Source organism: Euleptes europaea, chromosome 15 (assembly GCF_029931775.1).
Source record: "Euleptes europaea isolate rEulEur1 chromosome 15, rEulEur1.hap1, whole genome shotgun sequence".
Lineage (NCBI taxonomy): Eukaryota > Metazoa > Chordata > Lepidosauria > Squamata > Sphaerodactylidae > Euleptes > Euleptes europaea.
Window position 1 is genome coordinate 20909232 of NC_079326.1, and position 72089 is coordinate 20981320.

Genomic DNA, 72089 nt, shown 5'->3' on the forward strand with positions numbered 1-72089 from the left:
TGCCCCTTGAAACGCTGCTTTATAATTGGCTGTACCACTTACTGTAAGAAAAGTGTCTCCTCCAAAACTCTCATGTCGCACATTTTGGCTTAAGCATAGTGATTTCACCCAGGCTGAACTCAGGGGAGATCTTGGGTTACTACAGGAATGGGATAACCTGGGATTTGCGAGGGCTGGCCATGAGGTCATCGCTAATAGACGGAAAACTCATGCATAATTCCAAGGAACAACCAAGACAGACCGAGGTGAAAGTAAGTGAAAGTACCCATGCATAAATGGCCTCTGAGACCAGTCTGTATTTGACACAGGCTGGTGTATGGTCTTACTCGGTATCCTATTAAACTGGCATAACTGGAGCACATGACTCTATTCTATGTTAACTCTCTGCTTTGGGGGGGGGGGAAATGACTTAAAATACTATGGCTAAACAATCTCCATGGATTTTAGACCAGATTCTCTTGTGGGAGGTTCCAGCACACAGCTAGTACGCTTTCCCCCCCTAGCCGCCTTCCAGTGGTCCCTCTTCCCAGCCCTTCACGCAAACCATATGCTTGATTTGAATTGCTTTCCAATTGAATGTTTTTGTGCCTCCAGATTGAAGGGATCTACATCACACGGCCTGAAACTAATTGAAAATGAAAGGCTTCCCGTTAAAGGCAAATTGTTTAATGAAACAAATTGTTTTTAAAAGCATGGCTTCTGGGCAGAGACCCTGGATAACAAGTTTTGGCCTAGAGTGAAATTTTATGCCTGAGTTATAAACCTGTGATAGTGAAGAATTTAATAGAAATTCACACAGACTATTAATTGTAACAGTGCTAATATATTAGGAAGAACAAGAAAATGAAAAAATGAAGCAAGTTCCATTCTTAGCTATTTTTTAGATGCTGAAACCTCCTTTGTTGTTTCAGTGTATGCATGAATGAGATAGAACATAGTAATACAAGTGTAATCATTATTCCTTTCTTGCCATGTGTGTGTTTGTGTATATACACACACACACACACACACACCACAAAAAGAAAAGTGTGCGTGGGGGTCCAGTTTGTGTCTATTTTTCTTTCTCAAGTCGATTTCAGCTCCATGGACAAGAGAGATATCTAAGACCTGGATCCTTTTAGCACATCTGATGCCCATAATTAGGCGAGGAATAGAGAATAAAACTGCTGATATCATACTGCCCTTGTACAAATCTATGGGGAGACCACACTTGGAATACTGTGAACAGTTCTGGTCACCACACCAAAAAAAAAAGGATATCACAGAGCTTGAGAAGGTGCAGAAAAGAGCAACCAAAATGATTAGGGGACTAGAGCAACTACCCTTTGAGGAGCAGTTAAAACACTTAGGGCTGTTTAGCTTGGAAAGAAGGTGGCTAAGGGGAAACATGATAGTGGTCTATAAAATTATGCATGGTTTGGAGAGAGTGTGTGGTCATCCTACTCTCACTCCCACATTCTCTAGTTAGGGTTGCCAGGTCCCTCTTCACCATTAGCGGGAGGATTTTAGGGTGGAACTTGAAGAGGGCAGGGTTTGGGGAGGGGACTTCAATGCCATAGAGTCCAATTACCAAAGCAGCCATTTTCTCCAGGGGAACTGATCTCTATCGGCTGGAGATCAGTTGTAATAGCAGGAGATTCCCAGCTAGTACCTGGAGGTTGGCAACCCTATCTCTAGTGCTCCTACCAATATTATCCTAAGTGTTTACACTATCGTCCCTTTAGTCTGTTTTGTCCCGAGCCAGAGGCTCCCCAACTCTTGTTGGGTTTCACCCTGGGATTAGTTTAAAAGCTACTCTAACTCCCCCTTTTTTATATATTAAGTGCCTATAGTGTGGTTCCTTTTTGGTTCAAGTGAAGCCAGTCTATTGTACAGGTTTGGCTTGTCCTGGAAAGTTCTCCAGTGACTAACAGATCTACACCACCACCACCCTGCTCACTGCACCACTGTCTCATTCACATGTTGAGACCACCTAATCTATGCCCGTCTAGCTGGCCCTGCGCATGGGACTGGTAGCAATTCTGAGAACACTACCTTTGAGGTTCTGACCTGTAACGTTGTGCCCAGTAACCTATATTGTCCCTCCAGGACAATGTAGGTTACTGAGCAGAACGTTACAGGTCAGAACAATGTCCAGGGGTGAACAGCGAAGTAGCCAAGTTTGCAGATGACACCCAATTGTTTAGGGTGGTTAAAACAAAATCAGACTGTGAAGAGCTCCAAAAGGATCTCTACAAACTGGAAGAATGGGCATTAAAATGGCAAATGGGATGCAGTCACTTCAGTGTGCCGCAGCAGTGTGCCGCAGCAGTGAAAAAGGCAAATTCTATGTTGGGGATTATTTAGGAAAGGGATTGAAAATAAAACAGCCAATATTGTTTCCATGGTTTTCGTAGCGTCAGATCTTTCTCTTGGATATTCTCTGTATTGATATTTAACGATACGTTGTTTTATCAGAAAAAATGCACTTAAAAATTAGGGAGGAAGAAGAAGAAGAAGAAGAAGAAGAAGAACAACAACAACAACAACAATAACAACAACAACAAGAGTTGGTTTTTATATTCCGATTTTCTCTACCACTTAAGGAAGAATCAAACCGGCTTACAATCACCTTCCCTTCCCCTCCCCACAACAGACACCCTGTGAGGTAGGTGGGGCTGAGAGAGCTCCAAGAGAGCTGTGACTAGCCCAAGGTCACCCAGCCGGCTTCATGTGGAGGAGTGGGGAAATCAACCTGGTTCACCAGATTAGTGTCTGCAGCTCATGTGAAGGAGTAGGGAATCAAACCCGGTTCTCCATATTAGAGTCCACCGCTTTTAATTACTCCACCACTCCACTCCAAACCACCACTCTTAACCACTACAACACACTGGCTCTCAGCACGCTCTGGTGTTCTGAGCTTGGCTTGGGTGTGATTTGCATGCCTAGAGAACAAAATGGCTACTCTGCCTTTAGTAAATATTTAGTACTCTGTTCACTTCGCTGAAGGTGGAGGGGAGAAGGGCGCAGTGCCCGGTTAAGTCTAAAAAGTGCATGCATGACTAACATCGAAGGGGGGGGAAGAGGGGAGTGAGAGCAATGTCAGGACTACCCCCCCCCCATATGGATGCTGCAGAGTTTGGTTGATCAAGCAGAAGTGGGGTCCATTCAGCTTCAGAATGTAACCATTGAAATTGTCCCCCATGAATAGCATTTCAAAAAATCGGGGGAAAAATGTGCTTTGAGCAAGCGGCAAAACCAATACTAATTTCACCTGCATAAATGGCCTGTCCCTAGCTACTATTGGTTTGGCTGCCCTTATGTCACAGAAGGGCTGAACAGCCTTGAGTCAGGCAGCTGCCTAAATTAAGTTCTGAGTCACAAAAGGCTAAGAAATCAAGTGATGTACATGAATTAGGGTTGCCAGGTCCCTCTTCGCCACCGGCGGGAAGTTTTTGGGGTGGAGCCTGAAAAGGGCGGGGTTTGGGGAGGGGAGGGACTTCAATGCCATAGAGTCCAATTGCCCAAGCGACCATTTTCTCCAGGTGAACTGATCTCTATCGGCTGGAGATCAGTTGTATTAGCAGGAGATCTCTAGCTACTACCTGGAGGTTACTATAAATAACAAATACCTGTGCTATTACAGTATAATGATTCACCGGGAGGATGCTACCCGCAACTGATCAGAGAAATTAACACAGCAGAATGTGCGCATATACAGAGTAGCAGCAGTGATTACATAAAGCGGTTAAGTGAAATCAACTCAGAGGGGGAAAGGGCAGTCTCATTCCTATGGAAGCATTAACTCTAATATGCAAGCTGAAGAAATATTGAAACGTGCCCACTTGGATCGACCACACGTCCTTGCCATCTCCAGCCCGGGAGATTCCCCTGGGCAACTGCTGATTCATACTGAGTAGTCTTCTCCAGTCCGGGAGATTGCTTTCTTGAAATAGGACTATGTCCTCAATTTAATTGCGTGCAGGACTTCCAATTTTGCTTAACCTTGTATCATTTATTTTGTATCACTGTTGAGCGGTATCAACTTTTGATGTTATTATACATAAAGGGTTTAGTTAGACAGTTAGGTGTCTGAATTACAAATGTTGTTTCTTTGATGCATATAAATCATATATAATTTTGGAAAACACTCAAAGTTCTCTGTAATGATTTAAAGAGCCCACGTGCTGTGTGTTTTTGATAAAATACCTGGAGGTTGGCGACCCTAACATGAATATTCAAGCCAGCTCTCAGTTGTTTCTGTCAGATGTACACTATACACATGGTGTCACTCCAACACTGTTGCTCTGCATGATGGTGAGCGCTGGCCCTCCGTTCGGGGATTGTCGCTATAACTGTACTAACAATGCAAAAACCAGCCCAAAGAATAACAAGCTTGGCAGAATAACAGCTGCCAGTATGGGCTGATTTGCTTCTCATTCTTTACAAAATGTTCTGTTACTATAATTTTACAAAATTGCTGTTAAAATGCTTCCTAGTGTGTTAGCAGTCGATGAGCATAATATAAATATATTTCTGATCTTATAACTACAGCAAAATTCCTGGCTCAGGCAATGTAATCACAGATGCTGAAATAAGTGTTATTTTCCCCAGAAATGTGAGAATGTAGTACTTACCTGCTAGCAAATGCAGAATTAAAATCCTGATGGGCTTTTACATATTACAAGCTAGTTTCACCTTCATATAAGGGAATCTGAAAGTTCATTTTTCACAGGAGAATTTGTGCCGTAGAACAAAAATGTAAAATTTATTATCATCCCATGTGTTAAGTAAAGGTAAAGGTCCCCTGTGCAAGCACCAGGTCATTCCTGACCCATGGGGTGATGTCACATCCCAATGTTTACTAGGCAGACTTTGTTTACGGGGTGGTTTGCCAGTGCCTTCCCCAGTCATCTTCCCTTTACCCCCAGCAAGCTGGGTACTCATTTGACCGACCTCGGAAGGATGGAAGGCTGAGTCAACCTTGAGCCGGCTACCTGAAACCAACTTCCGTCGGGATCGTACCCCAATTAATACATATTTATTCACTTAGCACAAATTGGCAGAGGAAAGATGTCAGATGTACAACACATTCCTGAAGTGGGAATGGCACGGCTGAGCAATGGTGCAGCTGAGCTACCCAAATAGATTTGGCCCTGGGGAGTGTGGGGGGACGTGCTCACCCGCATGATGCTTTGCATAGTCCCGCCCCTCCCCTCTCTTCTGCAGCCTCCCTGCAGCCCCCTGTGTGGCCACATGCCTCCATGGCAGCCCAGTCCTTGGCTCCACCTCCTCCACCCCCGTGCACCCATGCCAAGCCCCAGGAGAGAGGCAGGTGGCTGGGGACAGGCAGCCCACAGGCAGGGGCAACTATTCCCCCAGGGTTACACTTGGCACCCCTATTTCATTCTAGGTGGCCACCCACTTTGACTGGTGGATGCACAGGATGGGGAAAGTTCCTTGTTTTCCCTGTGTTTTATAAAGCAGTACACTAAGGACCTAATTTCAATTAGGAACTTTTTCGGGAAACAATAACTGAGAGGCAAAATGAATTTTAAAAATATCCAAAATAAGTATTATAATATCTTTCATAAATGAATCCAATTATTTCTTGTAACTCATGAGATTTGGGGGGGCATTATAGCATTATAGTTCTAGGGAGAGTGTGCTTAAAAAAATTCACTTCAGGTATTTAACAGATGGACAATGAAATTGGATTTATAAAACCTGTAGAGTTTTTGTAGCGGATATCTGCACTGGTAATTCTAAATTCAAAGCTATATGCAGAGAGCTCCTTCAGAGCTCAATAAAAGACAGTAACAAAATTTTCAGTTAACATTTTTACGTCCCAGGTATTTCAGAGACATTTTCCTTCTTTGTTCCCAGTTCATATGATGGAAATGAATTTGCTCAGCTACGTATTGCATGAAATATGTTGTTACTCTCCCACCCTGCCTGAGCTTAGAATATTTATAATTAAAATTATTATTATTATTATGTCAAAAACACAGGAAACAGTGTGAGTAGAAGTCGAAATAGCCAGATTTGGAAGGACATTTTTAAAAAGAAGCACCTACAGAATATAGAGTATTCTGTATTAGAGTATTACAGAGAATGCCAAATCGAATGTGAAACCTCACCAGTACATAAATGCCTACTGGGTATCAGCAAGTTGCCAAGAAGTCTTTGCACACAGCACTTATCCTGTACACCTCCTCTCATTCCAGCTGGGATTACACAACATACTCCTTTGAAAATTTTCAAATTTTGAATTATTTTGGAGGGTTACTTCTTCCAAAGCTCAAACATACTTATTTATTTATCTACCTTATTTATACCCTGCCTTCCCCCCAATGGGGTCCCAAAGCAGCTCTCATTGTTCTCCTCTCCATTTTATGATCACAACAACACTGTGAGTAGGGTTGCCAGGTCCCTCTCCACCACTGGCGGGAGGTTTTTGGGGCGGAACCTGAGGAGGACGGGGTTTGGGGAGGGGAAGGACTCCATTGCCATACAGTCCAATTGCCAAAGTGGCCTTTTTTTCCAGGTAGGGTTACCAGGTCCCTCTTCGCCACTAACAGGAGGTTTTTGGGTGGAGCCTGGCATGTTATGGAACTATGCATTTCTTCACAGAATTTTGCACGGAACAATCAAAAGGCTTGAGAAAGTCTATACGAAATGGAACTTTACCGGATTTCCATTGCTACTCTACTCTTGGTTCCCGGTGCTATATGATGTGACTGTTATGAACCCTACAGACTACGAACTGAATTTAGCTGAGCGTTGCCGGCATATGCTTACAATTTGTATTTGCTTTGGAACTTTGTCCTTATGTTATAATTGTTGCGTTAGAAGTGGCTTTGTTTCTAATATTTCAATACATTATTCTAACTGCAAGTCCTGCATTGTGATTGTCCTGACTTGGATATCTTTATCAAGTGCCATATTTTGAATTCCACAGTACCTGGAGGTTGGCAGCCCTAACTGTGAGGTAGATTAGGCTGAGAGTGTGTGACTGGCCCAACGTCACCCAGCAAGCTTCCATGACAAAGTGAGAATCTGAATCTGGGTCTTCCAGATCCTAGGCTGAAATTCTAACAACTACACCGCACTGGTGTCTTTTATTGAGTTGTGGAAGAACTTCATCTGTTCCTTGACATACAGAATTCCATGAGGCAGAGTAAGAAAACCAGAGTTTCTGCGCAAGTTCTCATTAAGGAATGTTATACGATAGAACCCTTGCAGTATTGGCACCTGACCCTGCATTGTGGGTGTGACTTCTTGCATTTCAAGTTTGGGATTTAATCTCTGAACCCACAATGCAGACAAAGATCAGAAATTAAAAGAATGCTATGATGTTGGGGAGTGAGAGACTGCAGATGGACCTTTTTGAAGATCTATGACAGGCCTCCCAGAACAGCATAAATCAACATATGCAAACATTTAAAAGGAGAGAGCCAGTGTGAGTGAGAAGATAAATACAAAGGGAAATGGATTCCATTAACAAATATCTATAAGTTTTGGCCAGTAGTTAAGAACTAAGATCTCCCTTCAAATGCTGCTAGCAACAAGAGATAGGGAGAAATCATATGCAGCTGCACAACACGGTTCAAAATAGCCTAGTTCTAAAATGCAGTTCTTTCTTATTGGATGCATGTCAATATAGTCTTGAAAGAACTGCTTAAAATTGGCAATAGAATCTTCTTTTCAGGATGTGAGACACTTTTTTTAAATCAAAGGCGGCTGAGATTCTGCTGCACCTTCCAAACGCCAATTTAAAAAAGATGAAAAGTGTTAGCGAAAATGAACTCCACACAACCTGAAAAGCCTGGTTGAGCACTACTCTCTAAAAGACATTTGCATTACAAATCCCACTAGTTTCAGCAGAACTGATTTAATATAACCATGCTTTAAGAGTCCATCCTCAATAAGTCTTATGGTACTTTAACAACTAAAAGGTGTAACGGGACATAGGGCCTGCTTCATCAAATACATGAATTGCGTTATAAGCTCAGCAGGTCTGTCTTCTTGGATTCTATGACTTCTTTGCAAGCACAGCAGCACTACTCTCCTTTGCAGAAGTGGTGTTCAGTTGGAGAGCAGGTTCCTCCGGTTCTAAGTGCTGGCTGTGTGAACAGAAAGGGCCTAGTACCAGGGGGAACATGCTTTATAACGGAGCATCACCTCAACAAAGGAGGATGGTGCTGCGCATGCAGAGGGAAGCCATTCTGTGCAAACCTCAAATATATACAAGCTAGGCACAATGATCGTCACTGACAATGGTAAAAGATGACAACACAATCTTCCTAGCCTTCTTAAGCCAATACTGATGCAATACAATTGCAATAGGAATCCATTGTCCATGTTTCATCGTAATGAGATAGTGTTTAATATGTTAATACATTCTATTTCCTCAGTTTCATGCTGTAATCTTCATTACAGGGGCCTTAGCTCAGTGGTAGAGCATCTGCTTGGCATTCAGAAGGTCCCAGGTTCAATCCCCAGCATCTCCGGTTAAAGGGACTAGGCAAGTAGGTGATGTGAAACACCTCTGTCTGAGACCCTGGAGAGCCGCTGCCAGTCTGAGTAGACAATACTGACTTTGATGGACCAAAGGTCTGATTCAGTAGAAGGCAGCTTCATATGTTCATTTGATGGTCTTTTGTTGCAGCATGGGGGTTTACAGATCAGCAGCAGAGGATCGTAATCTCAAAAGGTCTTTTATATGATTTATACCTGAATACAATGCGGTCAAGTTGTGCAGTCCACACTTCATCTCATACCTTGTCACAGTTAGTGCTTTACCTTCAATTCTTTTTAGCATGAACCCTCATCTCTCATGCAGTATCCAAATACAGGCAAAAGGGGGGGAAAGGCCCTCTTTACTGGCACCTGGAGGTCCAGAAATGCTTGTTCAAAGTTGCAAGCCCATTATGATATGTCTATTTATGTCATTTCAGAAATAAATAGACACCACAGGAACCCATCAGAAATCTGGGAGGAAATTCCCCTGCTACTCCCTACTTTTGCCCCCAGCTTCTAAAATTTTCTCTGTTGCTTGGTGGATTTTTAAAACGTTTTGCTTGCATCTTTTCAGGATTCAGATTTTTCTGCAAACCTGGGAGATTGCCGGGGATTTGTAGAAAAATTCTCCTTTTCTTTACATGGCCCCATAGTATGGATTCTGGGGCCATGTTCAGAACCAGATAATCATGTTAGAATGTGATTAGATCATAACTTTGTACCAAATGCAAAGAAATTATGCTTGTGCCCTGTGTATAGTTTCTAGCCTTCATGCAGGGTTCCTTATACTAGTATGAATAGACATCATTTAATGTCGTTGGTTCTTGTAGGTTATCCGGGCTGTGTAACCGTGGTCTTGGTATTTTCTTTCCTGACATTTCGCCAGCAGCTGTGGCAGGCATCTTCAGAGGAGTAACACTGAAGGACAGTGTCTCTCAGTGTCAAGTGTGTAGGAAGAGTAATACATAGTCAGAAAGGGGTTGGGTTTGAGCTGAATCATTGTCCTGCAAAAAGTAACAAAGGTAATGTGCTAACCATTGTCCTGTAAGTATCCAGATAATGTGCTAATGAAGGTGTGGTATGTTAATATGGAACCATTGTATCCTGAACCATTGTTCCATATTAACATACCACACCCTCATTAGCACATTATCTGGATACTTACAGGACAATGGTTAGCACATTACCTTTGTTACTTTTTGTAGGACAATGATTCAGCTCAAACCCAACCCCTTTCTGATTATGTATTACTCTTCCTACACACTTGACACTGAGAGACACTGTCCTTCAGTGTTACTCCTCTGAAGATGCCTGCCACAGCTGCTGGCGAAACGTCAGGAAAGAAAATACCAAGACCACGGTTACACAGCCCGGATAACCTACAAGAATCAATGAACTCTGACCGTGAAAGCCTTCGACAATCATTTAATGTCCTTTATCCTACCCTGACACTACCTTCATTGCTGGAATTTTTGCCTTTTACAACTATTTCCACTGATACTTCATTTCTTTTAGTAGAAAAGGGCAAGAGTCCAGTAGCACCTTAAAGACTAACAAAAATATTTTCTGGTAGGGTATGTGAATTATCTTCATTTCTTTTGGCTTTCTACTCACACAGGCCTAACTACTTGCATTCTTTTATTTTGTATTGGTTATGGGATAGTGGAGTATGAAAGAACAGAGGATTTTTTGTCTCCATAGTCAGATTTCTTTAAGCTATCTTGCTAAAAAAAAAAAGTTCATGATCCTGCAAGAAAGCCAGCAACCACGGACAGGAAATGTACCAAGAATTACAGAGGAAAACTGACAGACAATACAAAATGGAAAGAGTGGTACCTCACAGAGGCTGGTGTAGAACATACACCAAATGTCTGTGGGAGTATCTCTTTTAAGTGTCCCATATTACACCCTCAATCGGAATCAGAAGACTTCTTACTAAAACTATTCAGACACTGGCTGGGCAAATAGTGTACAACACTCCTATAAAGATTTGACAAATTTCTAGTACAGTGTAAATTATCACTATGGTATTCTCTATAAATATTCTCTATAAATATGTACACAACACTGAGCTTGTGTGCTGTTTATTTTCTCACTACTTGTATTACAGCACCTCTGCTTTGTTTTTTGGGTAAATAGTGTGGCATAAATCTTTTTGCCTGAAAGTCTTGTTCTTCAACTGGTGTCGCTTTGTCACCTGTTAGACCATCATGTGGCCACACAGAGCATATGCCCGGTCCTATAGGCGCCAATGCCAATGCATTTAAAGATGAAATCAAAATAAGAGGATGTCTTTGTGGTGTATCAAAATCAATGTCATTGGATGTCTTTGTGGTGTATCAAAATCAATGTCATTTTCAGAAAGCTGCACAGTTTCTATAACATCTCTGTCGAATTTCCTTCCTTTGGTCCAAATAAAGTCATCAAAGAGCATCATCTAGAAAGTCAAGTCCTTTGATTTCCATGATTTTCCATTAAGCCCAATGAATACAACTTAACTTTGGTTGGATTGTGGCCATTATTTGTGACAGTCAAAGTACAGATGTGGGCCTTTTATTAATAGGTCGACCAAGGCCACATAATAATCCCATAGAGCTAGTCTGCAATCTGTTAACAAAAGCTACACATCAAAAGCTGACCCTGCGCCTGCGTAAGTGCCCCTTTAATCCGAGGGCACTTATGCCATCTTGGGGGGCAAACACGCTGGAATCAGGGACCTGAGGAGCTATGCTGGCCCCCATGGCTAGCGCAGCAATGACAGCAGGGAATTCCCAGAAGGGAAAGCCCACGCCGAGGCATTCCTGGGGGGGGGGTGCTGGTAGGACGGGTTGTTGCTGTGCTTCGTATTGGTCCTACTGTGCCCCATAAGGTTGAATTTTATCCCCTGTGGGCACTAATATTCATAAAAAACTGTTGAGAGATATTGACTGCAGATTTTAACTTCAGTGTCGTCATTATGTAGATATCCGGTTTGATTTCTTATTTGTGTGTGTGTGTGTGTGTGTGTGTGTGTGTATTCTTATATTTATAAACACTGCCAATGTATGTTTTGTTCTCCTAGTCCATGACTAATAAATTATTGATTGATTGCGTGAGGCTATCCCTGATGAAGGCTAGTAAACTTAGAATCATAGAATCATAGAGTTGGAAGGGACCACCAGGGCCATCAAGTCCAACCCCCTGCACAATGCAGGAAATTCACAACTATCTCCCCCCTCCACAACCCTAGTGACCAGAAGATGGCCAAGATGCCCTTCCTCTCATCATCTGCCTAAGGTCACAGAATCAGCATTGCTGACAGATGGCCATCTAACCTCTTCTCAAAAACCTCCAGGGAAGGAGAGCTTACCACCTCCCGATGAAGCCTGTTCCACTGAGGAACCGCTCTAACTGTTAGAAAATTCTTCCTAATGTCTAGATGGAAACTCTTTTGATTTAATTTCAACCCATTGGTTCTGGTCCGACCTTCTTCAGCAACAGAAAACAACTCGGCACCCTCCTCTATATGACAGCCCTTCAAGTATTTGAACATGGTTATCATATCCCCTCTCAGTCTTCTCTTCAGGCTAAACATACCCAGCTCCTTCAACCTTTCCTCATAGGACTTGGTCTCCAGACCCCTCACCATCTCTGTTGCCCTTCTCTGGACACGTTCCAGCTTGTCTACATCTTTCTTAAATTGTGGTGCCCAAAACTGAACACAGTACTCTAGTTGAGGCCTAACCAGAGCAGAGTAAATTGATACTATCACTTCGTGTGATCTGGACACGATACTTCTGTTGATGCAGCCCAAGACTGCATTTGCCTTTTTAGTTACAGCGTCACACTGCTGACTCATATTCAGTGTTTGGTCTACTAAGACCCCAAGATCCTTTTCACACACACTACTGCTCAAACAAGTCTCCCCCATCCTATAATTATACATTTGATTTTTTCTACCTAAATGCAGAACTTTACATTTGTCTTTGTTGAAGTGCATTTTATTAGTTCTAGCCCATTTCTCCAGCCTGTCAAGATCATCCTGCATCTTGGCTCTGTCTTCTACCATATTTGCTACCCCTCCCAATTTAGTATCATCTGCAAATTTAATAAGCATCCCCTCTATTCCTTCATCCAAATCATTTATAAAGATGTTGAACAACACAGGGCCCGGCACAGATCCCTGAGGAACTCCACTAGTCACTTCTCTCCAAGTGGACGAGGAACCATTAACTAGCACTCTTTGGGTACGATCTGTCAACCAGTTGCAGATCCATCTAACAATAATAGGATCTAACCCACATTTTCCCAATTTGTCAACTAGAATACTATGTGGAACCTTATCAAAAGCCTACTGAAATCTAGATAAACTATGTCTACAGCATTCCCCTGAGCCAGCAAGGTAGTAACTTTCTCAGAAAAGGAGATAAGATTAGTCTGACATGACTTATTCTTGAGAAACCCATGCTTTAATTAGTCCAGCATCCTGACTAATCTTAGAAAGAGGAAACATATGACACCTGTGTTTCAACAGCAACATTGGTTATCAGAGCCATAACTAGCTAATTTTACACCCGAGGCAAGAATATAGAATTGCACCCCCCTATACTTTCACAGAAGTTGTTTTGGTAAAATGGTAAATATCAAGAAATAATAATAACAACACAACATTTATTTTAATCACAAGATCTGCATAAGTAAATGAGAACTTATTTAAAAAATACAAAATAAAACTACATGAGGTATGACCATTTTTTACAGTTGTACTTATTGTGCTTTCAATGAGGCAAATTCATCAATAATTGTATCAAAATTGACAACCTCTCTTGATGCAATGATGCTTGAAGGTAGTTTTTAATAATTTTAAGCTTACTGGAACTTCTTTCACAAGAAGCCAAAGTTACTGGCAAGCAGAGAAATAGTCAAAGAGCAATTTCTAAATTTAGATAACATTCAGCCAGATTATACTCGTGAATAAACTGGAGAAGGTCCAAACAAGTATCAGATGAAATGTCTGGAAACAATGCTAATGCATGATGTTTAAAACTCTGAATTTCTGACAAAATTCCTGAGGCATTTCAATTGCTGTCATATTTAAGACTTAAATCTACTGCTGCTTTTTAAAGATTATCAGTATCATTTTAACAAATGAATTGCCCAAACGAAAATCAAAATCAGAAGATATCTCATTTAAAGCTTCTTATCTCATGTTTAACTCACAAAATTATGCTATCAAATATGGCTTTTATTTGTATTTTGAATGATTGTTTAGCTGATAAATTACAACTTTCATCTTCTCTCATAAATCTGTGGTCTTTTATGTTTTCGTTTTCTGGATTCATTAATTCTGCTGATACGTCTATACTTTCAGGTTTTTTATTATCAGTAAAAATATTTGCCATATCACTATCACTTCCACGCATCTCTTGCAAAGTATTCCATAATCCATATAGCATTTTAGAAGATTTATGAACAGTAATGGCTTTGGCTTGTAGGGCAGTATTCACTCTGGCAGTATGAGTTAGGATATTATGCCTTATGGGTAACATGCACAACAACTCATCATCAGTTTTCTTAATAAGGTTGTTAGCTGTTGAAACTGTTTCTACACATTTTGGTGCAACAGCTACATTTTTAGGGCCTGGATAACTTCTACGAATTTAACCATGCAATCCTGAAGGGTGGGGGCCAAATTGCCATAGGAGCTGGTGTGACCCCACCCTGGTGTCCGGGCCACTTTGTGCCATGATAAGTGACACAGATGCCGGCCTGGGGGGCACTTATGTGGGAAGTGACGCAGCAGTGCAGGCCTCGGCCACCGGCACTGTCATGCTGGCAGCAAAATCCTAGAAGAGAGTGCTTGCTCCTGCATCAGGGGGATGTTCCCACGGGCAGAGCTGCCATTAAATCAGCTCCCTTCCCTTTCAGCCTGGGAACGCCCCTCTATGCCACAGCGTAGCTATCCCAGCAAAAAACATCAGCAAAAGACCTGGCGTAATCCCATGTAACTCCATGGAGGAGTTTCATGGGTTTGTATTTTTTGATACATTTGTTTTGTGTATTTTCCGGCCGGGAAGCCTGTGAGGAGGTGGCGTAGCTGCGCTGCTCCCAGCCGTCGACTAACTGCCCCCCGCTTAGGATTGGGCTGCCCAGCTGCAATTGAATTTTGATGACCATCTAGTATCCATCAGCGTGACCTTTTAGTAATACTTTTAAATACATCCATTAAAATATCCCAGCGAGAGGTAGAACTGGGGGTGGGGGGATGTGTATATCTTTTGTACAGTGCTGAAGAAGAAAACCACAGAGGAACTGACAGAACATACATGTACTCCAACAAAATTGAGACGATGAGCTGAACACGATACAAAAATTGTGCATTTATTTTTTTGCAGAATGATGGCTTTGATGCCTACGTACATGCCGGACATATTTACTCCGTTATCATACCTTTGACCTCTTGCATTTGGGAAATCAATCCCATTCTTTTCAAACTTATTTATTATTTCTTCGGCTAATCCAGTTCCCATTTCGTTTCTGGGTTGCGCCAGAAATTCGGTCTCCTCCAACGTCTTCAGTTCCCACTGGCGTCCTCTCAGTGCTCACAGGCCTGTAGTTGTCCTTGAGACTTCTAGTTTAATTCCCACCCCAATTACTCTCAGGAAAAGGCCACTGTTGCTACATCAGCTTCAGGCTGCTGGAGATGTTCGTCCCTTAGAAATTCTATTACACTGCCATTCTACGCAAACGCTTGGCTGGGTGGCAGGTATTGCAAATTCTGGCCCCTGCTACTGGAGTGGCAATATGATATAATCCTAGGATAAAGAATGATTTAAATTAGAAAACATATGCAAAGGGAAGTACTAAGAGTATAAACGGATAGAGGAGGATGGTGGGGAAGTAAATTTTTTTATTAATTAAATTAGTAATGTTTATATCTTTTTAAATCAATATAATACATATTGTTTTGATATTATTAAAAATAATAAAAAAATTATTATAAAAAAATACTCTTCCTAATTTCAGTTTCAGGAATGTGGCACATTAGAGCAAATAGGAAGATGGAGGGGAAAAAGAGCACTCAAGCTGGTAGCCAGACTAACCCAACAGTCTTATATATTGCTATCTGGATGTCCCGTTGAAGTCGGCGGGGCATTTCCAAGCCATCATGGCTAGGATACAGCTGGAGGGACTTGTTCACTCGTGCTCATTTGTACGAACAGGCTACAACTAGAACTTCCTAGTTCTAGAAAAAGTGAAATAGTTCTAGAAAAAGTGAAATATGAAACATTACAGAAACCGACTTCTATGCGAAACTTGACTTACTGATTAGCCATTCTAACGGGCGACAACTAGAACTTTCTAGTTGTAGCCCGTCAGAATGGCTAATCGGTAAGTCAAGTTTCGTATAGAAGTCGGTTTCTGTAATGTTTCATATTTCTCTTTTTTCTTTTTTTTCTTCATTTTTTTCTTTTTTGTGTACTACGCTTCTTTGTATATTCTGTAACATTTTGCATACCTCAATAAAAAAAAAAAATTGTATCCAGCAACGGGTCACCAATCAGGGTTGCAAACCTCCAGGTAATTGTAAGAAGTATTACATTGGCTATACTCCTATACTTATTTGCAAAAATTGTTTGTGTGAGTTTAATACAAATGAAATAGTTTATTGTCAGAGTTTCTTTTTACAGTGCTATAGTTTAATACGTTTGGCAGCAATATATCTGATCTGCAATATTATGCACACAAAGCGATATTATTTCTTATTTTGAGCCATAGCAGTTGCAAGTTCTAAATAAACCTCCAGGTACCAGCTGGAGATCTCCTGCTATTACAACTGATCTCCAGCGGATAGAGATCAGTCCTCCTGGAATGAGATTTACTATTTCTTTTTTCTTCTATTCTTATTTCCTTTTTTCTTTCCTTTATATGATATTATTAACTATTAAAAAAATTTGCCCTTGAAAAATATAAATGTCAAAGAGATCAATAAATATTAATAACGGTATTAGGATTAGAATTTTCTGCAAAAGAGATTATTTATTCATCACAAGATGAAGGGAGGTGTAGGGGAAGTCAATAATTCTTTATTATATCTAATTTTTTTAACAGTGTTATCTATTTGTTTTTAATTTTTACTGTTTATATCATTGTTATGTGATTAATAATTTTGGAAAAATTATATATATATATATATATATATATATATATATATATATATATATATATATATATATATATATATATATATATATATATATATATAAGAGATCAGTCCGCCTGGAGAAAAATGGCCGCTTTGGCAACTGGACTCTATGGCACTGAAGCCCCTCCCCTCCCCAAACCCCGCCCTCCTCAGGCTCCGCCCCCAAAGCCTCCTGCCGGCTGCGAAGAGGGAAACAAGAGCCGAGAAGCGCTCCAAGCGCTGTTTTGAAGCAGGGACGCGCGCGCGCATCCGGGTACTTTCTTGTTCACAGCGGCTATAGCCGCTGTGAACAAGAAAGTACCCGGATGCGCGCGCGCGTCCCTGCTTCAAAACAGACTAGCGTTCTAAACAGCGCCTTAATAACTTCGTTCCGGGCCTTCCCCGCCCCTCCCTCGCGGCGGCTGCTCCGCTCGTGCGTCGTGACGTCACAGAGGCACGCTGCGTGGCTCCCGGAAGTGAGGAATCGGCGGCGGTTAGCGGCGGTTATCGCAACAAGCAGCCGTTGCCGTCGCCTCCTCTTCCTCCTTCGCTGCACTCGCCGGGGGGGGGGTCTCGCCCCCTCCTCTAACGGGCGGGCGCGGCCTACCGCAGCGCGCCAGGCGGGCCGGGTGGGCTTCTCGCGTCCCCACCTGACGGGGGTGGTCGGGGGTCGCCCGGGACGGGAACAGCAATGCGGCTCCGCCGCCCAGAGCTGGGCCCGGACGCGACGCTTCCGCCCCAGCCCCCTCCCCCCTCCCTCCCCTTCGCCGTCGCCGGGGGCCACTGACGAGCCGCGGGCCCCCAGCCGCCCCCGCCCCCCTCTTCCAGCGCCGTCAGTATGAGACCGGTCGGGAGGCCCCGGCAGCGCCTAGCTACGGTGAGTGATGGCAACCGCAGTCGTGGTACCCTGGCTTCCTGGCGACCCCTCCGTTTCCATGGGCCTCTCTTTTTTTGGGGTGGGGGGTGCCACTTGCAAGCACCCCCCCCCCACTTTCCTCTTGTCGTGAAGCTTTCTCCCCTGCGCTTCTTCCCATAGACTCGCGGGTTGGCGGTGAGGCCAAAGCAGGTAGGCAGGTTGTCGCCCGAGTGTCAATGGGGGGGATTGTCTTTGGATCGGGGCCTAGGTCAGGGGTGGGGAACCTTTTTTCTGCCAAGGGCCATTTGGATATTTATAATATCATTCGCGGGCCATACAAGATTATCAACTTAAAAATTAGCCTGCTATATTCTTGGGTGGTCCTAGCAGCTCCATAGCTAACAACTCTTCTTCAAGGGGGGGGGAAGGTTCTTTTTCTTGGCAAAACAAACTCACACCTGTCTTGAATAGAGGCTATTCCTGTCTGCGGGAGGGGGCGGATCACCAGTCCTAGATCCTTCTGAGCTAGAGATCTGCCAGGACCCACGAAGGGCCAGACCAAATGATTCCGTGGGCCTTATACGGCCCCGGGGCCTGACATTCCCCACCCCTGGCGTAGAGCAACGCATGAAGCTGCCTTCTGCTGAGTCAGACCCTCGGTCCATCAAAGTCAGTATTGTCTACTACTCAGACCTCTCCAGGGCCTCAGGCAGAAAAGGGTCTTTCACATCACCTCCTTGCCTAGTCCCTTTAACTGGAGATGCTGGGGATTGAACCTGGGACCTTCTGCACGCCAAGCAGATGTTCTACCACTGAGCCACGGCCTATCCCCATTAAGCTTCCTTCTGCTGAGTCAGACCCTCGGTCCATCAAAGTCAGTATTGTCTACTCCAGTGGTTCCCAACCTTTTTTTGACCAGGGACCACTAGGACTTTTTTGTTTGGTGCAGGGACCCCAAGGTTCGAAATTAAAATTCAGAGGATTTGAAAATAAACTTTAATGATAACTGTTAGTTAAACATTAAACTTAGAATAATATTTGAATATATATTTTTATAATAGAGAACTTTTAATTGAAAATATTAATTTATTATGGGTTTATAACTTTGTTTTGTGGACCTTAATTTAGTTCTCGGGGACCCCTGGGGGTCCGTGGACCCCCGGTTGGGAACCAGTGGTCTACTCAGACCTCTCCAGGGCCTCAGGCAGAAAAGGGTCTTTCACATCACCTCCTTGCCTAGTCCCTTTAACTGGAGATGCTGGGGATTGAACCTGAGACCTTCTGCATGCCAAGCAGATGCTCTACCACTGAGCCATGGCCTATCCCCATTAAGCTTCCTTCTACTGAGTCAGACCCTTGGTCCATCAAAGTCAGTATCGTCTACTCAGACTGGCAGCGGCTCTCCAGGGCCTCAGGCAGAAAAGGGTCTTTCACATCACCTCCTTGCCTAGTCCCTTTAACTGGAGGTGCCGGGGATTGAACCTTCTGCACGCCAAGCACATGCTCTACCACTGAGCCGCAGCCCCTCTCCATCCTCTTTCCCCCCGAAGCGTGCGTTTGTTTCACATTTTAGGGAAACAACTTGATGCTTTGTGTTTCCACCCTTTTTGATTTCCTGTTTCTGTTAGGTGCAAAATGAAATGTTCTGTGTTCTTTTATTTCAGATAAGGTGTTCAACAAGTGTGTTCTTGCTTACCTGGGCCTCCTTTTTCACTTCCCCTCTCTGAAAGATGGGAAGGGGGGGGAAAACGCTCCCACTGAAATCTTGTTTCAGTCATCTCTTAGGCAGGTCCGGTCTTGATTGTGCTTGTGGATACTTGGGACAACTTTTGTAGGCTCTTGCTACAGGCGAGGCCTGATTTCTATGTTCCAGGAGGATAATTGTGCAAAAAATAAGTTGTTTGGCACCTTAAAGACAAACAGATTTATTGTACCACAAGCTTTTGCGGGCAAGCAGCATACTTCAGAGGTATTTGATCACGAGGCCTCTAGTTGCTCCAAGATAGTTATTGAATAGGGAATAGGTTAATTTCATTTTTTTTAAAAATTAAATTGACCTTGTTTCAATGTGTCTCACTTTTATTTTATTTATTTATTTGTTTGTTTTTTAACCCACCCTTTCCCAACCAAGGTCAGGCACAGGGCGGCTGGTAAGGTACCTAAGGAGTGTTTGTTTGAGAATCTTTTAGGTACCTTGGTGTTTTCGTTCCCCTGTTCTGATAGTGGTAGGGTGTTTGGGGGGCTGGATGTAACTTATGAAGATGTTTTCATAATATAGTAAATGCACCTTAATTCAGGTCTGATCATTGAAAGGGCAAAGTTCTGGGGGGTTAACTATCCAAATTGATCTTATAAGAAGACTAAACTAAGTTTGTATATTTGGTAGATATGTTTAGCTTGCTCTCTTGTTTTTACCATTGAGTTCCTAATGAAAAATCTTTCTCTGGGATATGTATGTATACCTAATGCTGTTTTCTTACCATAGTGGATCGTATGTATCTGTTTTGTTCTGAGTGTAAACCCCATCAGAAATGTACGGATAAAGTTAGCTTTTTATTCTGGAAACCCTCTAATCCATAGGCACTTTGCTTAAAGACCTAGTTCTCTTCCATAGTGCATTAGGACTTGCCAGCTTTGTAGCACAATTTCTCCCAATTCCCCGCCTTGTTACAGCCTCTGTCCCACATATATTTTGTCCATTCAGGTCCTGTAATCCCCTGCAATGCCTTTTTGGTGCTCAAAGGGACATGCTTCTTTATCAGTGGAAAAGCTGGTTGGACCCAACCCAGTACATCTGAAGTACTTCTCAGTAGATGAGAGCCATTTATGCTTTGGAGGGATTGCTGCTCTGCAGATGCATGGTTTTCTGATCCAAATGTTTTAAACTCTATGCATGGAGGCTTATTGCCCCAAAGAAATTCCAGGAGTAGCAGGATTAAATTCTGTCAATGAAGAAATCACTGCGTAAATGCACACCTCCAGACTCCTTCCCCCCTGAAAACACTACTCTGTTTAATTGGCTGTCAAGGGGCGCTGACTGCCCTTTGTCGGCTCCTGGGTCCCTCCTCCCCTCAGCTGTTTGGCACTACTGTTGCCAAGGCCAGGGAGAGTACTGCTGGGCCTACCTGGCTGAAACTGACCAGAGAGGATGCCTATGTGGGGAAGGTACAGGTAGCAGCAGTGGATATGGAGCAGGAAGTCTCCTGGGGGGAGCTACAGCATTTTTTTCTGTTTTACAGTGCTGTTTTAGTGATAAAACAATTTATTAATGCTTTGGCAATGATGAGGCAAAATGTAAACTCACGATAAAACAGGTTTCTGAAACCGTGGGACAAGTGCTGGGCAGCCGCTAAGTCACTTTTGAAGGTCAATAAAATCATGAATAACTCAAAAGAAGCCCTGAAGCAGTCCCATGGGGATCGCACACCTAATAACCAAGCTTAAATGGCCTAACTGTTCTTAGGATTTCACTTCATAGATTCCTTTCCTCCTTGTGAGGGTTGGTGGGTTCCTGGCAGAAATGAGAAATAGACCCAATCGGAAGTGGGGAGGGGTAGCATTATACGTTAGGGATGATTACACCTGCGAGGAGGTCCAGGACTTAAACACTGGAACCCAGCTTGAAACCATCTGGGTAAAAATTAAGGGAGAGAAAAATAGTGATGTCATTGTGGGGGTACATTATAGACCCCCCAAGCCAAACTGAAGAGTTAGATGATGCTTTCCTGGAACAGATGTCCAAACATTCAAAAAAGAAAGATGTCAGGATAATTGAAATCTTCCGTTACTACTACATCTGTTGGAAGGCTAACTCTGCCAAAACAACGAGGTCCAACAAATTATTCACTTCCCTTGCAGACAACTTCATAGTGTAACAAGTGGAAGAAGCGACAAGGGGAACAGCCATTTTGGATCTGATCTTAACCAATAATGATGACTTGTTTTATGGGGTAGAAGGAGTGGGATCTTTAAATGGGAGTGACCATGTTCTCCTGGGGTTTGTTATACAGCAGAAAGGAGAAGCAAGAAGCAAGAAATAGTCATGTACTCTAGACTTTAAGAAAGCTGATTTCAATAAATTTAGGGAACTACTGGGTGTGATCCTGTGGGTGAGAATATTGAATGAGAAGGGAGTACATGAAGGATGGGAAATTCTTAAAAGGGAGATACTGAAGGCCCAGTTTCAATCAATTCCCACGAGGAGAAAAAAAGGTAGAGGTTTGAAGAAATCAGGGTGGATGACTAAAGAACTTTTGGTTGAGATAGGATTTAAGAAGGGCATGTACAAGAAATGGAAAAAGGGAGAAATCAACAAAGAGGAATTCGAACAAGTAGCCGGCACATGTAGAGAGAAAGTCAGAAAGGCTAAAGCGCAGAATGAGCTCAGGCTAGCCAGGGAAGTTAAAAACAACAAAAAAGGGTTTTTTGGTTGTCCATAACAAAAGGAAGATCAAGGTAACGATCGGGTCATTGCGTGAGAGGACAGTGAGTTATTAACAGGGGAGACAGAAAAGGCAGAATTACTTAACTCCTTTTTTGCATCAGTCTTCTCCCAAAAGGGGAATAGTGCTCATCCTGGGAATAATGGAGCAGAGGATGCAATAGGGGAATTACAGCATAGTATAAACACTGAGATAGTACAGGAATACCTGGCTACTCTTAATGAATTCAAGTCTCTGGGGCCGGACGAACTGCATCCAAGGGTGTTAAAAGATCTGGCTGAAGTGATTTCAGAACCACTGGCAATAATCTTTGAGAATTCCTGGCGAACAGGAGAAGTTCCAGCAGACTGGAGGAGGGCAAACGTGGTCCCCATCTTTAAAAAGGGGGAAAAAGAAATCCCAAACAATTATCGCCCAGTCAGCCTGACATCAGTACCCGGGAAAATACTAGAGCAGATAATTAAACAGACGGTCTGTAAGCACTTAGAAAGAAATGCCGTACTTACTGACAGTCAACTTGAGTTTCTCAAAAACAGGTCATGCCAAACTAATCTCATATCTTTTTTTGAAAGAGTGACAAGTATGGTAGATGAAGGGAAGGCTGTAGATGTAGTGTACCGTATATACTCGAGTATAAGCCGAGTTTTTCAGCCCAAAAAAAGGGCTGAAAAAAGCCAACTCGGCTTATACTCGGGTCAATACGGTAGGGGAGGGGGGAGGAGGGAGGAGGGAGGAGGAAAACCTACCATTGCCGCCATCCTTCGCTGCCGGCCCACTCGCGTTCCCGCGGCCTGGGAGCGGCCAGCGGGGCCTGCCTGGGAGCAGGCAGGCCCCCCCGCCGCCCCCGCCCGCCGCCGGCCCGCTCTCCTGGGAGCTGCCAGCGGGGCCTGCCTGCTCCCAGGCAGGCCTCGCCGCCGCCCCCGCCGCCTACCAGCTCGCCTTCCCGCGGCCAGCGGGGCCTGCCTGGAAGCAGGCAGGCCTCGCCGCCGCCCCCGCCCCCCCGCCCCCCCCCCGCCGCCGGCCCGCTCTCCTGGGAGCGGCCAACGGGGCCTGCCTGCTCCCAGGCAGGCCTCGCCGCCGCCCCCGCCCCCGCCCCCCCCGCCGCCGGCCCGCTCTCCTGGGAGCGGCCAGCGGGGCCTGCCTGCTCCCAGGCAGGCCTCGCCGCCGCCCCCGCCCCCCCCCCCGCCGGCCCGCTCTCCTGGGAGCGGCCAGCGGGGCCTGCCTGCTCCCAGGCAGGCCTCCCCGCCCCCGCCCCCCCGCCCCCCCGCCGCCGGCCCGCTCTCCTGGGAGCGGCCAGCGGGGCCTGCCTGCTCCCAGGCAGGCCTCGCCGCCGCCCCCGCCCCCCCCCCCCCCGCCGCCCCCCCCGCCGCCGGCCCGCTCTCCTGGGAGCGGCCAGCGGGGCCTGCCTGCTCCCAGGCAGGCCTCACCGCCGCCGCCGCCCCCGCCGCCTCCCCGCTCGCCTTCCCGCGGCCTGGGAGCGGCCAGCGGGGCCTGCCTGGGAGCAGGCAGGCCTCGCCGCCGCCGCCCCCCCCCCGCCGCCGGCCCGCTCGCCTGGGAGCGGCCTGCGGGGCCTGCCTGCTCCCAGGCAGGCCTCGCCGCCGCCCCCGCCGCCTCCCCGCTCACCTTCCTGCGGCCTGGGAGCGGCCAGCGGGGCCTGCCTGGGAGCAGGCAGGCCTCGTCGCCGCCCCCCACCGCCGCCGGGCCCGCGAGGGTTCCTCCGGCCAGCAGGGGCCTCCTGCAGGTCCAGCAAGGCCGCGCCGCCATCCCCGCCGGGCCCGCGAGGGTTCTTCGGGCCGGCAGCGGCCTCCTGCAGGGCCGGGAAGGCTGCGCCGCTGCTTCCTGCCGCCGCCTCTCATGGTGAGTAGGGGGTTCAGGGGCTCTTCCCCCTCCCCCCCTTGAATGGCACTGGGGTCGGGGTGGGTTGGGAGGTCCCGGGAGGCCGGTGGGAGGGCGACCTGGGGCAGGGGCAAGATCTTCCCTGCGCTCTAAAATGGCGGCCGCCATTTTAGAGCGCAGCTTTACCAGAAAAGGGAATTTCTTATTGACCCTCGGCTTATATGCGGGTCAATAAGAAATTCCCTTTTCTGGCCTCAAGTTTGGGGGGGTCGGCTTATACTCGGGTCGGCTTATACCCGAGTATATACGGTACCTTGATTTCAGTAAAGCCTTTGATAAAGTCCCCCATGATGTTCTTGAAACAAAGCTAGTAAAATGTGGGCTGGACACTGCTACTGTTAGGTGGATTGGCAATTGGTTGACTAACCGAACCCAAAGGGTGCTCATTAATGGCACAACTTCATCCTGGAGAGGAGTGAACAGTGGGGTACCACAGGGGTCTGTCCTAGGACCGGTACTATTTAATTTTTTTATAAATGACTTGGATGATGGAATAGAGAGCATGCTAATCAAATTTGCAAATGACACCAAGTTAGGAGGGGTAGTTAATACCCTGGAGGGTAGGGTCAGAGTTCAGAATGACCTAGATAGACTGGACAGCTGGGCCATAAGCAATAAAATGGATTTCAATAGGGAGAAGTGTAAAGTACTTCACCTAGGCAGAAACAACATAAGGCACAGGTACAGGATGGGAGATAGTTGGCTTGACAACAGTACATGTGAAAGAGATCTGGGAGTCTTAGTGGACCACAAACTGAACATGAGTCAACAGTGTGATATGGCGGCTAAAAAGGCCAATGCAATTCTGGGCTGCATCAATAGGAGTATTGTGTCTAGATCACTGGTTCCCAACCAGGGGTCCATGGACCCCCAGGGGTCCGTGAGAACTAAATTAAGGTCCGCGAAACAAAGTTATAAACCCATAATAAATTAATATTTTCAATTAAAAGTTCTCTGTTATAAAATATATATATTCAAATATAATTCTAAGTTTAATGTTTAACAGTTATGATTAAAGTTTATTTTCAAATTCCCAGAATTTTTATTTTGAACCTTGGGGTCCCTGCACCGAACAAAAAAGTCCTAGTGGTCCCTGGTCAAAAAAAGGTTGGGAACCACTGGTCTAGATCAAGGGAAGTAATACTACCACTGTATTCTGCATTGGTCAGACCTCATTTGGAATACTGTGTCCAGTTTTGGGCTCCACAATTTAAGAAGGATGTTGACAAGTTAGAGCGTGTCCAGAGGAGGGCAACCAGAATGGTCAAAGGTCTGGAATCCATGCCCTATGGTGAGAGACTTAGGGAGTTGGGTTTGTTTAGTTTGGAGAAGAGAAAATTGAGGGGAGACATGATAGCCATGTTTAAATATTTGAAGGGATGTCATGTTGATGAGGGAACTAGCTTGTTCTCTGTTGCTCCAGAGACTAGGACACTGAGTAATGGATTTAAACTAATAGAAAAGCGATTCCACCTAAACATTAGGAAGAATTTTCTGACGGTGAGGGCTGTTCGATGGTGGAATGTGCTGCCTCGGTGGTGGAGTCCTCATCTTTGGAGGTCTTTAAGCAGAGGCTAGATGGCCATCTGTCGGGAGTGCTTTGATTGTGGGATCCTGCATGGCGGGGGGAGGGTTGGGGTCACTGGAGATGTTGGGGGAGTTAGTTGTTAATTTCCTGTATTGTGCAGGGGGTTGGACTAGATGACCCTGGTGGTCCCTTCCAGCTCTATGATTCTATTCTAGTGGTATTGAACCTGATTAGTAAATTGTCACTTGTACATGTTCTTTTTTTGAAGATTTAACAGTTTTTCTGCAGGAGGCACTTCACCACCTCCATGTCTGACTCCCACCTATGTAGGTTCCAGTAATCCAGCCAGTAGCCCATTAATTGTACAGAAATTTTAATTTCAGGGTCTAGTTTGTTCTCAGGTGTTAAACTTTTACAGATACCTTTTAAGCAATTATCATATTCCAATAGGGGGCCTGCTTTGGATTCTTTAGTGCCTAAATTTGCACCCAAATGGAGAATCAACAATAGTATTTTGTACCAATCAAAATTTAACTGCAGTCATGTCAGAAACATAACAGTCAATGAAACAGTTCAACTGAAGTGCTTGGGTAGCCCCTGTGGTCCGAGTAAAATGAGGTTCTAAAACTTCACTTGAAGTCTAATCCAGATTTTTCTCCATAAGGCTGAAACGTACCTTCTTGCCATAATGGTGGTGATGATTTTTAATGGTGCAAGTAAAGGGAATGTAGTAACCATTAAGATAATCAGCGCAAACACAAAAATCTTTTAAGTTGGCAATGCCAGGTTTAATGTTAGCTTAATAATGTGGTATAGCAGTGATCCCAACTTGATACGTAAATCACATATTTAATGGTGCATAGAGTTTTGCATATGGTTAGTACTGCAAGTGTTCAGTGCTCAGAATTCAAGGCTAGCTTCTCAGTTGTAGTATTTGTGTAAACAACATTTTAGCGCCTATCCTGTTGTTGCTTTCAAGTTCCTAACTGCATTTGCTGGGTAATTGCATGCATTGAAACTGAAATAGCTACTGATATGAGTATGCACGTGTAATGAATAGTTTGAGAAGTTACTGAACCAGGAATTAAATCTGCACTCAGTTAAACTTTTATACATGAGTAATTGCAAATGCTGACATGACCAAGTTGTAATGGCTGCCTGACACCCCATCCTAAGTGCATTCTGAGAAGTAAGTTATGCTGTCTAAGGAACTTGCATGAAGTTGGCTGTTTATTATTTAGTTCAGTATGATTGTATTTATTGGTTTTATGATGGTTTTAATGTTACCTGCCCTGACCCTGGATTCGGCTGGGGAGAGCAGAGTAGAAATTTGAAATATAAATAAATAAACCAGTTTACAATTTTGTTTGGCCCAGACTAATGTGCTGTAAGACCTTCCTTTCATACACAGGAAATTAATTGCTAGTGTGGTGCTAATGTTCTTATTCTGCCAGTCACCCCATAGTCAATGAATCATTCTGTTTACAAATAATGTGAGTCTCCACCTCTTAAGTAGGAAGATCTAGATTTCTTAGTAGTGTTAACTTGAAGTCTAGTGCTTTGTTGTACACTGTAACAATCAAGTGCACTGCCTTTATGCACAAATATAAAGTATGAAGTTCTAGATATGGGGGGGATGACAAATCTGCTGCTTTAAAGATAATAAGATATATTTCAGAAAAGTATTTGTTCTTCGTTGCCTGATCTTAGAACAGAAGCAAGAGTACAGATAGTATTGGAATCATTGGTTATACTCTTCAGTAGTAGAGATGTCACACATATCTAAAATAGGGCCAGATTTGGACAGAAGGTGGTACACAAAATAAAGTATATAGTTCCAGATGGGCCATCTCTCCCACCCCAAATACTGCATTTTCTCTGTAAGACATAACATAAACTAGAAGTAAAATGCTGTTGAGAAGAGAGCAAGTGGAGATGTTGAAAAGACAAGGTGCGGCAGGATTAACTTTGGTATAATTTGAAAAGGGTTTATTAGTAGTATTCATACTATTATTTTATTATTTTAATTTGAAAGCGGTTGTTTAGCATGGAAGAATCTTTTACCAGTGTCCTCCTGGCTAGGCCTGGATCTTGAAAAAGAATGCATGTGTTGTGATTTGGGCAGTTGCATTGAGATCCTATAAATATGATGTGAACTGTCCAAGTGTGTTGTGTTAGCTTTGATCGTGTTAGCCTGAACAGTTAAATTACTGAGCATCTTCTTCATTGGTTGTCTAGTGACATCAACTAGCACTTTTATTTTTATATTGGCATTGTTTTGCTACTAAGTGTATACTGTTAAGAAAATATACAAGTTTTTTTAATCAAAACATAGGAAATCTCAGCTGGGGGTAATGGGCTTTCTGTTCTGCTGCAACCATAGAGACTTGTGGTTTGTTAGTTCATTTCTGTTTCCACCTGCATTTGTCTGTTTTATCTTGAACATTGAGTTTGTTAAACCTGTACTCTTCTAGAAATGCCCATTTGATCAGACTTTGCAATAAGCTTCTTCCTGTTCCCAGGGCACCAACCAGATGCATTGAAGTAGCTCACTGCGAACATCTGAAAAGCAGATGTTGCATACCTCTTAAGATCAGATCCATCATTAATAGCCTCCCTGTGCTGTCCTGTGAACCATGAAAGAGAGCTTGACAGTAGCAGACAATTGTGAAGTACTTTGACAGCTACTCATCTTAATCTCACTGTTACCTTGTGCTTTCTGGGCCTCTGGTGGGTATTGTCTTTGATCTTGGAAGGGGCGATATCAGTCTTGTAATACAAATAGCACAATGGGCTGCTAAGCATTAATAATGACCGCAGAAATTTTAAATTAGATAAGTGACCTCTTGAGGCCAATTCAGGTTCTCATTTGAGGTTTTGGAGTTGTTTCCTAGAAGCAGGAGCTGCTAGTTTTCTGCGTCACTGCTAACTCATATTGAAGCTTTTCTTAGAACTCTGTTGGTGAGATGTCCATAGTTAACTTTTGATAGCTAGCCTACTAGAGTGGAATTTTTAAAATAATTGCCTTTCATCTACCCCTAGACTTTCCCATACTGATTTCATATGCTCAGTCCATCATTTTCCTCTTTTCTTCACAACAACCATTTGAGACTGAGTGTGTGACATGCCCAAGGTGTGTGACATACCCAGCAAGCTTTCCTGACAGAGTGGAGATTCAAACCTGGGTCTCCCAGGTCCTAGACTGACACACTAATTATGACACCATACTGGACCTAAACCATCTATTGACAGAATTACTGCTTAAAGCTTCAGGTTCCCACATATGATCATCTATCATAATATACACTGGGCACAGTCAAGCCTCATTTATTTCAGTGCCAGAGATTTTAGGCATCTGTTTAACATCACTGCTGAAATCAATGGACTGAAATGCTAAGATTTGGCTGGATTGTGCTCATTGGCTGGATTGTGTCCATTGTAACTATAAGGCTAGGCTTCACTACTAAAATGTTAAAAAATCAATTTTAGATGTAATTTCATAGTTGCTGACATTATTTGGGGACCATTTTTAACCTCTCTTCATTGCTCTAAAACTAAACAATAAATTAATCTTGGACAAATAGTGGTGGTGGAAAGTGACATCAAGTCGTAGCCAATTTATGGCAACCCAGTAGAGTTTTCAAGGCATGAGATGTTCAGAGGTAATTTGCCATTGCCTGCCTCTACGTATTGACCCTGGACTTCCTGTGGGCTCCAATCCAATAAAATATTAAGCAGGGATGAATGACCCTGCTTAGTACTTTATTGGATGACCCTGCTTAGCTCCTGAAATCTGACAAGATCCTGGTCAGAAATTTGGACCAGTACTTAGTGTAATTAAAATATATAACTTTTGTGAAAGTTAAACCAACATGGTTTGTAGAGCCCTTTCCAAAATGTATAAGCTACCTGGAGTCAGAGTTCAGACTCTTAAGTCTGGATGGATGTTGTAATGCCACACTGAAGGGGAAGGTATAGATGAGGAATCCCACTGAAGAGTCCTCAAGCCTCTCTTTGTGTGTCTGTCTCCCTGGTAGTAATCTTGATTTTCATTTAAAGAGAGGGATTTTTTAATATTTGGTGGTATGTGAGGCCTAACCCACATATTAAAGTTGTGTATATTTTGTAGTCGTTTTGTACAGTGATATTGAGAAAAAACCCGATACAAGGTTCAAAAATTATTTTTTCACATTTTACTCAACTTTGACAGCTGCAACAACCTCTGCCCTCATGCAGATAATCCAAAATTACTTCCCAAAATTACTTCCCAGTGTCCAGTGTTCCAAATCTTGTAATTGAGAAACTGTGAGATTAGTCTCATCTTGCGAGAGTTCTCCTTCTTTTTACTATCTTGTTCTCTGCAAATGAGCTACTGCTGTGCCAAAGTTTATTCTTTCAAGGTAAGATAAATAAAATGCTGTAGTTACAAACATAAGCCAAGTATCATCCATACCCATTCAGCTTCTCCACTCCAATAAAATGTAATTTGAAAGCACATGGCAATCAGATGTCTGCTTAGTGTAACAGAACAAGTCAGTCTTAAACAGAATCACATCTTTTTAACACATGGACTTTAAAGGTTATAACCGAGCTTTGGATTGCGCTGTAAGATTCAGCAGGGAGAAAGTTTGGTATTCAAAGACAAGTTTTACAATACTGATCAACTGATTTCCTATTTGACAGTGTCAAAAAGCTCATGTGTAAAAAGTAGTCTGTGTTCTCCACTGTTATCTTCTTTGTCATCTGATTACTCCTGATTAATGCAGGAGTGATGACCTTTTTCTTCCCAGCCCTGCTAAAGTCATGTTCACGTTTGCTCATCCTCATTTAGCAACAGGATATCTCTGCTCTACAACTTCAACTAACTCTCCAAAGAGCTTCTGAACCCTCTTCTTGGCAAACCAAATTAGTCTTCCACTGAACATAAGGAGCTGTCTTGTGTCCTGGTTATTATGAGAAAGGAAGTTACAACTGTGCTTGAAATTTAAAAAATGCATGCTTCGGGCATCTCTGAATCAGGACTGTGGGGTTCTGGAGGAAACAAGTTTCCAGTCAGCTGTCGCAGTGTCTCCGGTCTTAAATATCCAGAAATTGGAACCATTTGATTGGAGTGAAGAGACTTCCATGTGATCGGGTGTTTTGGTAAACTGAAGCTTGAGAATGATCTAGAAGGAAGAGATTTCTAATTAGAACAATTCTGTCTTCTTACTGTTGTAACAGATTAATGCTTTAAACAAGATACCAGGAAAGGTGTTTGACAGGTACCTTGTGCAAGTATATATTAACAATGCAGTCAAAGTTAATATTGCTTTTTCCATCTCTTGTAAAAGGCCATGGCAGATAATCTCGGAATTTCTTGTGCAGTTGCTTCCCCCAATAAAGTTTAATTTGGGAATACTAGATGAGTATGGTAGCATTAATTTACTTTTCTTTGTTTTTTTTAAACCATTAAAAACGCTGGGTTAATTTTAATGTATATTTGTGGCAGCCTTAATGCTTTATTACTGTTCTGATTATCTATAACCATCATGAATTGATCTGTAAAAATGTCTGGACAAATGTTAAAGTCAGGTGAAGAGAGACTGTTTTTGTGTTCCTGCCTGCAATGCATTTCTGATTATTTTAATAAACTGGATAAAGGGAAAGCTAAACACAGGGCTGTGTACACTATATTTTGACTTGGGCCAAACTGCACATAACTTCAGGGCAACAGTTTCATTTGGGGAAATGGTGCAAGGTCTAAACGTGGAATGTCCCCCTGCTGCTGTGTTCCCTGATCATATTAGCACTTCCTCTTCTTTTTCTCCTTTGACAGAACTAAAAAGAAAAGTCAGGTGATCTCTCAAAGATAATATGTGGTTTAGACGTGTGTTGTCAGGACAAACTGTGCAGATTAATTGTATTTGGATATATCTGCTGAATTTGCATATGTTTTCCCCATAAACAGGGTTCAGAGAACTGGACTGTTTTTGGCAGTGGGAAGCTGTGGCTGTGAGGAAGCCAGTTCAGTCTGACTTCCTACTGCTAAATGTGGTGATGCTTTTCATCACTGGTGGGTTGATAGACATCCTTCTGTTTTCTGCTTTGGCTGAAGCAAGACTGTTAGCATTGTGAAGCATTCTGGCAACACCTCCCTTTATGTTCTACTTATCTGCTTATTTTCTGGTTGAGAATTCAGTAGATGAAGATGAGAATCCTACTTTGGAGGAGATTTGAGCAGTTTTCCTGATGGAGGAGATTGTATTCTGACAAAGCCTTGGATGCCGATGATACTGTAAAATCCAGATACGTGGGCAGAATAAGCTTCCATTGGTGCTTGATAGTGTCTTCATAAACGAGCCAATCCTTTTTGTCCTGTAATTGCTTAAAATGTTTCAGTAATAGCCTAAATTCTACCATCGTTAAAACATTACACTAGTAAGTACTTGGCTGTAATTAGAAATAACACTAATAACTTGTTTTCATTTTAATTTGTGCAGGAAGAATACTGACAGCTGAATTTCTGCCTTTATACTGTAAGTTCTGCAATAAAGTGGGGATGTCAAGGGTCCCCACACCTCCACCACCTGGAGAGATGTCCAGTGGGCCTATAGCTGAAAGCTGGTGTTATACACAGGTAATTATCATATCTTCTGTATGGGTTCTGTTTTCTGTCTTGGTGGTATAGTTAACATCTTTGTGTTATTGCTGTAGCTAAGGAATCTTCCAGGTTTACTTCTCATTAGTAATGGTAAGGGCAAAATTCGAGGTGGCGATACAAGAAAGTTATGCTGAAGTAACCAGAAGGCAAAAAACGAGGTAGAGTAACTTCAGAAGAAAAGTAGAGTTGCCCTGTGCTCAACTTTGTTGAGTGAGTCATAGTGCCACAGTTTTGTCCCCACAGCTGTGAGTTTGAGAACACAGACACGAGATATGTCTTTTGGGAATGGCATCTTTCTCTCTGGGTTTATCCTTCCCTAGATTGTTCCGAATTCCTGTTGGCCAGGTGGTTTACTTTTAAAGAAAAACGTTTCTGTTCCTTTGTGGACAGGTCAATAGCTCAGTTGCTCCAACTCACTGCAACTCTCTTCCCTGAATGATAAATAAATTTTTATTTGCAGCTAATATGCCAGATAAAAGAGGTAAAATTCCCCGAATGTTCTGATCACATTCTGTCCAGAACAAGCGTACTTTCATGTCTCGATCTGAAGTAGAAACTTAAGCAAGGTTCAGCTATTCCTAACTGCTCCTGGTCAGACTGTCTTTGCATGTTGCTGAGGGTCACAGTTCTTGTTTCAGTCATTAGTAAGCTTTCCCCCAGTTTTCCAGATACTCATGCAAAAGATCTTCCTTGGGCATATTGGCTAGCTTAGCCACACTCACTATGTGTAACCAACCTAGAGTCCCTGTGAGAAAGGTGGGACTGTAAAAAAACCATAAATAAATAACAAAATGTCCTTTTCTTTCTTTTTCTTTTTTTTTTCTTTTGCATTTCCAGGTACTTTCCAAAAAGTCTTTCATTATCTAGCTCTGTCCAGTTTTAACCACAATTATGTAAATCACCTTTTTGACACATAGGTCTCCTTACATTTGGAAGTCTTCCCTTTTTCTTAGCTGCAGCCTCTGGGCTTTCAGTTCCTTAGCCAGGCTCTGACTTGAGTCCAGGGTTGGGGGTTCTTGGAACCTAATTTGGGGGGGGGGGCAGTAGCTGTTCATTACATTTCAAAAACTGTTCTTCGTGAGCCACGTTTCAGCAGTCCATGTTGCACAAGTCATGCGCAGGTCCTTATTGTACACTGTGATGTTTTCACTATGTCAGTATTTTGCATTTGTCTTATTTCTGTGTTTTAATGTGGAGTTTTATATGTATGTTGCTGTGATTTAAAAAGTAGACCTGTAGAGTGAGAAAGAGGGGTGTGGGATGGGAGATTGAAGTGTGTCGTGATCAGACGGTAGCTGTACCTTAGGGGGCAGAGTTGGCTGGTTTGACCTGAGAGGCGTTGTATGAGAGACAGTAGAGTGTATGGAGACAAGAGGTGGAGTGAGGTGCTGTAGAGTGTGAGAGAAATCTGTGTCCTCTGTTCAAGTTATGAGCCTAAGTGGCAGGTGGGGAAAATAAGCCTGTGTGGCTAGGCTTAAAGAAACTTTAAAGAAACAAGAACTGCACACTTATCCAGAACCGTTAACGCTTATGTACCTGTCTGAAACCATTACTCTGTTCAACCATACAGAAACTGTTACACTATTTTACTTATAAATGAACTATTTATGTTTAAGAGAAATAATTGTTTTATTTAGAGGAAAGGATGTCCCTTTTACCACATGCTGACCGTTCTGTCAGTCTACCAATTATAACTAAGCCAACCTGTTCTTTAGGTCCTACTAAGAGTTCTAAGGCAAGAGCCTTTGGTGGCAGAGAAAATAAGAAGGGAACGCTAAGGAGGTAAAGAAGGCAGCATAACATATATCGCCTCAGACCACTATGGAGAGGTGCCTTGACAGAGTTTACATATACAGGGGTTACATATAAGGGCTGTCACAGAAGAAAAGTGAAAACATTACATACAGAAACCTTGGTTTTTTTCTAACGTCCCTCCAACATAAACTTAAGTTTCTCTTTAATAGATCTCCTTGCACAGCGTAAACTGTACAATTGGACTTAAGATTTTATCTGGTGCTAGTTGAATGTTCGGTTGGAGTAAAGTTAATCTAGCGAATTGACATGATTGTCTGCATCTCTTATTCAGGTTAAAGTTGTAAAATTTTCTTATATGTGGACCATTAATAACTTCAGCTTCTGCAGAGAAGAAATGGGAGAAGTTTTAAAGAGCTCTACCTTTTCATCAGGGCCAAATGACAAAATGAAATGGTGAGGTGGTATTAATTTACCAGAGATTTTTTTTCATTTGTTCCTTAAGTGTGTGGTGTTAAGATTATATGAATAAATCACAAGGCAACTCGACTTTATGGCAGAATGTCTCCGCAGCATTAAAAGTTTGCACTGTGAAGAGGGGATAAAATGCGGGGTAGTGTTGGCCACAGTTCAGAGATCTGTACAACTGACTCCTTGAAATATAGTTTGGCGTAGCAGCCATTGTGATATAGTGAACTGGTGACTGGACCAAATCAAATTGGTTGAAAAACCCCAGTTGGTCTTGGGACATTGGTGGTTTGCTCTGGCCTACTTTGCAAGGTTGTTGTGATAAAATCCATGGCTTTTGCCTCTGCCTTCTTATAGAAAGTTTTACAGGTGCACACTGGTTTTGCTCTGCTGCTGCTGTTCTCACAGCTGTATTTGTTTTGACTGATATTCTGTTTGTGATTCTAATGTAGGTTTGGTATTCAAAGTTAGTTGGACCAGTCTTGTTTTTGTTGCAAGCTGTTGTGGGTGGGGTGTTGATAGTTTGAATGGAATCAAGCAGAATAGAATAGAATAGTGTGTTTATAATACGGTCCCAGACCAACAATAAAAACTTTTACGTGATAAAAATAATAGCTATATACATCAATAAATACATAATTGTACATTCATAGGAGAACTATTAAAAACTTAAGCTTAACTAAAACACAGAATCCACATATAAATATAAAAACACTCATTTGTTAGGTTCGACCCATGCTCGCCTAGGCTTCATAATTTGCCATCCAAATTTGGCCATTTCAAAGGTAAGCTCAGTGTCTTTATCTGAGAGCATATTAAAAAGGCGAGTCGCTCTAGTTCTCCCTGGGTGATCAGCTATTACAAGAGGAATGTCTTGTCTTATTTTATTATAAATTTTGCAGTCATAAATGACATGTTCAAGGGTCTCTATGCTCCCATCAGAACAAGGGCATACGCGTTCACCATAGGGGGTTTTCTTATATGTCCCTTCCATTATAGCTGAAGGGAGAGCGAATAAAGCAATTAATAAACAATATTACTCCAGGTCTTTCATATACTAAGTTCCTTTGGGAAAGGGTGGGATATGAATGCAATAAAGTAAAACGGTCTGTTTGGTTTGAACAAGTCCTTGAATACATCCAGAGGAGCACACTGCAGCTTGTAACTATTAGGTATTAGTTTCTTGCATGTGCTCAAAAAGGTTCTTTTTAAATAATAGTAATATGCTGTTAAAACATCCCCTCCTTTTATCCCTGGCTTTCAAAATCCGACCTGAATCTTTGGCATTCCTTTGGTAAGTCTTTATCACATACGTATGAAAAGGGAAGTTCCAAAGCCAGAGGTGACTGAGAATACCTCTTTGCATATCCTTACTAAATTTAACTGATAGAATTTGCAAGGTTGCTGTTAGCGGATTATACTAATCACAGTACTGAATTACACAGGAGGCAATTGCCAAGACACGTAGGGCTGTTTTTGTGTGTGGGGGTAGTAAAAAATTAAGTGACTGAGTCTTATTATGCTTTTTCCAGCACATTTTAAAATGTATCTCTTTACACCAGTTAATGATAAGAGTTTTTATATCCTGTTTTATTAAAGCAAAATGCACTTGACTATGAAGATGAATAAAATGAAGATTTTATGCAGCACAGATGTATTTTTATGAACGGAGATATAGTACATACTTAAATTTTGCATTGAAATGTGAAAAGTGCTGGGCTTGCATGAATTAGCACTTGCGTTTCTGGAATGTTTAACTGTTATCAAGGCATGATGGCAGGTCAAAAGTTGTAAGTAACGAGGCAAAAGGAATATGATGATGAGAATGTGAAAGGAGAGGAATGTACATATGTTGGACATTGATAAAGCAATCCAAACCAGAGTTACGCCTTTCTAAGCCCACTGGACTTCAATGGGCTTAGAAGGATCACACAGTACTTGGAAGGATTGGAGTATACATCTCCCCACCAGACCTGAAAGCTTGAAGGTTTTTGTGGAAACTTTGAAGCACGTTAGAGACATAAGGGTTAGAAACTTGTAGGGTGGTCTCTCCCCCCCCTCCCCAACGCCAAAAGATAGATCCTTGGGATTATGTGCCAAGGCTTTGTTCTGTGTCTACAAGCATATCAGACCAGGGGTCTTCTGCATACATATCTCTAGTAAGTTAGGGCTTTATAGATAACTGTGTATAATTGGTGATTCTTACATTCATTATAGGTGCCTGAGAGTAAACCCAAAAGGATTAGATGATGAAAGCAAAGATTACCTTTCGTTGTATTTACTTCTAGTTAGCTGTCCAAAAAGTGAAGTGAGAGCAAAATTTAAATTTTCTCTCTTAAATGCAAAAAGAGAAGAAACAAAAGCAATGGGTAAGTACATTTCCAGATTTTCCAAGACTGATAGATAACTTTCAGTTTGAAAAATAACTATAGGGACCTTGGCCTCAGGCAAGCTGAAGTGGTAAGGTGATGATTTAAGCATCCTGATTTCACTTCTCCAGAAACATCCCACTTCACGAATGCCAAATCAGACCTTTTGAAAAAGGCAATAAACTTCGACCAGTTGTGCATTCAAGTTTTATGCTTATTGAAGGAAGGGCAGGATAAAATGTGCTTAATTAATTCCCCATGCCTTTTATTTAAGAGCACCCACTCCCAGAACTTCTTCCCTAATATTCAGAGCAGCCATTTGAAGCTAAATGGTAAAAAGAGAGGGACATAATTGCTGATCTTCCATGTTCCCTTGGTTGCACTTTATTAATTTTTTTGCACAATTTCAGTTGCTTCAGCAGGTGCCCCTCAGTTTCAGCGGATCTTGGTCAAGTCAAGCTAATGACATTGGAGGTTATTTGACTTGCCTTTAATGATATCATTAGTGGGCCAACAAATAACCACTTATATTGGCAAGAAAAATATTTTACTAATAGATCTATTAACTGTTTGGAAAAGCCTAAGAAATATATTCCAGCTACTTAATCACTTTCACCGACAGATGTTGTTGCAGCTGAAGCATGGCTTACCTGTTCAACCTATCCTGCAGCAACGTATTACAAACGTGTCACATTCTGATTTCTGGAATAGCACTAAACTAAGGACTTCATGAAGTGATTTTCTTTTGTTTGTGAAAATGTTGGATGGATAAAATTTGAACTGTGCAGTACTAGAAAGCTGTTTTGGTAATAAAGACCCCTTCAAAGATTGTTACTAACATTGGATCCTGTGGAGTACATGTGTAAGGACAAATGTGGATGCAATTCTTGCCCACTTCCCCTAGTAGTCCCATAAGACCTCCAAAACATCAATGCTGATGATTGCAGGGCTCTTGTGGACAAAAACACATGAACCCTGGAGTGTTGCATTGAAGTGAGACAACTGCAGTGGTTTTGGGCCACTGAGATTTCCACGGACATAAAAGGAAGGGGCAGGCAATTTCTTGTCTATTCCTCCTCACTGCATCGCTCCCGGCTGCATGTCTTTTGCCCATTTGAGTCCCACACTCTCCAGCATCAGGATTTTAGAGATCTTGAGAGCTGCTGGGGAAATCCGTAGGAGAGCTACATCATTATATGCATGCTCTGTAGAATCTAATTGGCATGTTTTCATGCATACAGTAAAATATAATTTCTGTGTTCAGTTACCTTTTTCATTTAGGTATATTTCATTCTCTGCATATGCACATGTGGTAGCAAATACTCATTTCCTTCTTTTAATGAGCAAAATTGCTGTAGGTGTGGTTTAATAATGGTCCTGGGTTCAAATCCCAGTTGGTATAGACTCACTGATGAGGGTCAGGAAATTATTACATAATTTTTGATAGAGAAACTGAAGCTCAGCAACAATCAGTTACTAAAAAGCAACCTCTTTTATTCATGGATAAATATGCCCGCTCACTCCGCCAGTATGTCCCCCACTTAAAATGGGTTTGTCAATATTACCCGGAAAGATGCAGCAATATTTTAGTACATTTGAGGAACCTTTTCAATGGAGAGCATTTATGCTAACTCGACTCAATCCCTTTCCATCTAAGGTTTTATACAGGAGATTTACTAAGACTCCCTTTAACAAGAGGGTGTGTCCATGCGGAACGGGCCAACCAGATGCCCTACATCACATTATCTTAGATTGTTGTTTACATGAAGAACCCCGTAAAAAATTTATATTACCCTTAATCAGCAAACGGTGGCCCCCTATAGAACATCCACTTGCCAATTCTTGCTGAACAACATTACAACTGATGGTACGATGAAGGTGGCGGAGTTTTTGGCAGAGGTTGTTAAGGTTAAGATTCAAACTCAGTTTTAATCTAGATATCTATTATCTGTTTATCTCTGACCTTGTGACTATCAACATTATGCCAGTAAAGGTTATCTGATTCTAGCGCAATCCTTTGCACAGTTATTTTTGTCTAAGGCTGTTGAAACCAGTTGCCTTACACAGGAGTGACTCTTCATAGGAGTGCGCCATAAGGATTGTAAACCATTCAACAAACTAAAATGCTGTCTAAAATATATCTATGGAGCTAGTTACAAAAATGAATAATCGAGTTGTGCTCCATGGAAATACTGTGCTGGGTCTGACCCTCCCCCCTCACAGCTGCTTGAAATGCCCCCAAATCCGGTTTCTGAAGGTCCCTGGGTAGGGGGAGCCAAGAAAGTCACACTGGAAGTCCTTGCATCTATGGAAATGCAGTGTCAAATCCACAACCCATTATCTGGTGGAATTCAGTATTTATTTACTTTAAATAGTCCAAGCTGTAGGAACATTTCATTAGCAAAAAATACTTTTTTTCTGTTTAATGTTACTCTTAACTGTTAAGGATATAGAAAATGATGATTTCAGATAACTAAATGTAGTGGCCACATTCCAGAAATCCATGACTAGCCCCATGGCATTTTATATGCACTCTGTCTCCAGTTTCCTTTTATGACCGCAGCTCTTCATGCTGGGTCCACGGCTGCCCTCCTAAGGTTTCCCAAACTTCTGGAGTAGCTGCTTTGGCAAGGGGATCTACAGTCAGGAGAGGGGCTCCAGACCCCTGCTACAAGTACTGCATACCATTTTGGGATCCTGACCAGTTACTGAGAGGGAGCATACTGTGCAAATTTCCCCCGCTTGATTTTTAAAAATACACGTTGAGTATCCCTTATCCTAAATGCTTGGGACCCGAAGTGTTTCAAACTTCAGATTATTTCAGATTTTGGGATATTTGCACGTACATAATAAGATACCTTGGGGATGGGACCCAAGCCTAAATATGAAATTCATTTATGTTTTATATGCATACACATATCCTGAAGGTAATTTTATACAACATTTAAAAATTTTGTGCATTGAAACAAAGTTTGTGTACATTGAACCATCAGAAAGCAAAAATGTTGAAATGTTGAACATTTCAGAAAGCAAAAAACTATCTCACCAGAAGTTTTGGATTTTGGATCGTTTCAGATTTTGTATCACTACAGATATCAGATTTTCAGATAAGGGATGCTCAACTGTACTGCTTGCCTCAGTACCATTGTTGCAGAGCTTTTTCATGCTGCCTTGGTCAAACCAAGTTACCAATACATATTGTATTCTCTGATAGAATTTAATGTTGTGTTAGTCTGCAATAAATCAAGTAAGCTATGTCTTGAATAAGCCCTTGAAGCAAATTATACTTGTAGGTACAAATCTCTTATAGTAATATATTGACTTAAGCTAGCTTTGATTTGACTTCGATTTCATTTACCTCATATGTAAAGATTTTAAAGTGAAGACTGTTTTAATTGAACATGCTTCTTCTTTTCTATCCATTTGCTACTAGAAAGCCAAAGAGCATATCGATTTGTTCAAGGCAAGGATTGGGGTTTTAAAAAATTCATTCGGAGAGATTTTTTACTTGATGAAGCAAATGGTCTTTTACCAGATGATAAGCTTACATTATTTTGTGAGGTAGGTAATCAACACTGCTTTTTAAAACAGAATATTGGTTTTCCTTGGCTATGAATGAGAAAAAGGAGGGTTAAATGTTATTGAAGACAACAATTGCTTTTTAAGAACTGACTGTGAGACCTTAATGCTTGTAAGTCAAGTGTTTGATCATATATTATATCAATTTGACTTCACATCTTGTACATTGTTCATGAAGAGGTTTGGGTTGAAGTGAACCAGAGCTAGAGACTTTTTGCACTTTCATTGAATAGGGAGGGATGACAGAAGGTTTTAAAACTTCAGTAACATGATATTAATTTCCAGTGCCTTGACACTTACTTGGATGTGTCTTTCTTTCAAAGGATGCCAGTTGCATTCTAGTAATGCTTGGGCAATTGTTGCGGTCTACTTTTTGCTGCAGGCTGTAGTGAGTCCTACACTAAGGCTTAAGTTAGTGGAATTTCTCCTTACTGCAAAACAAAATGGTTTTAACACTGAGTTGGATTTAATAATTCTAGCTGGCTGCCTAGTTATTTCAGAGTGATACAGCTAGACCCACATTGAGGTGTCGTCAATTTGGTTCAACATCAAGAAATTATAAGTCTGATTTTTTTGTCTAAATGTCTTTGATTTCGAGATAATTTTATAAATATATAAGGAGCTATTGGATTGCTGCAGGTTGCTTATCAAATCCATTGCTTGACTGTCCACAGCTATCTAAGGTCTTGGATAGACAACAGGGTTTGAATTTTGGACCTAATAAATGCCTAGTTCAGGGGTGTTGAACTCATTTGTTAGGAGGGCCAGATATGACATAAATGCCACTTGGTCAGGCCATGGGTACCAAATAAATAAATATTAACACATTAACAGAACAGTATGCATTCAAATTGGAATTATAAATTCACATTTTTTGAAATGACTCTTATAATGTAAAAGGAGCACTATAGGTGACAATGTTATTTATTTATTTATTTTTGCTGGCAAAACCACACCTGTTGTATTTCTGCCCCCTGTGCAGCTGTGAAAGCAAGGAGAAACTAGCAAGAGTCTCAGAAGTCACTGCTCCAGCACTGAAAGGCACAATTGATTAAAACAATAATGATACCATGGACTAGAACTGCCACTATTCCTTTCTTGTCAAGCTTTTAAGCCATTCACAGTGGCGCAGAAGCCAGAAGTCCAACCAGTGTGGCATGTGTAGCAAAGAAATGCAGCAATGGGGGAGAGGCTGAAAAAATCATAGTATATCAGTTGTTCAAAGGCTCTGTGCCAAGGCAAAGTGGCAAACCCACCTTTCTTTTCATGTGTCAGCCTCCTGGGAATGCATCTAGGCAGGGATCATATTGTCCCCTGCCTTGTGGGGCATGGTATCGAATGCCAAGTTCTGGGAGACAGGGAAGGAAGGAGGCACTGCCACTGGGTTTTCCCTTCCTTCCCATCCATTACACTGGCTTTGCTACACTAATCCTGTACCACTTGGACGGATCGGGGCCCACCCAGGGCATGTCAGAATGCTGGAAGAATGGCCGGAGAGCGGGGCCTGGCCCCTTCTGTCCTTCCTTCCGTAGGCAGTGGGTGAAGTTGCAGTGGCTCTGCAGATGGGACTCCCAGACACACATGTTGCCTACAACACCAGAGGAAGAGACTGGGCTGAGCTAGGAGAGAATTGGGAGGGGCGCAGAAAGGAACCTGCAGGGACAGAAGGAGAAAGGCCAGCAGTTTTAATGTGGGGGAGGGGCAACACAGAGCGCGGCTCAGGCAGCAGCCAGGGGGGTGGGCTGTCGGAGCCTCTGACCTGGATGCCAGTGCACCCTCTCTGCCTGAGCCTGAGGCAGGCTCACAAGTTTGCAGCCTGGGAGTGGGGGGGGGGAGCTGGGGGTGGCTGCCTCAACTCAGCGGGCTAGATAACAGTCCTCAAAGGACCGGATCCGGCCCAAAGGCCATAACTTTGATGCCCCTGGCCTAGCACATCATCTGTATAATTTGTCCATCCATAGATTATTGGCATCCAAATCCCAGTGCTAGTTTTGAATAGCCCTAAAAATTGGAGCATCTCTACTGTGGTAAACCCCAAATTGAAATGTGGACCTGTACAAAATCAGTGCTTCAGCTGGCTCTTGTACTTGTGCATAGGAGAACAATGGGGCATATTTGCCATCCTACTGGCAGAGTTTGGGACCTCCTGTACAGATTTGCAGTTTCAGATACTTGTTTCTTTTTGAAGATGGCTTGGTTGTGTTGGTGGTCCAAAATATTAGATGATAAATCTCTTAAAAATGGATTAGTATGGGTAATCTGGGGTTCTGTGTTGGTGGGCTTTTGCTATTAGGCAGGCATTAATCCTGTCCTAGGGAGAAAAGGAAGAGGCACTAGCGATCATATTGCAAATATATGCTTGCTACTGGAACATACGAGAGAATTTCAGAAGAAAATCAGCTTGTGTTTCATAGATTACAGCAAAGCTTTTGACTGTGTGGATCACAATAAGTTATGGATAGTTTTAAAGGAAATGGGTGTGCCTCTACATCTGATCGTTTTGATGCGCAACCTGTACTCTGGACAAGAGGCCACAGTTAGAACATATGGAGAAACAAAATGGTTTCCAATTGGCAAAGGAGTCAGACAAGGATGTATTTTATCTCCCTATCTCTTCAATCTATATGCAGAACATATAATTAGGAAAGCTGGATTAGATTTAGATGAAGGTGGAGTGAAAATTGAAGGGAGGAACATTAATAATTTGAGATATGCCAATGACACTACATTATTGGCAGAAAATAGTGAAGATTTGAAACGACTACTGCTGAAAGTTAAAAGAAAGTGCCAAAGCAGGACTACAGTGGAACATCAAGAAAACAAAAGTAATGACTACAGGAGAATTACACAACTTTAAGGCTGACAATGAGGAAATTGAAATTGTTGAAGACTTTCTATTCCTTGGCTCCACCATCAACCAAAAGGGAGACTGCAGCCAAGAAATAAGAAGGAGATTGAGACTAGGAAGGGCAGCCATGAAGGAGCTAGAAAAGATTTTGAGGTGTAAGGATGTGTCACTGGCCACCAAGACTAGATTAATTCATGCCATCGTATTTCCTATTACTATGTATGGGTGTGAAAGCTGGACAGTGAAGAAAGCTGATAGGAAGAAAATAGATTCCTTTAAAATGTGGTGTTGGAGGAGAGTGTTACGGATACCATGGACTGCCAAAAAAACAAATCAGTGGGTTATAGATCAAATCAAGCCTGAACTGACCCTAGAAGCTAAAATGACTAAACTGAGAGGCTATCGTATTTTAGTCACATCATGCGATGACGAGTCACTGGAAAAGACAGTCATGCTAGGAAAAGTTGAGGGCAGCAGGAAAAGAGGAAGACCCAACAAGAGATGGACTGACTCAATAAAGGAAGCCACAGCCCTCAATTTGCAAGATCTGAGCAAGGCTGTCAAAGATATGACATTTTAGAGGACTTTCATTCATAGGGTCGTCATGAGTCGGAAGCGACTTGACGGCACTTAACACACACACAGGCAGTTTGTGTCTAGAGAAGCCAGTCAGGAAAGAAGATGTGGATTGGACCATGCTTTTTACATGGAAGAGCAAACTGTTTGATATTCATGTACAGTTTGAAATTCACCATTGGCAACGGAGGAATGGAGCTATTACTTCCCTTGTTACCAAAAGCAGTGCTGAACAGCACATGCTGATGTTAGTAGAATCTCAATAGTATGAACATAGCTACTTTGTTAAAAGCCATTTTAGCTTTCCATATATTGATAAGGTTTCTGCAGCAACTGTCCCATGATAACATTAGATATTTAGGAGTGAATTATGTCCCTCTTCAGAGTTAGGCCTATTGACAGAGCCATAACAAAATGGAGGCAAACCTTACTACTCAGGAGGGTTTGAGCAAGTGCACATTACTCAGAGTAATTGAAAAACCCAATGAATGTTGATTCTCTGGTGGACTATATCATTAGTCTCGGGGAGAAATACATGAGAAATAAAATGCAAATAGCTCCATATTCTGTCAGTAACCTAAATTGTCTTAGTAAAATCCACTAAGGCTACTTATGTTACTTAAAAACTGAATCAAGTGAAGAAGGTTATGATCCCAGTACAGTGCATGTTAACTGTACACTGGCAGGTTATCACTTGCTGCTGTGGACTGATTAGGGGCTTAGGAGGATGATAGACTCTAACAGTTCACAAGTTTGCTTTGATCTTTGTATGTGTACAAAAATTTCTTGGCAATATTACAACTTAATTATGTGTCATTATGTTGTGCAGGAAGAATAATTGAAATGTGGCCCCTGAGACTAAATGGTGCAAATATATTGCATCTTATTTTAGTTAGACAGACAAGCTAAATTAGGTATGTGATGAATTTGTTATGAATACAATTATTCAGTTGGTAAGTGGCGGTAACACTTCTCTGGGTCTGAAAGGATCCTTAGACTTTTATAAAATATTCCCAATTCAAATCGTTTATGCTCCTGGCCAAACTTGTTTGGGAAGCGAATATTAATAAGGATGGGGGTTGAGAGATGGGGGGGGAGAAAATGTGTTGCATTTTGCTCGTAGTTCGGATGGACTTAGGGGAATAGAATTTTTCCTTGGTTTTCACAAAACTACTCCTGTCAGAGCTGTTCAGTGCATGCATAATACTTTCCTTAAAGGCCTAGCAAGTCAGAGCCACTAGCTTTGAATCTTGACTTGAAGCATTCCTTATTTATGAGAGGTTATGGAGTCGTGATAATGTGGATTCCAGAAGAGAGGCCACGCCTTCATTGAACACCTCAAAGTAATCCTGCTACTCTTGTCCTCTGGCATTGCCAAAGCCACTTCCGTTTGAACTTTGACCCACTTGTCTTTTATTTTGTGTTGTAGTACCTTTAAAAACAACAACCTAAACCCATTCATTAGCAGAACTTTTTGTGGGTTAGCTATGAAGGAGTTCTTGAATGTTGTGTCCCAAGCTGCTTCTACCAAGTTTCTCTTTGTTGACTTGCTACTGTCCAGGTTTATTGGGTTCTTGAATGAGTTTAGCTAGGGGATGAGCCACTGAGAGTGCAACATACTATCACATAGATCACAGGATCTGGCCCCTGGAGAGCTTTCATCTGCCCCCCGGAGCCGAGGCACCTAGTCCCCCTTCCCCCCCACCCCGCCTTTTCTGGGCTTCCTGGGGCCTGTGCGTGGCTGGGGAGGGAGTGGGGAAGGCTTCTGCCCGGTTGTGCTGGGCCATGGGGTCGCTGTCATGGCCAGGGGTGGGAGGAGTTGGCCTGACGGCACTGGGCCACAAGGCTGCTGGCGGGGAGGGAGGCTTTCCCCCAGTTGCACTGGGCCGCGGGGCTGCTGGCGCGGCTGGGGTTGCAGAGAGAGGCTTTCCCCCAATCGCCCTGGGCCGCTAGCACGGCCGGGGGTGCAAGTGGAGGTATTGCTGCCATTGCGTGAGGCCACTGGTGGGCAGGGAGGCTTTCCCCAGGTAGCGCAGGGGTGCAAGTGGAGGCATTGCCGCAGCTGCACAAGGCCGCGAGGCCGCTGGCGCGGCTGGGGGTGGGGAGTTGCAAACTATGCATAGAAGTGCAATGAAGAAAGTCATGTGTTAGGTTTTCATGTGTTTCTGTTTTCTTCACTTCTCACTTCCCTCTGTGGCCCTCTAGTCTCGTGCCGTGGCCCCCCATATACCCAATTTTCACCTGTGGCCCCCTTGGAATATCCTGGGCTTCCCCGGGGTGGGGGCATATGGCCTCAGGTTGATAACCACTGCTCTAGAGTAGCTACTGTTGACTTGTCAGGTGGATGGGCAAGCCAGAGCTTGTGGGCTGAGGTGCTTTGTGATCAATTTCCTTTGGCCATGCTTAATCCCAATATAGGCTGATATCTGAAATATTTGTGTTGTTACTAGCTGGACACTAAATGGTACAAACTGTGTGTATTCCTAATCTAGGTTGTATTATATTTTAACTATGAAAGCTGTTGCTTCAGGATTTTTAGTATTTTGACTGTTACCCTGCTATTTTCTGTTAGGTAAGCGTAGTACAAGATTCTGTGAATATTTCGGGACAGTCCAATACAAATACATTAAAGGTACCAGAATGCCGACTCGCTGAAGATCTAGGAAATCTCTGGGAGACAACAAGATTTACAGATTGCAGTTTTTATGTAGGAGGAAAAGAATTCAAAGCTCATAAATCTGTCCTTTCAGGTACATTCTACTTTTATATCCTAACTTTAATTAACCGTGTACAATCTTGGTATGGTATTAATGCATATGTTCCTTGCCACAGCTCGTTCACCGGTTTTTAATGCAATGTTTGAACATGAAATGGAGGAAAGCAAAAAGGTGAGTGAATATTGTTCTTTGGCCTAATAAATAAAGGGAGGTGCTTCCTGGAGGCACGTTATGCTTTGATTTACAGTAGGGGTGCAGTGTTTGGCTAGGTTAACTAAGCTTCTTGACAAAAGGTGCCCAGTTTAATCAGGCAGTTAGTTTTATGTATTTAATACAAGTACTTTTTAAAATGATGGGCAGAAGGCATCCCCTTAGAAGAGCATTCCCTCTCCTTCGGACTTATAGGAGGGAATGTCTCTTTAAAAGGGCACCTGCTGAACCAAGTGAGTAATCTCAAAACAGATGAAGTGTGCTTCCTTATTTAGAGCTATTGTGTCAAATGCAGAGTAATGCCATTATAATTGATTGTTTTAAAACCTGGTCTATTGGCATGTTTTATTGTGCAGCCAGCCTAGCATAGATGCTCATAAACCTGGCGATACATGGGTGGGGGGTGTCCTAGTGGTTTGTGAAGCAGTTGCTGCAAAAGTGCTTCAGCAGCCTTATGGAGAGAACCATGAGGCTACCATGGCTGCTGCTCCTGGCCTGTAGAAAAATTAATCTGCTAGTTTTATGGAAGAAAGGTTTGTGGTTTGAGTCCCATGAGCAAGTTTCACACACACTAGATAGTGTCTGCTGCAGAGCACACTGCCTCTTCCATCTGTGCATGGACCACTGAAAATCACTGACGCTGTGCAAATGGAAGTTTCTATTTCTGCATACTCCCTCTTTCATTAACTAGTGCACAAGGAACTTGTTCATAGGATCCACATCATTGTCTCCAGTGCTATGTTGGTTGAGCGGCTGAAAATACAGTGTCTCTGGTTTAAGCCTGAAAAGCATGCTTGGACACACTTAAATCTAGTACTGCATTCAGCCTCCCAAACTGGAGAGGAAAAGAAACGCCCACTGAGGTGTATGGGATTAAGAGTGCCTTGTCTTGTCCTTCTAAATGTAAGCGCAATCTTTATGATTTACCTTGCACAAAAAACCTGCTGGAAGCATGTGCAAGGCATTCATGAAATGATTGGGCAATGCTGATTCTATGACCTTAGGCAGATCATGAGAGGGAGGGCATCTTGGTCATCTTCTGGGCATGGAGTAGGGGTCACTGAAGATGTGTGGGGGGTAGTTGTGAATTTCCGGCATTGTGCAGGGGGTTGGACTAGCAGTCCCTTCCAACTCTATGATTCTATGATTCCATGGCTCTTCAGTCAACAAATTATTTACATTTGAACAGGCTCTGAGTGCCTTCATGCGTTGACCTCAAATTTGAAAAAAATCCCAAATAGTTGTGATGGGAGCCTAATAGGGCTCAATCTCCTTACACCAGAATACTGTTGAAACGAGAGTTGAGTGTTATGCACTGTAGGAAGATCATAATATCTTAATTCATAAACATGATTGAGATGTTTTTGTTTTTGTAACAGAATCGTGTAGAAATAAATGATGTAGACCCTGAGGTTTTTAAAGAAATGATGAGATTCATTTATACAGGGAAAGCACCAAACCTTGACAAAATGGCTGACAACTTGTTGGCAGCAGCAGACAAAGTAAGTAATTGGGTCTCACAGTGGCTCTTGCAGATCATTTTAGCAACCTAAAAAAGTGCATATTTGTGTATTTTATATAACTATGAAAGGCACACACAGAATCCACAAGTAACAAATTGGATGATTAGTAGTAGAAATATTACAAAGGGGAAGATCTAGAAATTGTATGAAAATTGCTTATGCAATTAAGTAAATTGCAGTTCTTGAAATGTTTGGGATGTCTTTGTGGAGAGCTTGATGAATAGCCATCTTACTGTACTGAACTGTGGATTGATTGGGCTATTTACGAAAGTTTAATATACAATGGTAAAATTGTACAGGAAGAACTATGCGTGATACTGGTCACACTGGTTTGGCTTCAGTGATCGGTAGGCACAAGGATTGCAGATCTTTTCTTGCAGTCCCATCTAATCCCTGGAAAAAGGATTTCTAGGGCCGCATGGTCCAGTAACCCTTCAGGGTTGCATTGTGGAGGGGAAAGATGATGATAATGAAGAAGAGTTGGTTTTTTAGATGCCAACTTTCTCTACCACTTAAGGGAGACTCAAACCGGCTTACAATCACCTTCCCTTCCCCTCCCCACAGCAGATACCCTGTGAGGTAGGTGGAGCTGAGAGAGCTCTAAGAGATCTGTAACTTTGCCCAAGGTCACCCAGCTGGCTTCGTGTGTAGGAGTGGGGAAACAAATCCAGTTCACCAGATTAGCCTCCGCCGCTCATGTGGAGGAGTGAGGAATCAAACCCGGCTCTCCAGATCAGAGTCGACCGCTCCAAGTTGCCCTTTCATCCTCTTCTGTCAGCACACTGGTCCTCAAACCCCAAGAATAAATTTTCCTAGACTTGTAAAGGACTTCTGCATGGAGGGGAAAATGGGAAATATCTACAGTCCTTGTACCCATTGATTGTTGCCTACAACGTACTGTTTCAAGACTAGACCAAGGATACAGAGATGCAGCTCAAGTGAGCCCAAATATTTGTGGATTAAAATTTGAACACTGAAGCATAACCATAACTAATAATGAGTAAAGCACATCTTTCTTCAACACGCTTAATGAAAAGTGTAATTGGAGGCTCATCAAGTAACAGTTTAGGATGTTACCCCTTGGACACAATCAATCTGAACCGGCCTCTTCACAAAATCTCAGATATTTCCATTGCAAGAGTCTGGGGTGGACTAGTAAACATGCATAAATCATCGTGAATGCTGGTTTACGTTAAAAGATTATATTTGAGACTTGTAAAGCATTGCCTCATTTTGAGTGGCTTCTTGTTTGTTCTTTAAGGGCCAAGTACTTTGCAGTTCTCTGCAATTATGTGTGTGTGATAGATGTCTACTGTAACCGGAAAAAAATAAATGAGAGTAATGAGTAAAGTTTTTTTTCCCTCTTGTTAGTATGCACTGGAACGGCTGAAGGTCATGTGTGAAGAAGCTCTGTGTAGTAACCTCTCGGTAGAAAATGTCGCAGACATCCTTATCCTTGCTGATTTGCACAGTGCAGAACAGTTGAAAGCACAAGCAATAGACTTTATTAACAGGCACGTACTTAATTTTAATTTTTTTTTTTTTTTGGAAAATTCCTTAATTTGTTAAGTAACAGTCTTAAAATTACATCCGGATAATTTCTTGTGCCACAGGTGCAGCGTTCTTAGGCAACTTGGTTGTAAAGATGGGAAGAACTGGAACAGCAAGTAAGTAAAATGGTCACATCTGAGTCATCCATAAGTAATCCATGTTTGTCTTCACCCTGAGTTCAGAACAGAGTAAACATATATGCTAAATACAATCATTAAAACAATTGTCTCTAACATTCTATTACATCAGTAAGTAGCCAGCTTGACAAATAGAAGACACTCATCATACAAGATGTAAATGTTGCTGAGTCAGGCCCATAGGTATGGGAGCATTTTCTGGCATCACCCCCCAATGTCATAGCACAGAGTTAATTTCCCATGTTTCTTATTTTTTTAGTCCACTAAAAAGTATGTGGTCTGTGGATGCTCTGTTCTTAATATTATTGAATCACTTCTCAGCCTGTTGGTTAAGATCAAGCGTACTGTAACATTATTCAGTGTGACATAGAATCATGGAGTTGGAAGGGACCACCAGGGTCATCTAGTCCAACCCAGTGCACAATGCAGGAAATGCACAACTACCTCCCCTCACACCCTCAGCGACCCCTACTCCATGCCCAGAAGGTGGCCAAGATGCCCTCCCTCTCATGATCTGCCTAAGGTCATAGAATCAGCATTGCTGACAGATGGCCATCTAGCCTCTGCTTAAAAACCTCCAGGGAAGGAGAGCTTACCACCTCCCGAGGAAATCTGTTCCACCGAGGAACTGCTCTGACTGTTAGAAAATTCTTCCTAATGTCTAGACGGAAACTCTTTTGATTGCATTTCAACCCATTGGTTCTGGTCCAACATCACCAGGTCCCTCTCCATGACACTGAATCCCAATGAATCTCATTGTTTTGGATGCTGAGAACTGGCAACTGTAGCCACCCCTTTGCTACTGTACTCATGCCCCCTCTCTACATTCCTGTGTTCAGTCTGTTGTTAAATTTTGGCTTGGCTACTGACAGAGATTGAAAAGCTTACAAGAGAATGTCAGAGGTCTAGCAGTTGGATTTTCCTTTGAAACCAAGTGTCATCATTTGGTGATCTTGTGAAAGCTATTCTTTCATACTGAAGTTTAGCAAACTTATATCTGTACTTTGGCTCTTGAGCCAATAATTAGAAATATGCAAACAAGCTTACTTTTAGGTGGCAACATCCCAGGTTCAGCTCATAACACTTTACATATGCTTTAGAATGATTGAATGCATTCCTCTTCACATGTCCAGTTTAAAGGAACCAGGCAAGTAGGTGATGTAAAAGACCTCTACCTGGAGAGCCGCTGCCCGTCTGAGTAGACAATACTGACTTGGATGGACCAGTATAAGGCAGCTTCATGTGTTCATAATATTCAAGTACAGATATCCACATTGTCTGCTAATTTCAGCTCCTTGTAAAATCTGAAGACAGACTTTGGCTTCTAAGAGCTTAAGAATGATTTCTCTCAAATTACACTAAAATTGCACATTGTTGGACATTGCTAGTACAATTGTTATGGGAGTGAAGGAAAATCATAGGATCGTTGCATTGGAAGTATTCAGGATCAAGATGCTGGACATAATTTCTATGGAACTCCAGGGCAGGGAGAAAGCAGGAGTCTTGTTGTTACTGTAGTGATGTCTAAATAAACAGCTGCCTCCAGAAAGCATGATATATGTGTTACCTGAAGGACCAAGCAATTCTTCTATTTTAGGATCTGCAAGAGGACACTGGGGATAGAGGAGATGTCAAGATTAGTCAAAATAAAGATAGGAGATGGGGTTTGTGTTGCCATTGGGAAAGAAAATACTTTTCTTTTGCCGGAGCGCTCCTGCTGAAACACAAGAGCAATTTCAGCACTACTGTGTACAAATAATACTTGGTTTGCATTATTTATAACCGGATCCTATACATATTTATTCAGAAGAACATGCTGTGAGATTCGCTTTCTAGAAAGTTGCTTAGCATTGCGACTAGAGTCTCTTAAACCTAAACCTGATTTTTGTAAATCCATTTATTTACAGCCAAGCAACGGACATAATGGAAACGGCAGGTTGGAAGTCAATGATCCACTCTCACCCCCACTTAGTAGCTGAGGCCTTTCGAGCACTCGCATCTGCACAGTGTCCACAGTTCGGCATTCCACGCAAACGACTAAAACAGTCATGAAATCTTCCATGGACTTTAGAGAACTCCTCCACCGTGTCCTGAGGAGTCTTCTCAAAGCATCACCCAGAATTGGTTATCCCTGTCCACAGAACCTAACCTGCAACATTTTAAGAATGGATAATAGGTGGTTTAATAATCAGCTTTAAATTAGACTGATAATTCTCCAGTTCACTGAAAGGCCTTAAATTCAACTACTCTAGTTCATGCGTCTTTGTTTTTATTTTATTTTTAAATTGTGCCTCGTCTTTTTGACTGGGCCATGTAGGATTGCACTAGCTCCATAATGCAGTAATGTTGATAAATGAAGACCATTCTTGAAAGGGATCTTCCTCTTTTCCATCCCCCCCCCAAGGGTATCATTTGGTCTTGTGGTAACTGGAAGCTTTTAACTAGACTCTCGTGAAAAGCACTTGAATTGGGAGGCAGCAAGCACTCCAGTCCAAGTACTGTATTTGGGGTGCATCAGAAGGTGCTGTCAGGCATGCTGTGGCAATACACTATTCTGAATATAATTTATTTTTCATTGGTTCAGGTGAGCGAGGGAAATATGCAATGTCTTGGCCCAGAAATGTATTTTACTAGAGTTTGTAAATGCTTACTGTGTGAGTGTGTCCATCATCTGTTAAACGAAACACACAGTAACTTTTTTTGGCCTGTGTTTCTTTTGGATCCATTGCTGTTTTACTGAACCAGAGTGAAAGTTAGCGTTTTGATACGGAATACAGTTAAATGATACATGCAAGGGGGAGAAATCTTTTTCCCCCTCAGACGGAATACAGTGAAGATCAAGGATGCATCAGAATGACCAAATGTAAATTTCAGAAATGGGCCAAATTATGGATTCTCAGTATGCACTTTTAATGTGTAACTTTTGTATGTTGTGTGGTACATATATATTTTGGTTTTTGATAAATATGGTACAGTAATTGTGGCCTAACTTTTGAAATACATTAAGATACCCATAGCCACATGGGATTTAGTTTTGTTACTGCAAACAAGGAAAGCATGACTTCAGAGATGTTGATTCAAAGTGACTATCTCAAGTGTTCATGTTAGAATCCATTCTATTTTCACACTTTGGACAGGTTTAGCTTTATTCCTTTAGTGTGTGTATGCACAAGCCTGTTCACACTAGTGGAAGTTGCACAGACACACACACTTAGCAGGAAGAATAGAAGTCTGAAATGTCAGTATTTGTAAGCCCTGACTTGTTCTTTCTAGCATTTGTTGTCGTACTAGCATTGTGGATGGTATTGAAATTCTGCATAATGTGAAAAAGGATATAACAGCCTGTAAACTGCTTGTAATGGGCCAGTTTTGTATGATACGAACTTTAGCTTTAAGGCCACCACTTCCAGTGTTTTTGCTAGCTTGTTTACAATTGGGGACAAACTTTTTTCTGCAACGATGCACATTTCTAAATGTTTCTTCATTTATTACACGGAGTTTTACTTTAATGATAATGATGTGCTATATCTGTAGCTCAGCTGAAGTTGTGGTAAACTTTAAGAAAAGGGGACGTTATAACAGAAGATTTTAGATGGCCCATTTAACTTGCTCAGTGATGGTTTATTGCCTTTTCCAAAGGGGTGTCCTTCCTATTTTCAGCAGTGAAGCACTGAAAGATCTGGAGCATGTGTGTTCTTGAATTATGGTTTCTCATACACGTTTAAAGTACAATTGGGTGGAGGTAGAAGGTGCACAACCCTAGCACTGCGCTAAAACTAAGAAACAACAACATTGTAACTCACTTCATTGTTGGGGGTAAGCCGAATGCAAAACTTTGAACTAAATTCCTTCAGGCACAATTAAAGGGCCATCTCCCTTCTGCTCTTGGTGATTTTCCGTGGCCTACACTTCATTCACTGAGGTACAGCATGGTACAGTGGCATCCTACCCAGAGATGCATTGTAACTTTTAAAGTTTATTGGGAGTGTTCTCTATCTAAATTAAGGTCTTGTAGGTGTTCTTATAGTGAGACATAAAAATGCCTGTCCCTCCATAACGGAGAAACCCACACCACTGTGTAACTAATATTTGTAATGACCAATTTTGCGTCTTGAAAATTTCAGCTGAAATATACAAAATGACTTGAATATTTAATACTATAATTGTCCGTTTCAGCTTGTTCAAATATTACTAGATACAGCAACCGGATGGAACATCTTGAGTGTTTTGAAAGGTTTTTTAAAGCTTAATAACAACATTTTGTACCAAAAATATCAAGCACTGTGCTGTAAGATTATCTACATTTCTCTAAATGTCCACTTGTCAAAATTAACAATGCGTACCATACATTACACAAACAGCCAATCATGACAGTTGAGCTACTGTTTTCTTATGTATGTGTGTGTTGGCTGTGTATGAAAAAGTATAACAAATGTTGTATTAAGTGGGTGCACTAATCTGCCTCTTTTCTGTTAGCGAACCACATGCAGTGTTCTTACTCTTCCAAAGGAGCTGGCAGGAACAATTTTCTCTTAGTCACTGCAGCTTGTATTTTACCATATTTCCCTAAAAACCCAAAGTCGTGCAAGAGAAAAGTCAATTTAAAAAAAAAAGAAGTCTTTTCAGGTTGAAAACTAGAAATTTTGACAAAGTAGGCATGAGCTCCTTTAACAGGATTTTCAGCACAGTTATCCAAGTGCCATGTTTGGCTTGCCAACTCTGTCCCTTCAACGCCCATCAGCCATTGCCACTGAACATTTTTTTTCCTAGGGGAGCACCCTGCATGTGTTCTGTGTGTGGTGTGTGGGTTTTAAACCAAGATTATTTTCAGAAACAAGTAGGACTTGGTGTGCCGTTTAAAAGTAGCAAGAGGTTCCACTTAAATTATTTCCACGACAGTGTTTTCAAATGAAGGAAACTTCAGTCATGCATCCAGACTTGACAGTCCATTTACTGCATGCGGAGGTATGAATTCATAGTGCCTTTTCCCAAATGTAAGAGGATAGAATGCAACATTTTTAAAAATCTTGGAAAGCGAGAGAGAGGTTCTAGTACTGATTTTCTCTGCAAAAGATCGTTGCGGGCATTCCTTGCGTTTCATGGGCTGAACCCTAAACTGTGGCCTGTTAATGCAGAAGAAGTTTTTTTGATGGCTCCATTATTTAAGTGTGGAATGGCAATAAGGCCGCGATGACGGTTGCCTTTAGAGAGAGTAATGTAGGACGTGGTCTGCATGCTCCTTGATATTCTCCTTCAGCCCCCCTCACAACGAGAGGATGCTCTCAAGCTCACGACAAAATATTTGTGGTAGCAAATTTTCTGTAGGAAATTTAGGTAACCATTTGGGGATGTTTTGTTTTAGAACAGAGGGTATGACGTTAAAATGACTGAAGTTTACCCCAATGTTAATTTTTATTGGGAAAGATAATTGGATTTTTGTTAACACTTCGTACAAACGGCTAGTTTGCTGGTTTATCCTACAACAAAACTGCATTGATTTGCTTGCTTTCTGCTTGCAGCAAATGGATTTCCCTGAAATGGCTATTTTATTATTTTTGTCAGTGTGTGCTGTGGTTTCAGTTAATCATACGCTGTAATCTAGTTAATCCTGAATTTTTGATATGTCAAAATGAAGGTTTATTGATGAGTCCTGTTTTTGGAATCTAAACATTGGAAGAACTTAAACCTGGTCTTAGTTGGAAGTTTCTCATATTACCTATCATGTTAAACACTTGCATCAAACCATCCAGCCTTTTATATCCGCCTGATGTTAACAGTGAAATACTTTTTGTACCTTGTTGCTGAAAATATTTTTGCATTTCAGGACATCAAGTTACAATAAAGTTGTTACTTATACAGAAAGCCTTCGTGCACTTTGTCTTTTGGGTACTGAGCTTGCTGGAGTTTTTTTTTTTTTTATCCTGCCTGTCCTCTGAGGAGCAAGGTTTTCCCTCTCCCCACTTACCTTCACAACATCTCTTCAAGTTAGGTTATTCTGAAGGTGACTCAACGAGTTTCATAGCGGAGTGGGAAGCTTGGTCTCCCTGGTTGCAGTTGTGACGCGCCAACCACACAACACCACCCTGACTGTAAGTGGTAGACCAAACCACCTCAGTAGACCCGATTGTAACCCTTCTCTGCAAGTGCTTTGCTATTTTATCTATTAACGAATGAATGGGAAATTATTTGAACGGGCCAGGTCCTGACAATGAAAGCAAATGAAACAACTTTAAGCCTCTCTGAGAATGGTGGGCTATAAATAAAATAATTCTGTACCAGATGTATTCTCCCCTGAGGCAAGGGCATCCTGAGCTGCGGGTTGTTTTCCTCTCCATCCGGGTAGGCAGGACTGAAAAAACATTTGACTTCCTGTATCCCTTGGCGGGAAAACAGCCTGAGGAAGCCAGTTTCCGTCCTGCCTATCCGGGTAGAGCAGGCAACTTCGCACAGCTCCGTGCCAAGACTCTAGTAGGACTAATTTAGAACTAGACTACCTGTTTCTGTTTGTCTTCCTTCCTTCGTGTGTTCTCTCTTCCCTTTTGTTCTCTTCTCAGCCCGCTCCTATCTTCCTTCCCCAGTCCTTTCCCTCGTCCTTCCCTTCCCACAGGGGACTTAGTTTCTTCAAAATGGCCGACGCCATTTTAGAGAGGGAAGACGACCTTCTCTCAGAGAAGGATTACCAGAGGGGATTGGTCCAAGCCATTCCCCAGGGCTCCGGTTCTCCCAACGGCCAATCAGTTGGACCATTAGGGAGCTCAGCCGAACCGGGAGAGACCCTTTCAGCGGAAACATCCGCGGCTCCAACCAAGGCCAAAAAGGCGTGAAAAGCCGCTCCGCCGCAGCCGGGCACTAAAAAGCGGAGGCGCGCTGTTATGCTTTGCGCCGGGCGGAAAGCCGGGCGTAAATCTCCCGACTCTTCCCCAAGGACTTCAGTGCTGGTCCGCGGAGCGCAGGAATCGCCAGAGACAGCAGCGCACTCTGCACCCTCTTCGTCGGGAACCGGTAATCAGGCGGCAACGGGTTTTCTCCCGGCGGGAGTTGGCAACCCCCCCCTCTCAGGCGGCGGAGGGCAGCCATTTTATCTCTTGGCAGAATGCAGACGATTTAATTAATTATGCCCTACAACGTCAATGGCAGGCCTTCCAGTCCTACCAAACTCGCCTCCCACTTTCCATGGGATTGGGCCCCCACCTTTTGCCTCCTCCTATTCAAACTCCTGCCTCTGCTGCAGCAGACTCTCTCTCTAATGCAGCACCTATGCTCCCAATACGCCCTCTAGTGCCAGAAACACTGCATGGCCCACCAAAGCTGCCATGAAAGCTAACCTTTCTGTGGTCAGGGAAACTCAAGCAGAGAGTTCCAAATCCCCTATCTCCTCTGTAGACTGTGAGGATGAAGAAAGAGAGGAGGGCGAATTTGATTCGGATGACGATCCCCCTCAAGAGGCAGACCAGCATAACAGACTTTTCGGGGGAGGATTATCAGACCCTCTTGTCCAAGGCCATTCTTGCCCTTGATCTTAATGAGGATACTGACCAACCTGATGAGCCCAAATCTAAATTGAAAAAAGGTGTCAAGGAATGCTTTCCTAGACCAAAGCCAACCACTAATTCTGTCCCATTTCCAGAATTTTTTGTCAATGCAGTCAGAGATGAATGGGAACGTCCAGTACCGAATAGGCAACTGCCCCCTAACATCAGGAAACTATACAATCTTGCACCACATGCCATGTCTATGCTTAAACTATCTCTGGTAGACGCCCCAGTCTTGGACCTTCAGTCACCTGGATTGGTACCAGAAGACGGGGTGGGGTCATTGAGAGACCAACTTGACAGAAAGTTGGAGTATTACGCAAGAAAGGCTCATGAGGCATCGGCTATGGCTATCCAGGCCAGTGCCACTACCTCCATCTTTGCCAGGGCCTCCTATTTATGGATAAAAAAGATTATCCAACTTGTCCCAGAAGATAGCCTAAGGGCCATCGGGGGTCTTGAAAGGGTTCACAACGCCATAACATTGATGGCTGATGCGTCCCTAGATACCATGTCTTCAGTGGCAAGATCAATGGCATCAGTTACTTCAATTAGACGGGGCCTTTGGCTCAGGGCCTGGCCAGCTGACTTTAAGGCTAAAACTACCCTCATGGCATACCCTGTTAAGGAGGGTCGTCTCTTTGGTGAGAAACTGGACAGTATTCTTGTAGAGACAAAAGACAAAAAACAAGTTCTGCCTATGCAACTCAAAAAGGACCATCGCCCCTCCTCATTCCCTTCCTTTCGTTCCTCCAAATTCACACCCAGATTCAGAACTGACTTTAGGAGAGGGTCATGGGGATCAAATAGGGGATCCTGGGGCAATGCCAGATCCTTTCGTAGGGGGGGCAGGTTCTCCAGACCCCAAGGGTTCCAGCCCAGAGCAGACAAGGGGGAACGGTTCTCAAAGAATACTCCTCAGTGACGCCAGTCACATCCAGGTGGGGGGGAGACTACAGTACTTCACAACAAGGTGGGCTATGTCCAACCCGGACAAATGGGTGTCTCAAATTATAACCAATGGTTATCTGCTGGAATTCTCCTCCCAGCCCAGGGACCGCTTCATACGCTCCCCAATCTCCTTCAAGAAGGGGAAGCACTCAAGGACACTAGCAGCCATCCAACATCTCACCAACATCAAAGCCATAGAACCTGTGCCCAGCCATCAGAAAGGCCAGGGAGTATATTCCATTTTCTTCACAGTTCCAAAGAAGAACGGGGACTGGAGGGCCATCCTCGATTTAAAATACATCAACAGGAGGATGGCTCACAGACATTTCCGCATGGAAACGGTAAAATCAATAGTGGAATCTTTACTCCCTGGCACCTTCATGACGGCCGTGGACCTGACGGAGGCCTACCTCCACATTCCAATCCACCCATTACACAGGCCCTTCCTCAGATTTGCCTATGGCAACAAACACTACCAGTTCAGAGCCTTGCCATTCGGCCTGACCTCCGCTCCCAGGGTCTTCACGAAGACTTTGGTAACCATCATCGCAAGCATCAGACAGGAGGGAATCCAGGTACATCCGTACCTGGACGACATCCTGATCTGTGCTCCGACACCAGACCTATCCCGCACACACACAGAAAGAGTACTACAGGTTCTCCAGGAGCACGGGTTCCTTGTAAATTTCAACAAGAGCTCCTTGTGCCCATCGCAATCAATGACACACCTGGGAGCCAAAATCAATTCAAAAGACAATTCCTTGTCTCTTCCCCAGGAAAGGATAAACAAACTGACATCTTTGGCCCGCAACACCGCAAAGTCCAAGAACGCCATGCTCATGTCCCTAGCGGCCTTGTTGGGCCACATGGTGTCTTGCATCGCAATAGTCCCATGGGCACGGTTCCATTCCCGCCCATTACAGTGGCTTCTTCGCCCCCACCAACTAGACATCACACGAAAAAAGATCAAAAGAATCTCTATTCCTCCCAAAGTCAGCCACAGCCTTCTCTGGTGGGCCAACCCTTCCAATCTACGCAAATCCACTCAATACATTCACCGAGATCCTATCCAAATATTCACAGACGCCAGCCTAACAGGCTGGGGGGCTACTCTGGGCGACCAGATAGCCCAGGGACTCTGGTCACAGCAGGAGGTACAGCTCCACATCAACTTATTGGAGCTCAGGGCGGTGAAACTGGCCCTTTGGAAGTTCACAGACATGGTCAGGAATCACCATGTTCTTATAAGAACGGACAATATTTCAACAAAGGCCCATATCAACAAACAGGGCGGCTCCAAGTCCTCCTCCCTTCACAGGGAAGCGACGGCGATTTTCACCTGGGCCCAGGCCAATGTCCCTTCAATTCGAGCAGAACACATCAGGGGAGCCCTCAACCTCCAAGCCGACTGGTTAAGTCGCCAGTGCGTAGACGAAGGAGAATGGGAATTGGATCAGGAGGCATTTCATCAGATTACAGAACTATTTGGTACCCCTTTAGTAGATTTATTCGCTTCCGCCTTAAATCACAAGCTTCCCAGATTCTTCTCCAGGTACTCCCATCCAAGGGCAGAAGGCACAGACGCCCTTCTCAGTCCATGGCCCAAGGGCCTGCTGTATGCATTCCCCCCAGTTCCCATTCTTCCAAAAGTTCTACGGAAAATCCATCAAACCAGAGCCGAAGTAATCCTAATAGCTCCCTACTGGCCACGGAGACCGTGGTTCGTGACCCTCAAACGCATGTCTTGCCAAGACCCTTGGCTAATCCCAGCGACTTTGTCCACTCTCCGCCAGGGTCCCATAATTCACCCGGACCCACAATGGTTCCGTTTGACCGCCTGGCACTTGAGAGGAGGGCCCTCTTAGACCTTGGGTACTCCAATGAAGTGGTCAATACAATAATAGAAGCTCGACGGCCGTCCACCCGCCGCATATATAATGCGTCCTGGAAGGCTTTTGTCCGATGGGCCAGGAGAAAGAAGTTCGATCCAATACACCCAGGCATACCTCGAATATTGGAGTTCCTACAAGAAGGGGTCCATCAAAACCTCAAGGCCTCTACCTTGAGGAGACAGGTGGCTGCCATTTCCACAGTCATCCCTTTTTCAGAAGGGTGTCCCACGGCGCAACATAGACACATTTCGGCCTTCTTAAAAGGGGTCTCTCAAACTCAACCCCCCGTCATACACAGGTTCCCCACATGGAACCTTAACCTAGTTCTGAAAGCTCTCACTGGCCCTCCCTTCGAGCCCCTCAGAACAGTTTCAATGAGATACCTTCGCATGAAGGTGCTGTTCCTTACAGCAATAACATCCGCTAGGAGGGTATCCGAACTAAGAGCCTTGTCTATTAGGGAAGGCCTATGTGTGTTCCATAAGGATAGGGTCGTTCTAACCCCCGATCCCACTTTTCAGCCGAAAGTAGATTCGCGTTTCCACAGATCTCAGGAAATCAACCTCCCTTCCTTCTGCCCCAAACCAAATGGCCCTAGGGAGGCATCATGGCATACTTTAGACTTAAGAAGGGCTATTCGCACCTTTATTGATCGTACTGCCAGTATTAGAAAATCCGACTTCATGTTCGTAGGAATTTCAAATCCCAACAAAGGGCAAAGAATGTCAGCCGCCTCCATCAGTTACACAATTAAGGCCTGTATAGCTGAAGCCTATAGATTAACTGGCAAGCCTGTACCAAAGGGCATTACGGCACACTCCCTTAGAAGCACAGCCACTACAGCTGCATTTGATAAACAGGCCCCGGTGGAGGAGATTTGTAGGGTCGCCACCTGGTCCTCGATCTCTACTTTCATAAGGCACTATAGAATCCATTCCTGGTCATCGGCACAAGCGGCCTTTGGTCGTAGGGTTCTGCAGAATGTTGTTGAATAATCTACTGTCCCACCCGATTGGGAGCTCTTCTAGGTCCCGCAGCTCAGGATGCCCTTGCCTCAGGGGAGAATATAGCCTTGGATACTCACCGTGAGGGCTTATTCTCCTCTGAGGCGAAGGGCATCCTGCCCCTCCCTTCTTATACTGAATCAGATACTCACCACAGTTAGACGCACTCTGCATATGCAAACAAACAGGCGGTTATACTTACCAACTCTCAGTTTTAACACCTCCAGCCTCATGATTCATAGGATAGAGTTTCATTTCCTCCTTTTGTGGTTTCATTACATGTTAAAATTTTCAAGTTTTGTCGTTTGCAAGTTTGTTCTTGTTGCTGTTAACCTAGCTAGTACAGACGGTAACTGGCTTCCTCAGGCTGTTTTCCCCGCCAAGGGATACAGGAAGTCAAAAGTTTTTTCAGTCCTGCCTACCCGGATGGAGAGGAAAACAACCCGCAGCTCAGGATGCCCTTCGCCTCAGAGGAGAATAAGCCCTCACGGTGAGTATCCAAGGCTATAGTTTCTGGCCTCTCTTCAAGGGCAGCCACACGTACACTACGTTGCAGTAATCTCCTCTAGATGTTGCAGTAATCGCCTCTAGATATTATCAGGGCTTGTACCACAGTGTCAAGTACTTAATCAGGAAAGCCTGCAGCTGTCCTACCAGCCCAAGCTGGTGCAAGGTACCCCTTGCCGCCCATTCTCCTACAGGAGGCCCAGGTCAAGCAGCACCCCCCACCAGCCTACAAATCTGCTGTTTTATGGGGAGCGCAACCCAGTCCAGAAGAGGAGACACCTCCAATCCCATGGTGAGTCCTTTTAACCACCAGTAGCAGTCTTGTCACAATGAACTTTCAAGAGAAACCAGCAGTCCTACAAAATGGGTAAATGGTCAGCTCCCAGCAAACAGATATATGAACCATTGTTCAGTTCCAGTAGCTCTCGGTGCTCACTGGAAATGCCTTCCAAAATTCTTATAATACTCCCTTCACTGCAATACGTTGGGCTTGGGATTTTCATCACACCCAGCAACCCTCTCTTCTTCCCCCTCTCTTTGATCTTTAGGTTTTGGTTTCTTCTTAATATCCAACCTTGAAAACTTCCCCACAATTCTGCGACACGTCACTTGATCTTAGTAAGTTTTTATACAGTCATTGCTCTCGGTTTTCTCAGTATATCTTCAGGGCTTCCTTTAATTTTTGCTTATATTTGGGAACCATCCCCTAAAAACTACATTTAATATAATATTTCAAAATCTCTGTAGACCTCTATATTCTCTCTCTCTCTCTCTCTCTCTCTCTCTCTCTCTCTCTCTCTCTCTCTCTCTCTCTCTCTCTCTCTCTCTCTCTCTCTCTCTCTCTCTCTCTCTCTCTCTCTCTCTCTCTCTCTCTCTCTCTCTCTCTCTCTCTCTCTCTCTCTCTCTCTCTCTCTCTCTCTCTCTCTCTCTCTCTCTCTCTCTCTCTCTCTCTCTCTCTCTCTCTCTCTCTCTCTCTCTCTCTCTCTCTCTCTCTCTCTCTTTTTTTTTTTTGATGGAAGGTAGCTTGGATGGCAACAAGGAAGACCGTTTCCACCATGATACAGCAACAAATTTGGGTTTGCCACAGCAAATTGCAGCTCCTTCGACGAGTATGGAAATGTCTTCAAGCAAATACATTGCATTTGTGCTTCTTATTGTTTTTTGGATGAACACTTCAAACCTGTTAGGACTATACCATTAAAAAGTACTGTGTTAATTGATTCTCAAGTGAAATGCAGAGGTATGTATGATTGTATGACACCATCTTTTGGGATTTCTGGTCATAGTTTATCTAAAACTAGAGCCTTTAATCAAGAGAAACACATCCAATTAAGTTTTTAGAGAGCTTCCTTATAGCCGTTTCTTAACCTTATTTGCTACAGCGACCCTCAACATGAAAAAATACACTCTGCCAGATTTAGTTAATTTTAAAGCAAATGTTTAAGAAAACTTAAAAATTGTACTCCTGTTGGGAGGGAGGGGAAGAGAGCAAGGAGAGATGAAATTCTTCCCAGTTGTTTGGATATTAATAGCAAACTCCTACTTTTGACAAGCTGACAGAATTAGAGAATCGAAACTTGATGAATCTTAATGCTTTCTGTCATGTAGCTCAATTTACCCAAATTATTTCTCCAATTAGTTCTAGTCTTTTGTGAAGGGATGTCTAATGATAATTAATACATTCTTTTGATTTGCATATTCACGCTCTAGCATTTTTTTAAAACATGCAGACTTCTTGTCAGGGCACGCCAAAAAATTTTTCTGTGGAGGTAAAAATATATATACATATTACAAGCTGGTTTCTTTGATGGTTCGTTATTGACAAGTCGTCTGAGCCTTAAGCAAACTTTTCCCAACTAAACTCATTTTTTTATTAGCTGCTTACCCAGGGCTGAACTTGCTGGTATCAGACTGCCATCCATACAAACCAACAAAATGGTTGGTATGAATTCATTACAGATTCTTACTAAAATGAGTGTAATAATTGTCATGGGGAGGGGGCGGGTAAAGTGATGTCACAGCTGACATCGCAACCCCATAAGGTATTCAAGGCAAGAGAGGTTCAGAGGTGGTTCGTCATTGCCTGCCTCTGCATAGTAACCCTGGGCTTCCTAGGTGGTCTCTCAATCAAGTACTAATCAGGGCTGATCCTGCTTAGCTTCTGAGATCTGACAAGTTCAGGCAAGGCTGGGCTATCCAGGTCAGGGCATGCAGGGTACAAACTTAGCAGACATTATACAAGGAAGTAAGGCTCCATTGCTAGGTGGGACACGTATTTTGGGTAGGGCTACAAAGGAAATAATGGAGACTCAGTCATTTCCTCGGTTGCTAGCTAAACTGATTCATCCATTGAACTCAATAATGCAATGAGAGATAGTTATGAGCCAAGGACCTTGATGCTTTTTGCATGCTCCTTGATTTTCTCCTTAAGCCCCCTTATAACGAGAGCATGCTCTTAAGCTCAAGACGAAGTTTTTGTGGTAGCAAATTTTCTGCAGAAAATTTAGGTAACCGTTTGGGGATGTTTTGTTTTAGAAGATAAGGTATGACTTGTTAAAATGATTGAATTTTACTAAAGGTAAAGGTCCCCTGTGCAAGCACCGGGTCATTCCTGACCCATGGGGTGACGTCACATCCCGACATTTACTAGGCAGACTTTGTTTTACAGGGTGGTTTGCCAGTGCCTTCCCCCAGTCATCTTCCCTTTACCCCCAGAGCAAGCTGGGCACTCATTTTACCGACCTCGGAAGGATGGAAGGCTGAGTCGACCTTGAGCCGGCTACCTGAAACCGACTTCCGTCGGGATCAAACTCAGGTCGTGAGCAGAGCTTTTGACTGCAGTACTGCAGCTTACCGCTCTGCGCCACGGGGCTCTTGATTGAATTTTACCCCAACGTAAATTTTTTATTGGGAAAGATTATTGGATTTCCGTAACACTTCCTATGGTGGGAACTAGGCAGTGCCTCCCTCATCTCATGAAGAGCGCAGCTGGGTAGAGCCAGGCACCACCCTGTGTCTCGCTTGGGGCTCAGCAAAACGGGGCCTTGCCTCACTTTGTACAGGGCTGGGCTGGGCTGGGCATTGTCCTCTGCCTCCCTTCACTTTGCATGGGGCTGGGCCAGGTACTACCATCTTCCTCGCCTTGCTTTGTGTGGGGTGCAGCTGTCTGCCTCACCTTGTTGGCTGTGGGGGTTGGCTGTGATTCCTGTTGCCCTGTGATTCCTGCTGGGACTAACCCCAATGAGTCCTTCCTTAAAAGCTAAAATCGCCCTGGAAAGGGCCCTGTCCCCTCCCCTTGCTTTTTACTGACAGAAACCAAACCTGTTGTGGTTGCCTAACAACAGTCACTGCAGGCATCTGTTTCTTAAAGTTACAGATGCTCCTTTTAACATTTTGGATTTTTAATCCCCCATGTAGTATCATCAACACCACCACCACCATCATCATTATTAATATTAATAATTTAGATTTCAGATTTTTCTGCAAACCTGAGGCACTAGGAAGTTCTATCTTGTCCACTCACGAGTCCAGTCTCCAGATTTAAGTATCCTTAGATTTGGCCAACTTGGCTATTAGTGTATAGATTGTTACTATAATGTAGGTGCCATTTAGATTTTCTGGATACGGAGTCAAACTATTGCTTGGACAAAGCATTCAGATAATCTTTTGCCTCCTCTACCAGCAGTCTTTACAACACATGTACCCTGACCCTTTCACTCTATCAAGGTAGGGGTTATTTTGCTGGTGAAACTACCGTTAGGCTTCTAAAATATGGCTTAATGTTGATTTTATCATAGGGTCATGCATATAATGAATTATATTATATGAGTGGTTACCTATATAGTGACTACATGTAGAACAACTTTACAGTGACCTCTAGAGCACAAACCAAACAATGGCTAATATCTAATGTACCTTTACTAGGACCAAGATAAGGCTCTCCCAAGTTTTATCTTCTCTCAGCCATATGTATTACTTTTTAATTCCTTCCTTCAATGAGCTCACAGCAGCATACTTGACTCACCCCTTCATTTTATCTCTAAGAAAACCATGTAAAGTAGGTTAGGGAATTTCATAGCTGAGAGGGGATTTGAAACCAGCTCTCCCTAGTCAGAATGACACTAACCAACCCCTACACCACATTGGCTCTCTACTCAGATTGGTTGCTGCTTTGCCTTGTGCTTCAGGTCCTTGAAATGCAGTTTGGCAGGGTTTCCTCTACCTCGGGTGGGGAACGTCAGGCCCGGGGTGGGGGGCGTTTAAGGCCCACGAAATCATTTGGTCTGGCCCTTTGTGGGTCCTGGCAGATCTCTAGCTCAGAAGGATCTAAGACTGGTGATCCGCCCCCTCCCACGGACAGGAATAGCCTCTATTCAAGGCGGATATGACTTGTTTTGCCGAGAAAAGGAACCTTTCCCCCCCACCCTTGCAGAAGAGTCATTAGCTATGGAGTTGCTAGGACTGCCCAAGAAACTGTGTTAACCCTTTCCCACCCGGGCCATGGAGAAAGGTATTCCCTCTGTACTACAAGAGAGCTGGGGGCGGAAGTGGCGACAGTGGAGGGATTAAAGGGGGCAGGGCCAGAATGCCCCCCCCCCAGTTCTTAGCCAGTGTGTCCTCATTTCATTGCTGTAGGCGGAGGTAGCAAGAGCTGGCTGTAGAATCCGACCCCGACCATGCAGAGCAAGAGCAACTCCGGCATGCGGCTGGATGGCTACGTCCAGCTGGTGCAACAGACCATCCTGTGCCACCAGGTGGGCGAGTGCGCCACCGGTTGGATGCCTGCCTGCTTGCCTGTGCGGGGGGGGGCATCTGAGGCAGCTGCCTGCTTGGGGCTTGGTAGGCTAATTTTTAAGTTGATAATTTTGTATGGCCTGCGAATGATGTTATAAATATCCAAATGGCCCTTGGCGGAAAAATGGTTCCCCAGCCCTGCTCTACCTGAAGCTTATTTTAGCAGCATAAGCAATTGTCTGGAGGAATCAACAATGATTCTTTCATCTTCTGTCTGTACAAATGGATTGTTTAACTTTCCTGTGGCAAATGGGAGATTGAAGTTGACCAGTCTGCTGACTATGCTATTATGAGAAGAGCAACAGATTCTGGAGTGCATCTCTGTATTCTTGTACTAACAACAACATCCAATTTTATCCTCACCGTTTACTTTTTTATCATTTGCAAGACAAAAAAGAAAGTATGGGGCTGGTGAATGGGAAAAGGAAGGCAATAACTTCCATCTTTTTGGACTGGCCTCTGATTCAGGAATCTGTGCCAACAACAGGAGTGCTATCAGCTTCATAGGAACAGACTTTGCCATTACCTTACAAAGGGAGCAATTATGAGAAGCAAAGTGAGCAATTTTGCTAATGCTACCTGCGTTCATGCTTCTAAACAGAGCAATAATCAAATGTTGTTTGTGATGTGTATTGCAGAGAATGCAAATGGAACACTCCACTGAACATGTGTGAACTGTAAATAGAGCATGAAATCACCTTTATACAGTAATGCAAATTTCTTTTTAAACAAATCAAGGTTGTGGGCCCCCCCAAGCGCTTTTGCATTTGAGTTTTGCTGAGTGTAAAATTAGTTCCTTTTTTTAAAAAGTGCAATTTGTGACCAGACTAGAAGTTAAGAGTGAATAAAAAAGGTAAAGGTCCCCTATGCAAGCACCAGATCATTCCTGACCCATGGGGTGACGTCACATCCCAACGTTTCCTAGGCAGACTTTGTTTGCAGGGTGGTTTGCCAGTGCCTTCCCCAGTCATCTTCCCTTTACCCCCAGCAAGCTGGGTACTCATTTGACCGACCTCAGAAAGATGGAAGGCTGAGTCAACCTTGAACCGGCTACCTGAAACCGACTTCCGTCAGGATCGAACTCAGGTCGTGAGCAGAGCTTGGACTGCAGTACTGTAGCTTACCACTCTGCACCACAGGGCTCTTCGTTAAGAGTGAAGAGTACCTGGGTAAAAAGGCCAGCTAGAAAATTCTTTTTTTTTTTTTGCTTAGTCAATGAAGTACTCATGCTGTCTCCAATGCAGAGAAGGTTGGTTGTACTGAAGTTCCACTGAAATCAATGGGACTCGTTGACCACTGTCCTTTATGCATGGCTGTTTCACTCACCGTCACCCCTCCAACAACTTTGGGTCTTTGTGTTGATTGTGCATGGCGTTTCAGAGGTCGCCTTGCTCTCCCCTGCATTTCCCTGTGTTTTGCCCAAGTGTTCAAATTTTAGATAAAATAGGTCTCTGATAACGCAGGGAAAATGCAGGGAAACGGGGAGAGAGAAGCGACCTCTGATGGTTGGAAATCGCATGCATGAGCAACACAAAGACTTGAAGTCATTGGGGGGGGCGAGCAGTGACGATGAGTGAACAGCCATTCATGAAGGACCAGTGACTAACTTGTCTCATTGATTTCAGTGGGACTTCAGGATACCTTTCACAGGACTAGCCCTTCCGGCTGTTGAGCCTTAAACAATTCTGTTGCCAGCATGGGGTATTGACAATGAAATAGAATCATAGAACTGGAATGGTGTAGTGGTTAAGAACAGTTATTTGGAACGGTGGAGTCTGATCTGGAGAGCCGGGTTTGATTCCCCACTCCTCCACATGAGCGGCGGAGGCTAATCTGGTGATGTCGATTTGTTTCCCCACTCCTACACATGAAGCCTGCTGGGTGACCATGTGCTAGTCACACTCTCTCAGCCCAACCTAAATCTGTCCATTTTTACGCTGATGGCTCCCCCTCCTTTCCCCCACCTGCTTCCGCCCGCTGACACCTGAGAGTGGGCAGGCAACAGGAGCAATGGGGACTAGATTTAGGGTTGCCAGCCTCCAGGTACTACCTGGAGATCTTCTGCTATTACAACTGATCTCCAGCCGATAGAGATCAGTTCACCTGGAGAAAATTGAACTCTAGGGCATTGAAGTTCCTCACCTCCCCAAACCCCACCCTCCTCAGGCTCTGCCCCAAAAAACCTCCCTCTGGTGGTGAAGAGGGACCTGGGAACCCTAGGTAGATTGCCCACCATAAGCGGGCAGTTGGGAACCCTAGATGGTAGGCGCAACCATAAAATGGCTACTGCAAGAGGCAGAGCTAACTTCAAAATGGTTCATATAAGAGGTAGAGGATCACTAGTAAGTAAGCTTGCCAGGTGCCTAGTGGGGGCGGGCAAAAGCCCGACAATCCACCAGGCTGCCTGCTGACCCTCAGCTGGTCAGTGGGCAGAAGAGGACCAGTGGAGGAGTGGCTGTGATCAGTGTGTGTGTGTATGCTGCATGATGCACCAACACCAACATAACACTTTAGTGGATGTGATCAGTGTGTGTGTATGCTGCATGACGCACTAACACCAACATGACACTTTAGTAATGGCCTCCAAAACTCTATGGAAACCACAAGCCATGCTCCCGCAAAGCTTCCACTAGTGGCGAGGAGTGACCTGGCAACCCTACTAGTAAAGAAAAGCAGTTTATACACATGGGGTATGTGTGTGTTCCTGTGTGGGTATAGGTCCCCTTCAAGAATATGTCAGGGCTCTTCCTTATTGTTCAGATCTCATTTTGTTTATGCATGTACTGAGCATCTCTTCCCCTCCCCCTATCATATTGTTCTTGAACATTTTAATAATATCTCGTTCTATTTTTCTACCATGGAGAAGGTGAAGTTTATTCTGACAGCCATTTTAAGAGCTAGGTTGGCCAGCAACATTCAACATTCACTGCTTGCTATGTCTATCAAGTGTATTTATCTCATAATTCGCTGCTTATCAGGAGATGTATAAATAATCAGTGGTTTCAATAGCTAATCAAGCCCCATCATCAGCCATGAGACAAGCGTGTTCTCTAAAAATGTTTGGTTAGTGAACTTTATTCTTTGGCTACAAAATCGAATACATTCCCCCAGCATTTTGTATATCATGTTTTTCATATTCTGCTGTAGATTAAAATGTCAATCATATTTGCCATCGTACATACTGTGTTCTCGAAGCCTCAGGGAAGGTGCGCGCATGTCTGGCTTTGCTTTATGCCCCTCCGATAAAAGAGCCGGGTGGAATGAAATATGTGCCCGGCCCCGCAGTGAGATGTCAAATTGTATTGAAATAATGAGTTAGCACCAAATGCTAATTAAATATTGATGAAAGTCATACTTTCAATTATCTTCATTATGGCCTGATGTTTTATGTAGACATTAAGGCTTTGAGTAGAAGCACCTATTGTAATTAGTTGTGTTGAATAAAAATTCAAGAGATTTGTCTCCCGGGATGCAGCTAGGGCTGAGCCAAAAGAAAGGAGGTGTCCTTTCTTCCTTTTTTAATAAAAACTTTCAACGGTGGTAAAAGGCACTATTTTCTTCCCCCATATCACCACACCAAAATGGCAGTCTTTCAACAATTGTGGTGAAAGCAGGCAAAAGAGGTGGCAAGACTCATTCATGAGGGCTACCCTATGAATCTCCAATCTACCCTATGAATCTCCAATTGGCTTCATAGCGTGATGATGTCATCACACAATGGGATCCCTAGTTGGCTAGGATGCTATTCCTAATAAGATAAGCCAGGTTTGAAAGTTACCAACAAGCCAAAACATTGACTTGGATCCAGTAGAATGCATCCATGAGTGGAAGGATTTCTGCCTGCAGTGTATGACTTCCTTGCCTCCCCTCTCCTACTTATGGAAGCAGCCCAATGAGGGTTGCCAACCTCCAGGTAGTAGCTGGAGATCTCCCCCTATTACAACTGATCTCCAGCTGATAGTGATCAGTTCACCTGGAGAAAATGGCTGCTTTGGCAATTGGATTCTATAGCACTGAAGACCCTCCCCTCCCCAAACCCCACTCTCCCCAGGCTTCACCCCAAACTCCTCCCGCTGGTGGCGAAGAGGGCTCTGGCAACCCTAAGCCCAAAATGGCCCCCAATGCTGTTCCTAGGAGCAACATGGAGGGGTATTTTGGCTTGTAGCTGGAGTGGAGAGGTGGGAAAGTCATGGTCTGTGAACAGAAAATCTGTCTGCCCATAGAAATGCTCTGCTGGATCCAAGTTATGTTGTGCAGCCCTGATGAAACTCTCTTATGCAAAGATAGGAGATCTCTAGTAAAAAATTTTTGAGGGGGCTAAATCCCGCCCCTAAGTCGTATGGAACCTTAAGTACATAAGAACATAAGAAAAGCCCTGCTGGATCAGACCAAGGCCCATCAAGTCCAGCAGTCTGTTCACACAGTGGCCAACCAGGTGCTTCTACGAAGCCCCCAAACAAGACAACTGCAGCAGCACCATCCTGCCTGTGTTCCACAGCACCTAATATATTTGGCATGCTCCTCTGATCCTGGAGAGAATAGGGATGCATCATGACTAGTATCCATTTTTACTAGCAGCCATGAATACCCCTCTTTTCCATGAACGTGTCTACTCCCCTCTGAAAGCCTTCCATGTTGGCAGCCATCACCACATCCTGGGGCAGGGAGTTCCACAATTGAACTGCGTTGTGTGAAGAAATACTTCATTTTATCAGTTTTGAACCTTTTTTCTCTTTAGTGAACAATTCCTATTAATTCCCTCATAGGCACTTGCATATATGCATCCCTGCTCTGATACATGTACAGTTTTCAGATATGCAGCCAGTCCCACTGATTTCCAACGAAAAGGGTATGGCCATCTCTTGCAGAAAGACAGTCTCCTTCACTGAGGTGAATGGGGAAAACTGTTGGTAGGGGGAGCTATTATGCATGCAGCAAACTGCAAGAACATGTTGTTCTTGAACATATCCTGTTTCTTACTGAAGCCCTCCTGGGAGGCAATACTTTTCACTGAGAAGAAGGGAAGACAAGACATTTACCATCCCAGGTAGTAAATCCAGATCGGGGATTGGTCTGGAGCAAATTGGTGTACTTCAGGCACAAGTAAGCAGCTTTGAACAAATGAGGCCAATTTCCTCTAGAGCTAAATCAGTTGTTCGAATGCTTTCTGCGTTGGCTGGAATAGAAACAAACTGTTTGCAGTAAACATTTTAGTTTTTCAAATGCATTTGCCAAATGCTTCCTTTATAGAAGTTCCGTATGAGTAAACTCCAGGTTTTAAACTGCATTAGTAAGAAGTGTTTATATGCAAATTTGCCTCATTTATATGGCCAGGTTATAGAATACAGTTTTTTCTTGAGATAGTAGAACTAGGTTTACCTTGGAGCATACATTAGATTTGCGTTTACACAGGCCTAATTATATGGCATAAGCTTACCAGCATTTCACAGTGTATTGCCTATATAAACTACTGCCCATGCTAGCTGAGTGCGTATTGAACATTGTATAGTGCATTCTGTGAAAGATGGAGGAAATCAGTTTGTTCAAATAGTGCAACCTATCAGAAACACTAGGAAAATCTTAAAGCTGAAGCAAACACTGTTCCTGTCATTGAAAGGGTTTTAGTACACCCAGTGGGATTTTTGACTTAG

The 72089-nt window shown here is 43.3% G+C and overlaps 1 protein-coding gene across 1 annotated transcript; it reads left to right on the forward strand.

Annotated features, from left to right (window-relative positions):
- The first annotated feature begins 17488 nt into the window (after positions 1 to 17488).
- SPOPL (speckle type BTB/POZ protein like) lies at positions 17489 to 52033 on the forward strand. The gene is made up of 11 exons (XM_056861493.1): positions 17489 to 17543; positions 31868 to 32004; positions 34115 to 34236; positions 36466 to 36617; positions 40051 to 40178; positions 46193 to 46370; positions 46453 to 46508; positions 47927 to 48049; positions 49442 to 49584; positions 49684 to 49737; positions 51666 to 52033. The coding sequence occupies exons 2-11, from the start codon at positions 31927 to 31929 to the stop codon at positions 51808 to 51810; spliced, it is 1179 nt and encodes a 392-aa protein (XP_056717471.1). The 5' UTR covers positions 17489 to 17543; positions 31868 to 31926; the 3' UTR covers positions 51811 to 52033.
- Positions 52034 to 72089: the final 20056 nt, after the last annotated feature.

Excerpts from the sequence above, each read along its gene's own strand:
- SPOPL (XM_056861493.1), top strand. The coding sequence starts at position 31,927 with ATGTCAAGGGTCCCCACACCTCCACCACCTGGAGAGATGTCCAGTGGG. Across the intron at positions 40,179-46,192 it reads AGCTTACATTATTTTGTGAG|GTAAGCGTAGTACAAGATTC; the intron begins GTAGGTAATCAA and ends ATTTTCTGTTAG. Across the intron at positions 46,371-46,452 it reads TCATAAATCTGTCCTTTCAG|CTCGTTCACCGGTTTTTAAT; the intron begins GTACATTCTACT and ends TCCTTGCCACAG.